The sequence below is a fragment of the Bos indicus genome, chromosome 3 (genome assembly GCF_029378745.1).
Source record: "Bos indicus isolate NIAB-ARS_2022 breed Sahiwal x Tharparkar chromosome 3, NIAB-ARS_B.indTharparkar_mat_pri_1.0, whole genome shotgun sequence".
Taxonomy (NCBI): domain Eukaryota; kingdom Metazoa; phylum Chordata; class Mammalia; order Artiodactyla; family Bovidae; genus Bos; species Bos indicus.
In genome coordinates, this window is record NC_091762.1 from 110,375,126 (window position 1) to 110,447,214 (window position 72,089).

The 72,089-nt window shown below is 42.8% G+C and overlaps 2 protein-coding genes across 3 annotated transcripts in view; one reads left to right on the top strand and one right to left on the bottom strand.

The window, feature by feature from the left end:
* Positions 1-18,590: 18,590 nt before the first annotated feature.
* Positions 18,591-55,243, top strand: PSMB2 (proteasome 20S subunit beta 2). 2 transcript variants are annotated; one of them, XM_019957862.2, is made up of 6 exons: positions 18,591-18,809; positions 23,244-23,366; positions 27,187-27,257; positions 51,481-51,643; positions 52,950-52,999; positions 55,009-55,243. In XM_019957862.2, the coding sequence occupies exons 1-6, from the start codon at positions 18,719-18,721 to the stop codon at positions 55,114-55,116; spliced, it is 606 nt and encodes a 201-aa protein (XP_019813421.1). In that variant the 5' UTR covers positions 18,591-18,718; the 3' UTR covers positions 55,117-55,243. The 2 variants fall into 2 exon arrangements, with proteins under 2 accessions (XP_019813421.1, XP_070642956.1); XM_070786855.1 differs by lacking the exon at positions 18,591-18,809 and adding an exon at positions 23,131-23,150.
* Positions 55,244-60,146: 4,903 nt separating this feature from the next.
* Positions 60,147-72,089, bottom strand: part of TFAP2E (transcription factor AP-2 epsilon) — a 15,922-nt gene continuing 3,979 nt past the window's right edge. The window contains exons 4-7 of the mRNA XM_070781977.1: positions 65,385-65,607; positions 63,748-63,866; positions 63,067-63,208; positions 60,147-61,304 (exon numbers count right to left, since the gene is read on the bottom strand). Coding sequence (XP_070638078.1) covers positions 61,022-61,304; positions 63,067-63,208; positions 63,748-63,866; positions 65,385-65,607 — 767 coding nt within the window. The 3' untranslated portion in view covers positions 60,147-61,021. The remainder of the gene's footprint in view (positions 61,305-63,066; positions 63,209-63,747; positions 63,867-65,384; positions 65,608-72,089) is intronic.

Here is a 72,089-nt window from a genome sequence, read left to right on the forward strand (position 1 = left end):
AATTCATAGAAACAGAAAGTAGAATGGTGGCCACAGGGCTAGTGGGCAAGGGGAATGGGGAATTGTTTAATGAGTATGGAGTTTCAATTTTGCAAGATGAAAAAGAGTTTTAGAGATGCATGGTGGTAATGGTTATATGACACTGTGAATGTACTTAATACTGCTGAATTGCACACTTAAAAATGACTAAGGCAGCAAATTTTATGTTTATTTTACCACAACTTAAAAATATAAATAATTTAAAAATTGGTTAATATGATCAGTTTTATGTGTTCAGTTTAGTTCAGTCACTCAGTTGTGCCTGACTCTTTGCGACCCCATGGGCTGCAGCACGCCAGGCCTCCCTGTCCATCACCAACTCCCAGAGTTTACTCAAACTCATGTCCATTGAATTGGTGATGCCATCCAACCATCTCATCCTCTGTCGTCCCCTTCTCTTCCTGCCTTCAATCTTTCCCAGCATCAGGGTCTTTTCAAATGAGTCAGCTCTTTGCATCAGGTGGCCAAAGAATTGGAGTTTCAGCTTCAACATCAGTCTTTCCAATGAATATTCAGGACTGATTTCTTTTAGGATGGCCTGGTTGGATCTCCTTGCAGTCCAGGGGACTCTCAAGAGTCTTCTCCAACACCACAGTTCAAAAGCATCAATTCTTTGGTGCTCAGCTTTCTTTATAGTCCAACTCTCACATTTGTACGTGACCACTGGAAAAACCATAGCCTTGACTAGACAGACCTTTGTTGGCAAAGTAATGTCTCTGCTTTTTACTATGTTGTCTAGGTTTGTTATAACTTTCCTTCCAAGGAGTAAGCATCTTTTAATTTCATGGTTGCAATCACCATCTGCAGTGATTTTGGAGCCCAAGAAAATAAAGTCTGTTACTGTTTCCACTGTTTCTCCATCTATTTGCCTTCAAGTGATGGGACTGGATGCCATGATCTTCGTTTTCTGAATGTGGAGTTTTAAGCCAACTTTTCACTCTCCTCTTTCACTTTCATCAAGAGGCTCTTTAGTTCTTCTTCACTTTCTGCCATAAGGGTGGTGTCATCTGCATATCTGAGGTTATTGATATTTCTCCCAGCAATCTTGATTCCAGCTGTGCTTCTTCCAGCCCAGCGTTTCTCATGATGTACTCTGCATAGAAGTTAAATAAGCAGGGTGACAATATACAGCCTTGATGTACTCCTTTCCCTATTTGGAACCAGTCTGTTGTTCCATGTCCAGTTCTACCCATTGCTTCCTGACCTGCATACAGATTTCTCAGGAGGCAGGTCAGGTGGTCTGATATTCCCATCTCTTTAAGAATTTTCCAGAGTTTGTTGTCGTCCACACAGTCAAAGGCTTTGGCATAGTCAATAAAGCAGAAGTGTACTTTACCACAATGAAAATTTTTTTAATTAAAAGAATGCAGCCTTTGATTCAGATTTCTAAAAGATTGGAATGTAGGGATTAAATGTAAACTCCAAGAGGACAGGGAGTTTTATCTGTTGCTCACTGCTATATCCTTGGAATCTAGTACAATAATCACTCAATAAACAAATACGCTGAGCACTCAATAAATGCTACCTATTTTTATTCTTTATATTTGTCTTCAGGACACATCCCTTCATGCTGGAGCAACAGCACTGCTTCTCATCGTGTATGTACAACATGTGCATACACATGCACACAAGCATGCCTAAGTCTAGGGCATATTTCTCCAAGTACTTGCTGAACAAATTAGGAATGACTCAGCAACAAGCATTATTACGCCATTTTTCAGGTGAAGAAATTGATTTCAACCTTGCTCTTCAGACTCCAGGTCTGGTGTTCTTCCTTCAGCAGGCAACAGTTGAAGAGTTGTAGAGGCACAGAGCTGAGAAATCACCTATAATTAATAGGAATGACAAATAGATGTGTTTGGCTGGAAAAGAGGAGGACTCATGCAGGGGAGGAGTGGGCAACAACTCTGGTGATTTGAATGCTTGTCAGATGGTGGGGGAGAGCCTTGAATGTCAAGTGAGGGGGCCTGGAAGTTATTCAAAAGCAATGTAGAGCCATTAAAAGTCTTCATAAGAAAGACCTTTTAGGATGCTTCATTTGGCAGCACTATACAGATTGTGCTGGAGTGGGAGGCTAGGGCATAAACACTTCTTATGAGGCTGACACATTGAAATTATAATGTTCTAAACTGGCACAACAGAGACAGTGGCAGGAATAATGAAAAAAAAAATCGATGGAATTTATAAACCTCTAATGGAGAAGGCAATGGCAACCCACTCCAGTATTCTTGCCTGGAAAATCCCATGGATGGAGGAGCCTGGCAGGCTGCAGTCCATGGGGTCGAGAAGAGTCAGACGTGACTGAGAGACTTCACTTTCACTTTCCACTTTCATGCATTGGAGAAGGAAATGGCAACCCACTCCAGTGTTCTTGCCTGGAAAATCCCATGGATGGAGGAGCCTGGCAGGCTGCAGTCCATGGGGTCGAGAAGAGTCAGACGTGACTGAGAGACTTCACTTTCACTTTCCACTTTCATGCATTGGAGAAGGAAATGGCAACCCACTCCAGTGTTCTTGCCTGGAGAATCCCAGGGACGGTGGAGCCTGGTGGGCTGCTGTCCATGGAGTTGCACAGAGTCGGACACGACTGAAGTGATTTAGCAGTCAGACAAATGAAAAATGGAGGTGGTGGTTTAGTCGCCAGGTTGTATCCAACTTTTACAACCCCATGGACTGTAGCCTTCCAGGCTCCTCTGTCCATGGGATTCTACAGGCAAGAATACTGGAGTGGGCTGCCTTGAAATGGAGAGAAGATACAAATTACCAGGACCAGGAAACAGAGAAAGGTTATCACTATAAATCCTAGAAAAATTAAAAGAATAATAAGAGGGTACCACAAACAATCTCTAATCAATTTGACAACTTGGATAAAAATGTGATTTCTTTGAAATACTCAAGAAGAAACAGATAACTTGAATAGCCTCATGTCTGTTAAAGAAACCACATCTTGTTTTAAGGTAAAGGGGGATGTGCCTATTACTTCCCACTGTTTGTTGCATCAAGTCTCAGCATTCAGTGCTACCATCTCACTCATCTGGGTCATTCAAAGACTAGCTTAAGCTAGTTTGAAGTAGGCTTCCATTTTTTCTGTGGTTGGAAGAATCATGAATAATCCAGGTCTTAAACACTACTTCCAAGATGACAGAGCCGGTGGCATCTGTCCATGGTCCTAACTGCGTGCCCCTCCCTATTCACTGCTTCAGCATGAAATCAGGGCCACTGAGTTCATTCTCAACCCCAGGCACCCTGTACCCTGTTGATTCTGTCCATGGTTTTGACCACAATCTTCATCTGCCACCACAGCCCTTGGAGTCAATATCAGAGCTTAGTCACATTTTCCAAATTTGGGAACTCAAGAAGATGCTCGCTCCCCTTCTGCATGTAGCTTCAGAGACCTTTGGTGGTCCTGCAGTATGAAACTCAAGCAAAACTGAGGCCAAGCTCTGTAACAGAAGGCATAAACAACTCGAGACAGAAGGCCAGCCATCAGTAGACAAGTCCAGGCCCCTAAAGAGAAGTTCGGCAAAATCAAGCAGAAAATCAAGGCCACTACCAACTGGGCAGAGCTCCAGCCTTGGAAGAACAGGAGAGAAAACTAAAGAAGGAATTCTGCCATGTGGACCATGTACAGTTTGAAGCAGTGGAAGAAGTCACAGCCTGGCAGGTGTAAGAATGCCAAGGGCATCCTTAGATACCATGTGACAAGCTTATGATAGAACCTCTAAGTCCAGATGGACCTTGTTGTGGGAAGGAGATGAATCTGAGCCTGTCTGGTTCCCTTGATGGAACTCTACAGTTTACTTACCCAAAGGGAACCCAGTACTATGGGCTGAGTTTTCTTGGAGGCAGAACTTCTCCAGGTCAGGGAAAACACCGAGGCACTTGCTGTCACTTATACATGACCCGAAAGAGATGAAAAGAGAGACAGGAGTTGGATCAGCCAGAGAGGGCTTCCCAGAGTGGGTGCCTCTTGGGGAGAGTGGAGAGTCAATTTTCAAATAACATTTTTTAGTTCCTATTATGTGTCAGGGTCTGCAAAATGCTTTTTCGCACACTTCCTTTTTTAACTCAAACAATCCAGTGAGAAGGCTATTTTTATCCCATACTGTATTTTTCAGGGTGCTCCAGAGAACAGAATCAATAGGATATATATAGACATATATATGAGGAGATTTATTATAGTAATTAGCTCACATGGTTATGGAGGCTGAGAAGTCTCACAGTAAGCTGTTAGCAACCTGAAACACCAGGAATGCTGGTAGTATAATTCAGCCTGAGACCAAAAGCCTGACCACCAGGAGCTCTGATATTTAAGGGCAGGATAAAATGAATGTCCCAGCTCAAGAAGAGAGCAAGAGAACTTACCCTTCCTTTGTCTTTTTGTTCAATTTGGGCCCATCAACAGATTGGATGCCCATCTATGCTGGTAAAGGAAGATCTTCTTTACTCAGTCTACTGATTCAAATGCTAATCTCTCCTGTAAACACCCTCACAGACTCACTCAGAAATGTTTACCAGCTATCTGGGCATCTCTTAGCTCAGTCAAGTTGACACACAAAATTAACCATCTCACACACACACACACACACACATGGAAACCAGAGCCCAGAAGGGTAAATGATTTGCTCAAGGTCATATGGTCAAATATGTGGCAGAGCCCTTGCTTTTTCTATTGCATGATGTAAGCTACAACTTGAACCCTGCACCTACTCATTCACACTGGATCCTCCAAGCAGGAAGCGCATTTTGGAAAGGCCATCTGCCTTTGTATTGGCTGGCTGCACCTACCATAGCTGAATGAGGTAAGTACCAGCCATGCTTCCTCTTTTGGTCAAAAGAAGCTAGAGGTGCTCTGAGCACACATTAGGCCTGGCAGCTGGAGGAGGTTTGGAGACTTCAGGTAGCAGGGAGGGGGAGGAAACTTCTGTAGAGGGAGGAAGCTGGTGGGGATGGAGGTGGGAGAGGGCTGGTTCCCTGCTGCTCCCAGAATGATTCTCACCTGCCAATCGATGGCAGGAGACTCACGCAAGTGCTAATCAGCTCCATTGACACACACAGGTTGGGGCTACAATCCATTTTCACATGAAATGGCAGATCGATTCCTCATTCTCTACAATCCCTGACCAGTTTCATCAGGCCATCTATCCTTGAGGGGCTGAGATGCTGAGTTAATTCTCCGCATCTCTAGCCACCTGCAAGCTTTGGCCTTCTGTATTCTCCCCAGAAACAATCTCACTCTCCAAACCATTGCCAGGTAGAGCACTACAGTGGAACTCTGGGCTGGGCCTCTAACAGACCTTGGTTCCAGTCTCAGATCACAGTCTAATAGTACGACTCTGGACAAGTCACCTCACCTCTTCCAACTTCAATATTTCTCATCTGTGTAACGGGAATAAATTTCAGATCTGCAGGGTCACTGTGAGGATCCCATTTGTATCTACTGAATGTAAAGTTGGGAAACACTGTAAAGTGTAGCTAATATAAAGCACAGGCTAGGAGAATAGGCTATTTCCCTAAACCTGGCCCTCCCACTTCACCTCAAGCCCTGTTCTTGAGATCTGACAATTTTGGGAGGGAAGATCTGTTGACATAGGTCTGCTACTGCTAAGTCGCTTCAGTCGTGTCCGACTCTGTGTGACCCCATAGACGGCGGCCCACCAGGCTCCCCCGTCCCTGGGATTCTCCAGGCAAGAACACTGGAGTGGGTTGCCATTTCCTTCTCCAGTGCATGAAAGGGAAAAGTGAAAGTGAAGTCACTCAGTTGTGTCCAACTCTTAGCAACTCCATGGACTGCAGCCTACCAGGCTCCTCCGTCCATGGGATTTTCCAGGCAAGAGTACTGGAGTGGGGTGCCATTGCCTTCTCCGAAGAATGGAGCAGACATGAAGAAAACGTAGAGGCAGGAAATTAGGAGGCTCTAAGAGACAGAAATGAGGGGAGTTGCTGCCTGATGATTTCTTAGTTCCCAGTATATTATTGAGTGTACCTGTTGGAAGTGGGTTCAATGAGTTTTGCCTGTGTTCTTCCAATGTAAACAACCCTTTATTAAGCTGGATTGAGCACATTTCTGTTCTTTGCTGCCAAATAGCCTTCTGCCTAAAACAGACCTCAAGTGAGCAACTGCTGCTTTAAGTTTCTTTTTTAGCCATCAACCCACTCCAGTGCTCTTGCCTGGAAAGTCCCATGGACGGAGGAGCCTGGTGGGCTGCAGTCCATGGGGTCACTAAGAGTCAGACACGACTGAGCGACTTCCCTTTCACTTTTCACTTTCACGCATTGGAGAAGGAAATGGCAACCCACTCCGGTGTTCTTGCCTGGGGAATCCCAGGGATGGGGGAGCCTGGTGGGCTGCCGTCTGTGGGGTCGCACAGAGTCAGACACGACTGAAGTGATTTAGCAGCAGCAGCAGCAGTGAAAACATTGACACATTAAGTGGGACAGTTACAAACACTGAAATGGAAGTTGGCCACGGAAAAGGTCTACTGAAGTGTTTCTGAATTAGCATCTCTACATAGCACATACCCTGCAGGTGAAGTATCACTCACTCACTCATTCAAAAGTGTTTGGTAAATATCAAGTAATACAATTACAGATATCTTTAATATGTACTGAGGATACAGTGGGAGCGATACAAACTCTCTGGGCATATGAAGCTTGCATTCTGTTCAGTTTTTCTCATATAGAAAATGCAAACAGTAGCAGTATTAAATAACCAAAACACATTTAATTTAAACAATAATCAAACAATTTAAATATACATATAGGATTTAATGTGTCTTAAAAGCTGTTATATATTCTCTTCATATATAAATTAATTCATTTAATTCTTATACCATTTTTATAGGCAGATGTTATTATTACATATGTTTTAGAGATTAGAAAATTGAGGCACAGAGAAGTCAAGTACTCTACCTAAGGTTACAGAGTTAAGTGTTGAATCTGAGATTTGAACCCAATCTGCTTGGTGCAAATCACCCATGGACTTAACCACTACATCATACTATCAGTACAAATGAATAACATCCTAAATTAGACATGAACCTTCATCAGTTCCCCTGGTCTCATCCGGGCTCAGATGAAGGCCAGGAAGTGGAGCAGATCTAACAGGTCATGAAGAAAGGAGAGCCTCATCAGCTACCGCTGGAGCCAGAGCAGTGCACAAAACTTGGGCCCAGGGTATTGGGAAAGAGCCCTGGCGGCTACTCATCCTACCCTGGGCTCCACATAGCCACTGGAACTCCCCAGACCTGCCAGCCTGCTGACCTCTCCAGGGAGATTCCTGGTAGAGACACTAAGTCACTCACACGGATAGCTGCTTGCCTCAAAGAGCAGACCACCCAGCCCAGGGCCCGCATCTTCTGACTCTGCTCTCACTTCTTTCTCTTCCAGAACATTTATAGCCAGCTGCTCTGATTCAGAAGTTTTCTCACATCCAAGCCTTCCTTAGCAGCCCCTGTCCTGACTGCGTTATTCCCCACCAGATGATGCTAACAGCCTCGTCATTGGTCTTCTGGGGTCGAGTCTCTCCCTCCAATTCTTGCTCTTCACAATGGTTACAACAACTTTTCTCCAATATCACTGACTAAGTTGTGCTCTTGCTTTAAAAGCAGTGGCTCCCTTTAGGATGTTCCCATTTGGGGAAACTAAGTGAAGGATGTCTTGGAACTTTCAGCACTATTTTGCAAGTTTTCTGTAAATCTAAAATTTATTCCAAGGCAAAAAGTTTATTTTAAAGCACAATGGCTCACCATGCCCCTTACCCTGACGTTCGAGATCCCCTGGCACACCCCTGCCCCCAGCTGCCTTCCCATCATTTCTCGAAGACGCCATCTTTTGGGAACCCCAGTATCATTCCATTGTTTGGAATGTTCTTCTTTACATCCTCGACTTTCTTCCCTGTTAGCCCGATGAGTTCTCAGTCAGTTGTTTTTATTTATGACACCCTTATGCAGCATTGTGTGCTACTATTTATGCAGTAATAGTTATAGAACTATTACTGCATCTTAAAATATTCTTAAAATCTTAAAAATATTAATTAATGTAATCTTTACAACAACCCCATAAGGAAGGTAAACATTTTACACATAGGGGAACTAAGGCAAAGAGAAGTCAAGTAACCTACCTCAAATCACACAGAATTGGTATTCAAACCCAAGCACTCTGAGTCTAGACTCCAAGCTCTTAACTAGTACACTGTGCTGCCTTTTCAGCTTTCAAAATTCACCTTGAGCATCATCCCTTCTGGAGCCTTCCTTGATGCCTTTCCGATAAAGTTACTCTTTTCCCCACCCTCAGGTCCTAAAGCTCTTTGTATATTAATTAATTCACTAAAAATTAACCAATCAATCCATCCATTCACTCATTCATTCATTATGCATTGATACATATTTGTTGAGCACTCACTATACGGCCAGTCATTCTTCTAGGCACTGAGAATCCATCCACCTAAAAGCAGTCTGTGCAGTCCTATATAGGAATTATTTGTTGATGTCTCTCTTTCTCCCTGGGGACTCCCCCTTGAAACTGCTAATCTTTGTACCTCCTTTAGAATCTTGCACTGTACCTGGCACGCAGTCTGTCCTCAGTGAATGCGTTTTGCAGGAATAAATGAATAGTCAATCAAGAATGGTGCTGACAGTAACGATAGTGTCAACCATTCAGATGAGTCTGATGTGCGACTGTGACAGTGTGGGCCAGGGGCTGGGTACCTTGTCGCAGTCAAGCCCCAGGCCAGGAGGCTCCTGGGGAGATGACAAGTACCTTCTGTATGTAGACCAAGCCGTTGTTGTCACTATGATTATTTCTGCCATTAGTGCTGGTGTTATGCTACAGCGTGGCAGATGCCAGCAGCAAGCTGGCCCGCCACACTTCCTCATGGCACAAGCATCGGGGAAGCAAATGCTTTCAGAGGAGGAGCAGAGAGGACTAGGCTGGGGATGGGCTTTCAGCCCGGACTCTTAGCAATCCAAACATCACTTCTGGGTGGCTGGAGTCAGGGCATGTTTGTCTATTGTCTTGTCTCTGCAGTCCAAAGCCCTAGATATATCAAGGAGCGGGGGTATAGAAGAGGGGTCCTTTGGAGCAGGAACCATCAGATTAAAGGGCCCCAAGCAAGAGAGCTCATCAACTTTCATTGGCTCAGAGGCTTACCGTGTGATGGGAAAATTAGGGGTGGGCTCCAGGTGGAATATGGGTTTGCAGTGAAAATGGGAAGGGGACAGATAAGGCAGAGCTTAACATAGCCCTGAATTCCTTTATTTTTCCAAGCCCTGGGAGGAGGTACACCAGGCTTCCTGGTTCTATTTAATCTCCTTGGGGACCAAAAGTCAAACGGCACAAATGATATTTCTGATGTTTGTGCAGAAATCTCATAAGTCCTCTTTGACTTTTCCTAAAGGATCCCAGAATCACTGTATTTAACGATTACAGGCTTCCTGGGACACTGGAATTCTCTAAAAGTCATTAGGTCCATCCCCCTGCCTCTGGGCAAGAGGATGAAATAGTTATAGGTGGTAAATAGCAGTTACATGCCAATGACACGCTTGGGGCTGTCAGTTTCAGACAGTTCAAGGTAGCAACAGGTCTCTAATTATGGACCACTTCAATTCTACTGGGGCTGCATCAGCTCCCGTGGGACCTGCAAGAAGAGTTGTATTTTGACCATCAGCAGACATGACCACTTTGGTCCCTGGGGGTAATGCAAGGAAGAGAAAGGTGTCATTTGTCGGACAGCTTCCAGGATGCTGGAACCTACTGCTAAAAACACCAGCCAGCTCTGGTGTTTGTGTTTTAGGCCAATCCCACAACCCAGGGATGGGGGGTAGGGAGATTTTCCAAGGACAAGTCTTTCTTTCCAGATGGAGAAACTAAGGCTTGGAGCACAAGATGTAGTCATAGACTCTGTCCAGTCTCTAGGTTCCTGATTATTAACTTAACCTCTTCCCTAGGACTGGTTCGATATCAAAACCTTCTAACTGAAAGCCAAACTTCTTTTTCCCAGATCAGTAGTGGGGAAGCAGAAAAGAGAATTTGAAAGTTGCAAAGGTTTTTTTATCCATCCTGGCTCTTTTCCTCTAAGACTGCTTCTATCACCTCAGGGTACCTCAGCCAGGAGAGATACTGCTTTTCGGGGTTTCCATTCTGAATCCGTGCAGTTCATCCATTTGTACTTTAATCTTTCTGTGGCTATCCCAAACATAACATCATCCATCCCTGGCCTTCTCCCCTGTCCTGCTTCTCCAGCTGAGACTTGGATGGGTTGCCTTCCCGCTTCTATGCTTTGGTTGGTACCCTGCATTCTGTCTGGCCTCACTTTCCTCTGACCCAACTTCTCCTGTAATGAACTTCCTTCTGATACATCCTTGGTACATCCACTCCCACAGTGGTGGACAGCTCTCATGGACATTTCTTACTATGCACTGACTGGTCCTTTGCATAACTGACAGATAACTCTGGAGGTTGAATAACTGCCTTTGAAGATGGTGAGTGCATATTAGTAATATCACTTATTAAATGCATACTGTATGTCAGGCACTAGGCTAAGCACTTTGTTTTATCTCATTTCATCCTCACAACTCTCTGAGGTAAGTGCTATTATTTCCCATTTTGTAGATAATGAAATGAAGGCTCAAAAATGTTGAGCGTCTTGGTCATGGTCTTCCAGCTTGTCAGTGGTAGAGCCAGGATTGAAACTTTCACTCGTTTTATGTCCAGATACAAGATTTTAACCACGATTTCCATCGTGTCTCCAAGTTGGAGGCACTGAGTTTTCTGAAACATGACAGACATCACTGGTAAGCACAGAGATCATTTTATGGACATCCAAGAAACATGTGTTTGGAAGAAAGCTTCCTGACCTGACATAGAAGGTGCTAAAAAGAAGTATGATGAGGGAATTACCTGGCAGAACAGCAGTTAGGACTCCCTGCTTTCACCGCCAACAGCGCTGGTTTGATCCCTGCTCAGGAAACTAAGATCTTGCAAGCTGTATGGTGTGGTCAAAAAAAAAAAAAAAAGAATAGAGGAAAGATAAACATCCAGGCTGAAGTGAAAGTAGGTACTATGAAGGCCAAAGATGTGATATAGAAAGGTGCTTTGTACAAAAGGATGAGGATTTAAAAATGCTGCTTATGACTTCAAGTGTCTAACCATCAATTAAATATGGAAGACAAAAAAATGAACTGTTTAAATGATGTATTTGCCCAACTGGGATGAACAGCCTCAGAAGTACCACCAAGGCTGAGAAGAATGGGACTGGAAAGTGGAAGAGAGTGTTTTACACAATGTGGGCCTAATAAGACCAAAACCTGGGGACTATCAGGCCTGTTCCAGATGGGCAGGTGGCATCTTTCAGATGTAATCAAGGAGGCAAGGGCAGCATTGAGAGATGAAACCAAGGACATCTAATAAGTAGCAGTGGTTGAATGTTACGACCAGCCTATGAGGCAAAGACAGGGCCAACGGGGAAGCCATAGTCAGTGAAGGTCTAGCAGAGTGTGCCAGGCAAATGGGTTCTGACTGGCAGAAGCAAATGAAACTGGAGACATGGAAGCTTGAGGAGGGGGACAGTCATTCAATTAACCATGGTTCTGGCAGATGGTCCCTTGCTATTGAGACATCTTCCTATCACACTGTGTATTATTTTAAAAGTGCTGACTTGCCTCATGCAATGAAAAGACATACTTTGTTCAAAATAAATCCATCTACTGGAAGGAGTGTGGTGCAAACCAGAGGACAAGAGATACACATTGGTAACAGGTGTGAATTTTACTCTACAATAGTCACGCATAAGAAGTGGTACATTTTTCTACATTTGATAAATATCACGTAAGCCCTCACTCACTCTGGTCAAAAAGAAATTCAACTTCAGAAATGTTTTGGCGGACTCTCCCTCTTCCTATGGCACCCCACTCCAGTACTCTTGCCTGGAAAATCCCATGGATGGAGGAGCCTGGTAGGCTGCAGTCCATGGGGTCGCTAAGAATCAGAGATAACTGAGCGACTTCACTTTCACTTTTCACTTTCATGCACTGGAGAAGGAAATGGCAACCCACTCCAGTGTTCTTGCCTGGAGAATCCCAGGGACGGGGGAGCCTGGTGGGCTGCCGTCTCAGGGGTTGCACAGAGTCGGACACGACTGAAACGACTTAGCAGCAGCAGCAGCAGCAGCCCTCTTCCTAAGATCACACAAAAATTCTGAGTAAAGTACACAGGCTTCCCTTAGGTTCCCCAGATACAGAATCTGAGATAGGGATTCTTGTTCAAGTGATTTATTCCGGAAGTGATTTCTGGAGAGAGGGTATGAGAGAAGCAAGATGGGACAGAATAAAAAGCTGGAGAGAATGCAGTCTCAACTGGTTCTACAAGAAAGCTCTGGAGCACAAAATGGACCTCAGAACTAGTTACCCATTGAGGCAAAAGAACTAGTCTTTTGTATCCCTGTGTCAATGAGTTATTGCTCAAGGTGGGGTGCAGCCTCTCAGGTGAGGGGATAATAGTTCTCTAGAAAAGAGGTAGCTGTTCTGGGCTGACTGTTTGTGTCCTCTACCCAAATTCATATATTGAATCCCTAACCACCAGTATGATTATACTTGGAGACAGGGCCTTTGGGAGATAATTAGGATTAGATTAGGCCACGAGTGTTTGCCTTCATGATGGGATGAGAGGCCTTATAAGAGAAAAGGAAGATATAACTCTCTCCCTCCCTCCGTCTTTCTTTCTCTCTCTCCACATACTGAGGAAAGGCCAAGTAAGGAGATAGTGACAAGTCAGCCATCTGTAACCCTGGGAAAGAGCTCTCACCAGGAACTGAACTTTGTTGGCACCTTGATCTTTAGTCTATAGAACCGAGAAAATAAATTTCTGTTTAAGCCACTCAGGCTGTAATCTTTTGTATGGTAGCCCAAGCAGACTAATATAGCAATTGTGAGTTGTTATCCAACTATGTTAACCAACATAGCTGGGGGGGTGGGGGGGCAGGTGGTGTTCACACAGATAGAGCATCTACAGTCCACCCTTTGCCCCAGTCAGCGCTACTTTCTTCTCATATTAAATTCACTCTGTCTCGGCATAGCTTCTTCAGGACCCTGGTTGGTCACAATTCTGACCAACCAATTCTAAACTTACAAGAGTAGGGTTTAGTGGAATGAACTATAGCCTCTCTTGCTACACTTTGTCTATGAGCTGTAATTGACATTCACCATCTTTCTCTCCCACCTCTCATTTTATTTTTTAATTTTTTGGGTCAAACCATGCAGCCTATGGGCTGGACCAGAGATCTCTTAGTTCCTGGACCAGAGATTGAACCTGCACCCCCTGCAATGGAAGCTCTGAGTCTTAACCACTGGACTGCCAGGGAAATCCCCCCCACCACTCATTTTATTATTTATTTTTTATTCTATTTATTTATTTTTGGCTGTGCTGTTACCGTGTGCTGGCTTCTCATTGCATTGGCTTCTTTTGCTGTGGAGTACAGGTTCTAGGCTTCCCTGGTGGCTAAGATGGTAAAGTGTCTGTCCACAATGCAGGAGGCCCAGGTTGGATCCCTGGGTTGGGAAGATCCCCTGGAGAAGGAAATGGCAGCCCACTCCAATACTCTTGCCTGGAAAATCCCATGGATGGAGGAGCCTGGTAGGCTACGGTCCCTGGGGTCCCAAAGAGTTGGACTCGACTGAGCGACTTCACTTTCACTTTTTCACAGGTTCTAGGGCGTGTGGACTTCAGTAGTTGGTGACATGTGGGCTCAGTAGGTGTGGGGCATGGGCTTAGTTGTCCCGTGGCATGTGGAATCTTCCTGGACCAGGGATCGAACCCATGTCCCCTGCATTGGCAGGCAGATTCTCAACCACTGGACCAGCAGGGAAGTCCCTGCCACTCATTTTAGATCTCTCTCCCCTTTGGCTTACCTGGTAAATTGACCCACTTCCTAATTTCTTTTGCCCTTCAGCTTCATTGAGATATATTTGACATATAATACTGTGCATTAATAAGTCCAAGGTGCACAATGTGATAATCGGATACACATTCATACCCTCATTTCTAAGGTGTCCAGTCTTGACACTCGGTCACCAGATCCTTACCAGGCCATGGTTGCTATACTTATAGTTCAGCTGGGTATAAGAGTACCAAGAGACGCCCCAGTAGATCACCTGGGTGCCAGATATATTCCTCTATGTCCTCATCATGTAGCACAGCCCTCTCTCCTCATAACGATTAGCATCAATTATCCCTGCCAAACTCTTTGTGCAGCTTACTTGTGCTCTCTGGACTTGCTCAGACTCGATGTCTCACTTCCACTTTATGATGTATTACTGCTGGGCCCACTTCACCTTATAATCTGGTAGGTTAGACAGAACTCAGCTCATAATAAGAAATTCAAACTACATGGTCATTTAACATCCTATGGTCAGACACTTCTATCCAGATGGTATACCCTTCCTTTAGAGTCAGAAGTCTGAGCTATAACTCTCCCATTGTGGATTAACAGAAGTTTCATATGGCATATTTCTTTACCAAAGACACCTGTAGTAATACACAGTCAGCTGGGGCAAGGGGCCCAAGTAGCCAGGCTGCTTATATTGTAGCCCGACACTGCTGAAGCACTTTCTTATTCTGAACCTGCTCAGAGCTAGAGACCCTCAATGTGTCAATAGACAAGACCACCAGGCCTCTAAACTCAGCCTCTAAAACAAAAAATACAAAGCTTAATTTATTGCTTACTTACGTACATGCTGATTAGGCTTAGTTTCTCCAAGAAAAGCAGACTGTTCATCTTAGAGTTTTAGGAGAGCATGGTATTCAGAGACTAGATTTTCAGAGGCATGAGGGGTTGATATAATCTTAATAAGTATGGTTTCTTGGGTGAAACCCAAGAAGCACTTGGTTCATTGGTTGGCATTCAGAAGTATTAAGTCAAGTCTTAATTGGCTGACTTAGAAATAAGGAGCTGTCACTGAGTGATTGGCTTGCAAAAAAAGCATGTTCGTTATGTCATTGACCGATGTATCGATATTGATTGAGTAAAAGTGTTTAAACCTGTTCTGGTGATTTGTTACCAAGGGTATAGAACTCTCATTTATTGATTAGGCAGGTTTAAAACAGATTCTTGCTTGGTACCATGACCTCAAAAAACAGCCAATCTTTTCACAATAATGTGGAAACTCTTTTTAAAGTATTTACTTTTGGCTGCATCAGGTCTTAGTTGCAGTACGTGGGATATTTGTTGTGGGCGCGAGGGTTCAGTAGATGTCATGTGCCATCTTAGTTGCTCTGTGGCATGTGGAATCTTAGTTCCCAACCAGGGATGAAATCTATGTGGCCTGCATTGGAAGGCAGATTCTTAACTCCTGGACCGCCAGGGAAGTCCTAGTAATATGGAAACTTTTTAAAATTCTGTTTTCCCTTTTGATTTTTCATTCAGCCAAAACTCATAAAAAGAGTTTTGAAGCCACTCGAGAAATGTGACCCAAGATTTCTCAGGGCTGACCAAGAAAACAAGTTCAAACAACTTCTTGAGTCTACTACCTAAGACAGCCAGGCTGTTTCTTCTAGCTTAGATGTAAACTTTTCCATTTCCCTGCAATGTTGATTGATATAAAATATGAAGTTGGGGGCCAGATTGTGTACCTATGATGTAATATGTGAATCCCTCCATAATTTTGTTTTTCTGTTCTGTAAGAGGTTCTTGCCTAAGGACTTTAGACCCAGCAGCTTGTTAGCATGAAGTGAAAGTGAAAGTCACTCAGTCCTGTCCAACTCTTTGCGACCCCGTGGACTACACAGTCCGTGGAATTCTCCAGGCCAGAATACTGAAGTGGGTAGCCTTTCCCTTCTCCAGGGGATCTTTCCAACCCAGGAATCGAACTGGGGTCTCCTGCATTGCAGGCGAATTCTTTACCAGCTCAGCCACAAGGGAAGTCCAAGAACACTAGAGTAGGTAGCCTATCCCTTCTCCAGCAGATCTTTCGAACCCAGGAACCAAACCAGGGTCTCCTGCATTACAGGCAGATTCTTTACCAACTGAGCTTTCAGGGAAGCCCATTAGCATGAATACCTGCTAAAGAATTGCCTTTAGCATCTGAAGTAGGAGAAAGGGAGTAACAGAAGCCAGATAGGGCAGGAATAAAGTTAAGCAAGAATGTGTCTTGGTTGGAGTCTAGCTTTAGTCTGATCCACAGGGAAACTCTGGAGGACAAACTATATTCCACTTTAAGTTAAGGGAATTGATCTTTTATCCCTGTGTCAGTAAGTCAATGATTGGGGAGTGGAAATTGGTTCATAGCCTCCCAGGCAAAAATGCTTCTCTTGTGGTTGATGGAAGTTCTCCAAAGAAAGGCAAAGTTGTGAGTTGTTATTAATAGAAGCTAGGGTATGCAGCTACTACAAGTAGGTAAAGGGATATGAGCAGGGCATCAACATTATCTATTAATATCCCTGAATATTTAGGGGTGGGCCACTGATTTCCAGCCTTGGTCCCAATCTTACTATCTAAGCTCACAGAGTCTTTTGAGTATGGGCTAAACTGATGCTTCCATGTCAAGCTTGGGAGTCTTGGCAAAGCTGGTAGCCTCCCACATTCCCTAGGTACACTGCAGTCATTCTTCTTTATGATCCTGCCAAACTTCCCAGAGTTCATGAAGGAGCAGGATATGACATCTTACACTCACGGAGCCAAACAAGCCTGCATCTTCTTCCCATCTCAAGAAAAACAAAAAGCAAATCTCTCTTCTGAATGTCCCTTTGATAAGTAAAGAAGTTGAGGCTCAATGAATTTTGCACCAAAGTTGGAAGAGGTAGAACTGGGACCAGAGTTAGGTGCTGATTCACAGGCCTCCCACCACTTTGGGGGTCTGCAAACTACGTTTCATGAGCCAAATCCACTTATCCCTTTCACCTGTTTTTTTGTAAATAAAGTTTTATTGGGACATTGCCATGTTCACTGATTTATATATTTGCTATGGCTGCTTTTGCACTACAATGGCATCACTGAGTAGTTATGGCAGATACTTGATGGCCTATAAAGCCAAAAATACTATATGGTTCTTTACAGAAAAATTGACTACATCATGCCATTTCTGGAACCTCCTCAGGCGCTTTTTCTAATTCTAACATTCAGTTATTCTAAGACTTTAATTGAAGGAGGTATTCTCCCTAATTCTTAGTGAAATAGAACAAGTTATATCTTGAAAATCCACTTTCTTCTATTATAATGAGAAGTTAGAGAATCTAGTTTGACTTAGCTAGAGGGGATTTCCTGGGGAGGAGGATGAACAGCCAGCTTACAAGATGCTTGGGGGTCCTTTCTTTTTAAGGTCCTTTTTAAAAATTGGGTTTTCCAATTCAGAATTCTGAATTCTGCAGCCTTTATGAATGAATGGATGAACAGATAAATATTGGTATATGCAAAGGAAAAAAGTTCTGGAAGGATACAGACATCTGGTAAGTATTTACCTCTGGTGGGAGGAGGAGAGACAGTTAACTTCACTTCTGTGTTATTTGTGTATGTATAGTATAACTATGTAATTTTTGCAGTTGTAAAACACAAACAAAATGACAGAAAGGGAGAGAGGCTTAAGAGACTGCTTCCCCAGTGGTGTTTAAGAAAGGATCTTTCTAGGATGATGGATGCATCTGTGTTCATAGTGAGATGGTAGACTTAATGACCTCACTTGCCTCTGGCATAATCCCATGATAGATTGGCTGCCCCAAGCTCCTCAGGCTCTGTGTTCCTGCATGGGCAGAGAGCTGGAAGAAACACTCAGAAGGGAGTAGGGACTTCACATTTTTGCAGAAGTCAGAGAATTGCATAGTTGTGTTTAGAGATACAATTGCAACCAGTTTTCCATTTCTGAATAAGCTAGTATGATTAGTATGAAGACTCAATTATGAAACCATTCAAATATCAGAAACTAATCATGGAATATATTAACTTTCCCCAGAATGGCTGAAACATGTAAAGGGATGGCTGTACTTTTTCCTATTAACTTACGAGTAATACCTGAGCACTGTGAAACATTTAAATAATATAGATGTGTATAAAATAAAAAGTGAAAGTGCTCCCTTTAAATCACTGTTATCAGAGGGAGCAACTACATATAATTTGAGGTTGGAAGAACATAAACATCTTTTATTATTTGTCTTCATGTTTAGATCTTTAATTCAGTCATATTTTACAATTATGAAGCCTGTAAAAAGGGCTTCTTTCAAATTTCAAGTTTATTTTTCTCTAATCTAGCTTGCAGGAAAGGGGTTTCAGGAGCTATTTTACCGAGAACCGAAGGGAAATTGCCAGCTAAAGACGCACACCTTTTAGCAGACGCATGTGCTCGGCACTTTGTATACAGCGCGTGATATCCTCCTCAAGCAAGTTTCAAACTCCCAATTATAAAGAAAGAAACTAGGAGTTACGTAAGATTACGTAAGGCAAGTACCCCGTACTGCCTGGATCTCAAGAGACCGGAACAGGCCAGAAGCCGAGAGCAGCGTTTAATCCACCAAACACCACCCTCACTTGCCAAACTCTCGCGACAGTTGTGCGTCATCCGGGAGCGCCGGTGGCCGGGACTGTCGCGGGGCCTGCGACGCGCGGAGCTCTGCTCGGAGGTGCTGTCTCACCCGTGAGGCGGAGAAGCAGGCCAGCCCCGCGCTCGATTGAACCTGCATTCCCCGGCCTCCTGCCACCATGGAGTACCTCATCGGCATCCAGGGTCCCGACTATGTCCTTGTCGCCTCCGACCGGGTGGCTGCTAGCAATATTGTCCAGATGAAGGATGGTGAGAGGAAGCAGGGGAGGCCAGGCCGGGCCTGGGTATAGGGACAGCCGGGAGGAGTTCGTGGGAGGTTGGGTGAGTACCGGGGAGGTCTTGGGCATGGAACCCCGACTGCCCTGGTCAGTTCTTGCGTAGTTTTAGAATTAGGAGACGGGCTTAGGGCTTTGACTTTGTCTCCTCCCAGGGTTCCTGGGTCAGTACTGTGCTCCAGCTTTAGATAAATGCTTGCTAGGCGAGAGTCGCTTAAGGGAACTCAGTTTAAGGGTTTAAGCGCCAGCCCGGCTCCAGGATTCCTAGACCCTCTAGTCTCTGATAAATTTCTTGTTGTCGGTGCTGAAGAGGTTAGATTGTGACAGCATAAGGTGGGATCCTGGGGAGAGTGAGAGATTGTGGGACTAGAAACCTGCCATTTCCCTTCCACTGTCTGTATTTTCCCTAGTCTTAGCTCTGATCCTTCTTTTTCAGGGCACTGGCTACCTAGTTTTCCTTGTATTTGAGTAGCTAGTGGAGTTAGGAAACTGGAGACCCGTCACTCATTTGCTTTATGACTTTGTACAAGTTATTGCGCAGTGCCCAAATTTCCTCATCTGCTAAATCAGGGTTAGTAACACCAACCTCAAAAGCTTGTTGAGAGGATTGAATTGAAAAAGTTTTGTGCAGATGTTTAACACTATGACAGATACTTGGTAGTAAACATACTGAGTGCTTGTATACATGTTATTTTAAGCAGTTTACATTAATTCATTTAACCTTTTGAAATGGATGCTGTCACACTGACAGTTCTGAGGCATAGAAGTTAAGAAACTTGCTTAAGGCCTCAGGTGACAGAACCCAGGTTCAGACCTGTGCGGTTTGACTGCATATTTTTGAAAGATTTTGGTTGCTTGTCTGTGGAATCTTAAGAGTGCGTTTTCACGATTCATAGATATCCTACTTTTGAAAAAGTATTATCTGTTGGCCCAGATGATTTAATGTTCATTTGACAAATAGGTTTGGGGCACCTATATGTCTGTTACAGTGCTAGGTGCTGAAGGGATGCAAAGAAAAATAAGATGTGGCCCTTATCTTAGCAGTTACAGTTTAAAAAAAAAAAAAAGAAGTTACAGTTTAATAAGGGATTCAGATATATGTACAAATAATTATAACACAAGCTAGAAAATGATGCTGCGTATGAAAAGTACATCCAAACTTCTCAGGTAGTGCAGAGAAAGCAGAGATTGCTTTTATCTACTCCAGAGGAAGAAGGGATCTACAACTAGATCTCTAGTTGTAGAGACTAGGGATGGCTTTGAGGGCAGGTAACAGTTCATTCTTGGCTTAAGGAAAGGAAAATTGTCAAACTGTTAAACATTTATGGTATGGATCATGTTCCTTAAGTCAAATTACTTTATGAAATTCCATGATTAGTTTGTAGAAGTTTTACTGGTAAACCATGTTTTCCAAAGGAGTCAATTTGTTTTTTAAGGGTAAATCTATCCATTATTTTGAATACTAAGGCCTTTGACATGCAAGTGAGTTTAGCATGAAGTAGTTTAGCAGTAACAAATTCAGTACATTTATAGGTGTTCTGTTTCTTCACAATAATATATACGAAGCCACTTCAAAAAATAGAATGTGTTTTAAGCCCACTTACATACACAGTGCTTCTAGGTGTTACAGGGTATGCAGTGTATTTGGTATAATCCATTCAGGGGTCTAAGACATTAAGAAAACCAGGAAATAAATATTACAAGATGATTTTGTATGATAAAAAGAAGTATCACCAGTGAGTATTAGGTTAGCTTTTAAATTAATGGTTTCAAAAGTAAATCCTTATGGTATTCAGAGAAATCACTGTGGTATAGGAAGGAAGATAAATTTGAGTTAGTTCTTTAAAAATGGTTGAAAATAATTGTATTTAGCTCTAATTTTCCCTATGGTGTTTTCAGATATAAAAATGTTTATGATAGAAGCTTTGGAATTGTGTAAGGAGTTTTTTCTTCCTTTTCATTTCGTGAAGAAAATGTGTAGGGTAGGCTGAAAATGAATTAACCTTTTGCGATTCATTATTCTTCTGGTATAAAATGAAAGTATCGCTTCCAATCAGTTTTTTGGTTTGTTGCTGTAAGATATTTTGATACTATAGAGAAGGTGTTTCCCAGAGATTGCTTGCTTGTTAAAGTGGCACAATGTTTCAGTTTGGTTATATGCCACATTTTATTTCTCTTATCTTCTGGCCTGTATAGAATTGCTTTTAAATTTCTCACAGTACCTCAGCTCACACAGATTGCTCTTTTTTCCCCCTGAATTCCTGTAGCATGTATAATCTGAACTACATTGTCTCACACTGAGTATGATAATGTTGTACGTGTACAGTTTTCCCCACCTATGAGTTAGGCAGGGGTAGGTGACAGTATCTTCATTTTACACACTCAGAATCTGGCTTAGAAAGGGCAGATAATTTGCTCAAGTTCAGACTTGAGCTCAACTAGGCTTGCTCACGGAGAAGGCAATGGCACCCCACTCCCGCACTCTTTTTTTTTTTAATTTAATTTAATTTAATTTTTTAATACTTCAGCACTCTTGCCTGGAAAATCCCATGGACGGAGGAGCCTGGTGGGCCACAGTCCATGGGCTTGCTAAGAGTCGGACACGACTGAGCGACTTCACTTTCACTTTTCACTTTCATGCATTGGAGAAGGAAATGGCAACCCACTCCAGTGTTCTTGCCTGGAGAATCCCAGGGACGGGGGAGGCTGGTGGGCTGCCGTCTGTGGGGTCGCACAGAGTCGGACACGACTGAAGCGACTTAGCAGCAGCAGCAGCAGCAGACTTGCTCAACCCAGACTACGAAAATCTCCTGGGTTCCAGTCTAGAGTATTGTATGCTTAGGTTGTTTATTTTGTTGTCCACCTGTGTCCTGTATGTGGATCTTGTGTGTTCTTTTTTAAGGATCAGAAATTGCCTTGAGCTACATAGCCTGTTTGCTGCATGATTTAGGGAGTCGTTAGCATATTCTTTTTTTCTTTTTAATACCCCCTTCACCAATCACTATACAATGCATGTTTAAAAAACACTTATTTTGGCCTTGAATTAAGTTCATTTCAAAATTGAACAGTTGAAGAGTTTACTGTTTCAAAATTTAGCATTTCTTCTAAGTATAATATAAATTCTTTGTAAAAGGCCCCCCGCCCGATATGAAGCTTTTTTCCTCATTATGACAATAAACATAGTAAGTAGTGTTTTCTTACAAAGATGATGCCTATGAAGTATAAACATTATAGGAAATATTCATAAGCATAATGAAAGAAATAAAAATTGCCCATACTTCTGCAACTGCAGGAACTCAGATGCTAGCGGCATCTAATACTCTTTTGGTTCTTTTTCTTTGCATAGATGATTTATCTATATGTGAATTTTTTCTTTCATAAACAGTCTTTAAATCTCCTGTAGCCTTTAACAAATAAAAGTGTTTCAGTCTAGGAGTTTCAAGGCAGCTTGATAGTATCTACAGGCGCATTTTATGTGCATTTCCCCCCTAAAGTCTAGGAAACCTTATTACTGGTATCTCCAGTTCTCAAATACTTGTGAAGTATTTGACTATAGCATTTGTTTTTTAAATCCTGTTAAAGAGATTTTGATGTTTCAAAAGCTTTCAAACAGGAAGCATGTCTCCCAGCGAAGATTATTCAGCACTATTTGAAAAATGAAAAGTGAAAGTGAGAGTAAGATAGGGAGATTTAGCTTTTTTCTGAAGCTATGGACTGAATATGGAGTTTTCTTCCTTGGGCACTAATTTCTATCTGAATATTTATTTATCTGTTTAATCTGAATGTGTCTGGTTCAGCTAGATAAGATTAGAATATTGGGATTTTTGAGGTATTTTTTAAATAGCTTAGTGCAATATTTGTTAGGATTTTTGCTTTGGCACTCATTGTAACTTTCTCTTTGCTTTGTAAATGGAGTTGGTTTACTTTTTTAGGTGATTTATATTCTTAGTTGACTTTTTGTTCTTCCTTGAGATGGTTTCTTAACTGCAGCATTGATTCTTTTCATATATGCTTTTGTTTATATAATAATTTGCATTCATATTTGTAGAGACATTTCAGGATTTTGGAATCTTGAGCCTAAAGATAATGGCCACTGGCTTGATTCCTTCAGTTTCTTTGGTTGTTGTTCATTGCATTTCAAGTGCCTTAATGTTTTTATGTGTATTTTCAGTTATCAACTTTTACATATATTCTCCACCTGAAATTGAAGTTAATAAAATATGCAAATGAATTTAACCTGGAGAGTGAAAGAAAGTAATTGATAGAGTTGCCCATCAAAGTCTTCATAAAACAGTTCTTCATAAAATTCAATATGGTAATTGATAAGCCTGTTTGTAGTTGTTGTGTAATAAGAATAATTTTCTGCTAAGATAAAATTTCTAACACTGTGTGTTTTTCCTTTGAGCAGATCATGACAAGATGTTCAAGATGAGTGAAAAAATCTTACTCCTGTGTGTTGGAGAGGCTGGAGACACTGTACAGTTTGCAGAATATATTCAGAAAAACGTGCAGCTCTATAAGATGCGAAATGGTGGGTAATACTTAGAATGTGGCTCTGGTGGTTTTGTCTTTAAAGTGTACTGAAAGAGAATATTCTATACTGGCAGTTCTATACATGTGCTCTTATTTTTATTTGAGTCTTACTATTTTTAAAGCTTTAGTTAGATCCTCCTTCTGGTCCTAAGGATTTTCTACAAAAATCCCAGAGCAGAAAAGAGAACTATTATAACACAGATACATGGGGAATAAAAATAACCCCACCTTGAAAAATGAGCATGATGATATGAGATTTTTAAGTGTTAGAGAATGTGACTTGAGCTGCAGTATGTACAAAATCTCAGAACTAAAAGACCTAAGTTAAACTTGGTTATACTGTTTTTTTATGTGACAAATCACTTATCCTCTCTGGACCTTTACTTTCCTTATCACTAAAATGGCATTATTGGGAATTCCCTGGCAGTCCCATGGTTGGGATTCTGTACTTCATTGTAGAGGGGATTGGTTCAATCCCTTGTTGGGGAACTAAGATCCCACAAGCTGTGCAGCGTAGTCAAAAAATAAATAAATGGTATTGTTATAATAATATTAATGAATAGTATGTATGAAAATGCTTTGTAAACTTTAGACTCTGTGTAATTATAGGAGACTTACTATGTCATAAAAAGGTTCTGCCTTGCCTCTCTGGTAGGTTCTTGTCTAGGGAGATAATTAGAATTTTTGTGAGATATTTTGTGAACTCTCTGGAGCTAATAAACTCTTATCCACTGGGAAAGCCTTCCTGTGAAATAATAGCCACTAGCCCTTTGATCCAAGGAAGTTTATAGTGATGCTTCAGCAGAAAAGAACCTTCCTTCCAGTTACTTATTTCACAGTATAATAATACTATTATACTGCTGCTTGCTGCTGCTGCTGTCGCTGTCGCTTCAGTCGTGTCCGACTCTGTGCGACCCCATGGACTGCAGCCTACCAGGCTTCTCCGTCCATGGGATTCTCCAGGCAAGAACACTGGAGTGGGTTGCCATTTCCTTCTCCCCATTTTACTTATAGAAAGGTGAAATATTATATAATATGTCAAAAATGAAAATGAACCTCAAGATGTGCAATAAATGGTTTCTTTACAAACTTAGGGACATTGATTCTTATTGCTGCTATTTTACTCAATCATGAAGCCCATTTTTGGAGAAAACTATATATGTATATGTTAGAGCTAGGAGATGCAATGTTTAATAAGTAATATTTAAAATAATTAAATATTGAAAGAATTTTTAAAGACTTTCAGTACAACTTTTCTTAGAAGTGGGGAGAGAAGGTAGATTAACAAAATACATTTTTATAAAACTACAGATTTTCTTCCTTATACTTTCATTTTTCACCTTAATTTTATAGAACTAGTATAAATTAAGGAGCTTAATTTTAATATAATTGTATGTGTAAAGTGACTGGTTATGATCCATTTGTATAGTTTTTTAGGTGGCAAGCTTAGCATCATGCATTGAGTTCTATAAATATTTTTGAGGGCCTCATCCACGTTAAGCCTTCTGCCTAATATCACAGAGAATTCAAAGATGAATAAGGCTCAGTTCCTGCCATTAAGAAACCTAAAGTACATGGTATTTAGGTTTAAGCAAGTTTAGAATACTGGTTTTTAAACTTTTTATTTCCTAATGGGATATGACCAACTACCAACACTGTGCTGGTTTCAGGTACAGCAGGGAAGGGCCTCAGCAGCACATGTACATGTGTCTTTTCTCCCCCAAGCTCCCCTCCTCTCAGGCTGCCACGTAACACTGAGCAGAGTGCCGTGTATGAAATACTTTAATCATTATTTTTAATGACTACTCGTTGTCTGCATGGCCCCCATGAAGGATCCCAGTGTTTCTGAAGTACAGTTGGTAGAGCAATACTTCCCTGTCCTGGCCCAGAAGAGGGCAGAGTAATAAACAAGAGTTTCTGTTACATAATTCTCAGGATCTAAAGTCAGTGCATAAAACACAAATTGTATATGGTTAAAATTGCCCTTAAAACTCCTTAAGTTACCTATCGAATATATTTTGTGTATGTGCTGCTGCTAAGTCACTTCAGTCGTGTCCCACTCTGTGTGACCCCATACACAGCAGCCCACCAGGCTCCCCCGTCCCTGGGATTCTCCAGGCAAGAACACTGGAGTGGGTTGCTGTTTCCTTCTCCAGTGCATGAAAGTAAAAAGTGAAAGTGAAGTCGCTCAGTCATGTCCGACTCTTAGCGACCTCATGGACTGCAGCCTACCAGGCTCCTCCATCCATGGGATTTTCCAGGCAAGAGTACTGGAGTGGGGTGTCATTGCCTTCTCCAGTTTGTCTATGTAACCCTACACAATATAGCTTGTGCATTTAAAATTCAGTCAGTTCAGTTCAGTAGCTGAGTCGTATCCGACTCGTTGCGACCCCATGGACTGCAGCACGCCAGGCCTCTCTGTCCATCACCAACTCCTGGAGTTTACTCAAACTCATGTCCATTGAGTCGGTGATGCCATCCAACCATCTCATCCTCTGTCGTCCCCTTCTCCTCCTGCCCTCAATCCTTCCTAGCATCAGGGTCTTCTCAAATGAGTCATCTCTTTGCATCAGGTGGCCAAAGAATTGGAGTTTCAGCTTCAACATCAGTCCTTCCAGTGAACACCCAGGACTGATCTCCTTTAGGATGGACTGGTTGGATCTCCTTTAGTCCAAGGGACTCAATAACTGAGCCAAAATAAGGGAAAGAAAAAAAATCTATATGCAGATGGTCAGGCATCAGACTTTTCTGCCTTTTAAGATAATTGTGAAATCCTTAGCACTGTTTAGTGAGTTAGATAGAGAATCGACAAGTATTCCTGCTTGTTCAGAGTTGTTTTCATTATAGTTTAACGTGAACTAATAGACTTGTAAGGATGAAATTCAGTAATATATGTGAAAGCACCTAGTGTAAGCTCTGAAACATAATAGCTGTTCAGTAAATATTTGTTAGAATTTTAATCTACATCTTACCTGATGTGACACTGGTATTGTGAATGTTGTAGGAAATAATCACATGCAGTCTTTCCAAGCTGGCATTTTCTTGTGGGTCTGCTGAGTTGTGGGTCATTCTTGTGATTTTTGACACTAGCCCCATTTTATGGTGGAGTGTTAATGTCCAGAGTGTGTTACTAAGGCACATCTGATGCCATGCCTCTGGGCTGTACTTTGCTTGACATTACAACTTTATTTAGAGGTTTTATGCTGGAGAGCCTCTATTTTTAAAATGTTACAGATAGCTGTAGAAGCAATTTTTTCCCTGTGGCTTGTGCTTTTGAAAATCACATTACACTTCTTAATAAAATTACTTCACTTAAAAAAAAGAAAACCTTATAAAGTATGACTGAGGCTATTCTAATTTCCAGCCTCTCTTTCCCAGTATCTTTTTAAAATAAACTAAAAACATTATCATCTCAAGACCTCTTTCTTTTTTATATATATATAAAACATCTGTATATATTTGTACCTCTTTCCTTCTATAGAGGAAACCACAGTCTGTTGCTGAATGAATAGCTTAATCAGGAGGATGAATTCAGTCTCACTGTAGAATAGTTACCTTGGTTCTGTTTTATGCCCAGTAATCACTGCCAGTACTAACTAGCTATTTCCCAGCTGTTGACAAAGGCTACCCACTCCAGTAGTCTTTCCCTTCTCCAGGGGATCTTCCCAACCCAGGGATCAAACCCAGGTCTCCCGCATTGCAGTATTCTGGCCTGGAGAATTCCAAGGACTATATAGTCCACGGGGTCGCAAATTGGACTCAACTGAGCAACTTTCACTTTTCAACTGTTGACAACAAGTATGTATCTCTTGTACCAGGTTATGAACTGTCTCCCACGGCAGCAGCTAATTTCACTCGCCGAAACCTGGCTGACTATCTTCGGAGTCGGGTAAGCAATACAGCAAGCAGCCTTAGGAACAGAGAAATCTATGCTTCTTGTCTATTCCTGTTATACCAAATGGCCGTTCTGAGCCCTTCCTATTGCTACTTGTTATTCTTCAGTCTTGTGGGATTTGTTTTTTCTTTCCGCATAGTTGCTAATTAAAGCCCAGAGGGTGAACGTAACAGTTGCAGAGAATTTGGAGGGGGTACACCAACAGGAAGGTCTGGCAATGGCCTTTTAATTTTCAGTGTTTTCACAGCAAACCATGTTTCTTAATTCCTGTGGTTGGATTATGTGGTGGTGGAGATGAACCCTTAAAACACTATTACATACACATTTTATTTTGAGAGTAGCCGCGTCTTTCTGTGACTCCTTGCCAGTGCACACAGAATATTCCTCTTCACCTAGTCTAGCCTTGTTGTCACCTTAGAACTGTCTTTGTTCCATTGACAGCACGTTAAAAGGTGCAACACCTTAAAGATTCAATGAAAAAAGAAAGGGGGAAAAGAGGATTGAATGTATTAAAGATTGTGTAGGATGTGGCAAGAAAGTTTATGATTGCTAAAGGTGTGTATTATTCTCTTCCCACAGGGACTAAGTAAATAGAGCTCTGCCATGTGACTTTACCCCATGCCTGTTTACTCATCTATGAAATCCTGATAACTTCCTAACCCCACAGGAGTGCTAGGATAATGAGTGCTTGTAAATCAGAATATTTAACATCCATATGACTTTTGCCCAAAGCGTTTTGCTTAATAATTTAATCTACTCACTAGTCTGCTGAGATATATAGTAGTTAATTCTCTATCACTGATAGGAATGAAAAGCATAAAGCGTCAAGGAGATTAGCTCCAGGTCACACAGCAGGTCAGGCAAAAGCTACACTAATGGTACCATAATTACTTGCCTCTTCTGCCTTGACAGCTACTTGGTTTTTCAGTAGTGTTTCTAAAACTTTTTTTTTTTTTTTATCTGTACTTATTTAAGCTGATTTATGACAAATCAAAACAAGTACAGGTTTTGATTTGTTACTTATTACAGATTTTAAAGCAGTTTATTTTCTAGTGTCTAATACTGAATTGAGAACTTCTCAGTAAATAGAATCTCTCTTTGCTAGCTTCAACCAAGGAGTTTGTGCAATGTGAAAAATTGTGAAGTTTGAAGAGAAGCTAAAACCAGGATGAATTGGGTAGAGGGGATAAATTTGTATACATTGTTTTAATCTGGGTGAAAGATCAGTGCCTTTCTTATTTACTCTTCCCCAAGAGAGGTAAATGGATCAGAGACAACCTTTCCTGCTTCTTAGAAGTTCCAGTGGTATTCAATAGCGAGTATACTGTGGCTTGCTGTGTAAAATATCCCTCTGACTTGCCAGGCAGAATTGGAATAAGAATTCCAGCTTTGGGCACAATAAACACTTTGTCTTAAATGCTACAGACATTAAGTGAGTTAAGCTCCTTTTAGAATGGAGATAAGAGTGGCAGTGTGCTGTATGCAAATGTAGTGAATCCGGTTAATCTCCTAGCAGAAATGTTTGATGTCTTAACAAATAAATATCCCTTGTAGACAGTGACATGGGGCTCATTACCTCTGCCTTGTGCTTACAGATCCAATCCCTGCTCCACCACCTTCCAATCAAATGAGATTGTTCTAAAATACTAATTCATATTTCAGGCATTTTTTTTATGAGGAGAAAGGTGATGTGGTTTTTCAGTCTTCCCAATAAGTACAAAATCACTAGATTTGGCATTTTTATATAGTCACACCATTTGGCACATGATACTTATTTGAGTCAGCCAGTTACCATGCATAATTTCATGTCTGTAGCTCAAATTATTTGATCTCCAGTTTGCTATGTGCTGTGCCGTTTGCCAATCTTATATAAATTGGTTCTTTAAGATACTGTTTAGCTTATTGGTTAAACACAGTATCTGGAATTACACTCCCTGGGTTTAAGTCTTTGCCCACTGACTTGCTAGCTGTGTCTTTGAACAAATTCTAAGCTTAATTTCCCTCCTTATAAAATAATGGTACCTACTTCATGGAGTTACTATGAAGATTAAATGAGGTAATCATACAAAGCTGTTAACACAGTGTATGACACATATACCTAATTAATACATTCATTTGGTAAATAAATTAATAAACTTTTATTTTTATGGTGCTGTTACTGTTTGGTTAAAGAAGCAATTTGATAGTTAGTTTCCTATGGGAGATTGTTTCTTGTGCTATTTTATATTTTAGTTAACAATCTGCTAGTAAAGAGTGCTATTAATAAGGAAAATAGAATTAAACCAACATTGATCATATATTATGTGCTCAGCTTTTTTCTAGATTGACATAGTCCGGCATGGTAGCTACTGGTCATATATGGCTATTTAAATTTAAAATAATTAAAATTATGTATCAGTAGATGAATGGATTAAAAAGATGTGGGGTGTGTGTACACACACACACACACACACACACACACACACACACACAGTGGAATATTACTCAGCCCTAAAAATGAATGGAATCCTGCAGTTTGCAACAATATGGATGGACCTAGAGCATACTATGCTTAATGAAAAAAGTCAGACAAAGACAAATACTCTGTTACCATTTGTATGTGAAATCTAAAAAACAGAATAAATGTATATAGCAAAACAGAAGCAGATTTACAGATACAGAGAACAAACTACTGCTTACCAGTGAGGATAGGAAAGAGAGGAGTGGCAAGATAGGGGCATGGGATTAAGAAGTACAGACTACTATGTATAAAATAAATAAGCAACAAGGATATATTGTAAAACAGGGAAATGTAGCTATTTTATAACTTTAAATGGAGTATAATGTATTAAAATATTGAATCCCTATACTAGACACCTGAAACTGATACAATATTGTAAATCAACTGTGCTTTAATATAAAAACTTGCTTCAATATAATTTAAAATTCAGTTCCTATGTGAGAGTCTCTTGAACTTTGAAAGAGAAATAAACTTTTGTTTCTTTAAAGACTGGTTCCTCAGTCACATTAGTCACATTTTAAGTGCTCAATGGCCACTTGTGGCTAATGGCTATCATATTGAAAATCATAGATATAAAGTTTGAAAAGTAGTGTAATTGAATGATTCCTGATACAGGAGGTATAGCACCAGCTCTCCCATGAGCTAGATGAAAAACCCTGAGAGAAAGAACATATGGTTAATTTTTATAGTTTCTTTCAGCTCCCAGATAGCATGCTTTAAGATCTAATGTCAAAGACTACAGAACTATAGTAATCAAAACAAGGTGATATTGGCACAAAAACAGACTTATAGATCAATGGAATGGAATAGAGAGCCCAGAAATAAACCCACATCCTTGTGGTCAGTTAATTTACAACAAAAGAAGTGAGACTATCCAATGAAGAAAAGACCGTCTTTAGCAAGTGATATTGGAAAAGCTGGACAGTTAAATGTCAATCAGTGAAATTAGAACACTTTCTCACACCACGTACAAAAATAAACTCAAAAATGGTTAAAGACCCAAATATGCAACATGACACCATAAAACTCCTATAAGAGAACATAAACAAAACATTCTTTGACATAAATTATGGCAATATTTTCTTAGATCAGTCTCCCAAGGCAAAAGGAATAAAAGCAAAAATAAAGAAATGGAACCTAATCAAAATAAAAGCTTTTGCACAGTGAAGGAAACCATCAGCAAAATAAAAGGCAACCTACGGAATGGGAGAAAATATTTGCACTGATAAGGGGTTAATATCCAAAATATATTAACAGCTCATAAAACTCAATATAAAAAAAAAATTTTAAGTGGGAAGAAGATTTAAATACACATTTCTTCAGAGAAGATATATAGGTGACCAAGACCAACGGACACATGAAAAGATACTCAACATCGTTAATTATTAGAAAGTGAAAGTCACTCAGTCATGTCTGACTCTTTGTGACCTCATGGATTATATAGTCTGTGGAATTCTCCAGGCAAGAATACTAGAGTGGGTTAGCCATTCCCTTCTCCAAGGGATCTTCCCTACCCAGGGATCGAACCCAGATCTCCCACATTGCAGGCAGATTGTTTATCAGTTGAGCCATGAGGGAAGCCCAAGAATACTTGAGTGGGTAGCCTATCCCTTCTCCAGCGGGTCTTCCTGACCCAGGAATCAAATGGGGATCTCCTGCATTGCAGGTGGATTCTTTTAATTGTTAGAGAAATGAGAAAGGCAAATCAAAACTGCATTGAGGTATCACTCACACCAGTCAGAATGGCTATCATCAAAAAGTCTAAAAATAATAGGGATTTCCTTGACGGTCCAGTGTTAGGACTCTGTGCTCCCAGTGCAGGGGGCACAGGTTTGATCCCCACTTAGGGAACTAAGATCCCACATGCTGCACAGAACCATCAAAAAATAAAAATAAAAAGTCTACAAATAATAAATGATGGAGAACGTTGGAGAAAAAGGAAATCTTGTATATATTGGTGGGAATGCAAATTGGTGCAGCCACTATGGAAAACAGTATCCCTAAAAAATTAAAAGTTGCCTAAAAAATTAAAAAGTTGATCCAGCAACCCCACTCCTGAGTATACAGCCAGAAAAGACAAAAGCTCTAATTCGAAAAGATACACGTACCCAGTGTTCATTGTAGCACTATTTACAACAGCCAAGACGTGGAAACAGCCCGAGTACCCATCAACAGACGGTTTAAAAAGATGTGGTATGTATACACAGTGGAGTATTACTCCACCATAAAAGAGAATGAAATAATGCCATTTGCAGCAACAAGGATGGACATAGAGAATATCCTGTTAAGTGAAATAAGTCAGGTAGAGAAGGACAACTGTTTTATTGTATCATTTACGTGTAAAATCTAAAAAATAATACAAATGAATCTATATACAAAACAGAAACAGACTCACAGATGTGGTTAACAAACATACGGTCGCCAAAGGAGAAAGGGAGGAATAGGGGTTAAATCAGAAGTATGGGATGAACAGAAACAAACTGCATGGAATAGATAAGAAACAAGGGTTTTGGAAGAAAAGCTACAAAAAGCCTAGACAGAGTTTTAAAAAGCAGAGACATCACTTTATGGACAAAGGTCTATATAGTCAAAGCTATGATTTTTCCAGTAGTTATGTGTGGATGTGAGAATTGGACCATAAAGAAGGTAGAGTGCCAAAGATTGATGCTTTTGATCTGTGGTGCTGGAGTACAAGGAGATCAAACCAGTCAATCCTAAAGAAAATCAATCCTGAATATTCACTGGAAGGACTAATACTGAAGCTGAAGCTCCAGTACTTTGGCCACCTGACGTGAAGCTCTGGCTCATTGGAAAAGATCCTGATGCTGGGAAAAACTGGGGGCAGGAGGAGAGGGAGGTGATAGAGGATGAGATGGTTGAATGGCATCACCAACTCAATGGACATGAATCTGAGCAAACTCTGGGAGATAGTGAAGGATAGGGAAGCCTAGCATTCTGTAGTCCATGGGGTCGTAAAGAGTTGGACACAACTTAGTGACTGAACAACAACAGGAAACTATATTCAATATCTTAAAATAACCTATAATGGAAAATAGTCTGAGAAAGTAAATATATATAACTGAAGTCACTTTGCTGTACACCTGAAAAAAACAAGATTGTAAATTAAAACTATACTTCAGTTTAAAAAAAATCTGACATCAAGACCATAACTAGGACTTCCTTGGTGGTCCAGTGGTTAAGAATCCGCCTGCCAGTGCAGGGGACATGGATATGATTCCTGGTCCGAGACCTCACATGTCGGGCAACTAAGCCCATATACCACAATTACTAAGCCCACACTCTGTAGCCTACGAGCTGCAACCGTTGAGCCCATGTGCCACAACTCATGAAGCCTGTGTGCCCTAGAGGCCGTGTTCCACAAGAGAAGCCACCGCAGTGAGGACCCCCTGCACCACAATTAGAGACCAGCCCCCACTCACTACAACTCGAGAAAGCCTGAATGCAGCAACCAAGACCCAGTGCAGCCAAAAATAAATTCCTTTTTTAAAATGACCATAACTAGACTTGAATTTATTTTTTTTTAAGTGAAAGGGTAAGAATATATAGGAAAGAATTTCAGCTATCAATCATTTCTAGAAGTGACTTGTCTCAGCACTCTGGCCTGAATTTGAGTGTGTTTATTCTGGTTAATGGTAGGCAGGTATTGTATGCTCCTGTCCTAGAGAAACCCTGTTGCCTTGAGCCTTCTATTCAAAGGACAATATTGTCCTCTTGCCTTTGGTGGCTGACACAAAGACATCATCTGTTGATTGGTATTGGTGAGGTCATGTGATCTTGTGAACAGATGGCCCAGGTGAAACCTTGGCTTTGCAGGTTTTGTCCCCTAAACGCAACCAACCATTTGTTACTTGTGATTAAAATATCACTAACAAGGGTAATTTCACAAGCTTTTTGGCAAATGTGGTTAGCAGGATGTGACATGACACAGCACTACTTTCTTCCTGCACGTGCCTTCTCCCTTGAGGCCTCGTCTCCCTGCTCGCCCCGTCTCACCCGTGCCCAGGCTTGCCTTCTAGCTCACCTGCTCCAGATGGGCGGCACAGTGGGAGGACACTGGCAAAGGCAGATGTGTTTATTTTCCGGAGACAAAATGTTGTGTTGCTGCAGATGGCAGTGCCTCGGAGCAAATGGCAGCCTTTGACACTGCTGCCACGCAGCCTGGGCATCTTGACAGACAGAGCTGGCTCACTCTTGGTGACGGGGAAATTGAAAAAAAAAAAATACCAAGACGTTCCTCATGGAACTCATGGAGTTTCAGTGCAGTCAATGGTTTTTAAGACCTGGAGAGGTGTTTTCTTCCCTGCCAGACCTCAGTTAGCTAGTCAGCTAGCTGGATTTTCACTATGGGCCAAGAGTTATATCTGTTAATTACTTTTGTCTACTAGCCTTAATAGAACATAGAGTAAAAACTTAAATGGCTACATATAGATGGACATTCAATGGTAATGCAAAACGTGCATTTCAAGTCACATCTCACTGGAATCTCTCAGGGTTGGAAGTGACTCATGTCTGCCCCATTGGAGATACCACCATTCTACTTTTAGTGGTCATTTTGATTATCCAGAGGCCCAGGGACAGATGTGCCCTGAAGTTCAGATGCCTTACTTAATATGACAGCACTTTGTGCTTATAGTGTTTTTCTGCCAAGAATAATAAGAGTTCTGACAGCTGCCCTTTTAAGCAGTCTATTTATACAGTCATTAGGGCTTGACTCAGTCCATTAAGGAGACAAAGACTTGGATGTTGAATCATTGCGCCTACTAGTTTCCTAGGAAAAAAATGACTTAACATCCTTCTCTGAAAGTTACTAGCTTTATCAGAAAACCTTTTTTCTTTTTTTTTTTTTAATATGTGCTGTTTTTCCCAGTCCTAGCGCTGATAGAGTTAGGAGTTTGCAGGTGTAAAGTCCTCCCCCCTCGCCTTCCCCATCTCTCTCCAGGGGGTTGTATGTGAGAAGGTGTTGCTTTCTCGCTCAGAGAGCATATATGTGCTACCCTGTTGTATGCCTGCTGTGAGCATAGAGAACCCCTATTCTCCGCTGAGTGGAATGAGCCTATTGGGTGGCCGGGATTGTGTAACCTCATAATGCCAACTTTTCACTTAAAGCATCTTTCCTGTCCACAATGGGGTGAAGCAGTATAAGTAATTGGCCTTAAATTTGTGTTGTTTTGAAACTTGTATCTTGAAAATTATGTGGTTTCCTGTTAGGATTTGGTTTAAGCCATAAGCAGTAGAATACTGTTTTAGTAAGCAGCAAAGTGTTTACCACTAGAAATGCAGATTTACCCCACCTTTTAAGATTGCTTTAAACCAGTGCCTTGGCCTGTGTGGGCATGTCCTCACACATATTCACAGATACAAATACGCATGTACCCTGGCATCTTAGTGCTTCTCTTTACCTGTCATGGACCAGGATCATGCAGAGATATGAATTCAGGGGCTGATCCCCACAGGGGAATAGGAAGCCTTTGGAGGGAGAAATAGTTGACTGTTCTATTCTTGACTTTGGTTGTAGTTAAGTGTATGTTCACTTTATTCATTAAACCACATGTGTATATTTTATGCATTTTTATGTGAGTGTATTATTTCACCAAAAAAGTTTAATAGCATAAAAAGGAAGAGTAAAGGGGTAGGAAAGCAGAACACATTTTTTTAAAAGCTAAAAATGGAAAAAAGTTTCAGACTTACCATTACTTTTGAATGTAGACAGTAAAGCAGATAGCATGAAGTAGATTGGAAAGAAAAAGGGAAGGGAGAGGAAGTAATCTGAATCTTTATTAACAGAAATACTTGGCCAGAATTTCACATTTCCTTTTCCTATGCCTCCTAATTTGTACAGTATAATATAGCTAAGAAGTTCCATAGGTGCTGCTAGCCATCCATACAACAAATCTATAGCCTGCACTGTCCCTGGGAGCTGAAGAAATGTGCAAAGCTTAGTGTGCCTTCAGATGGGGTGGTGGAGAATAAACAGCTATACTGCAGAGTGACAAGTACTACAATAGCCTTACAGGTAGTTGCTCTGTCAACTGAGCCTAACTTGAGTGTTGAAGGACCAGCTGTCATTAGGCTAAGATGAAGCAGAAAGGAACACTGAAAGTGCAGACCTAGAGGAGTGTGAGAGAGGGTTAGGTTGATGGTGGTGGTGGTTTAGTTGCTAAGTCATGTCTGACTCTTGTGACCCTATGGGCTGTAGCCTGCCAGGCTCCCCCAGCCATGGGATTCTCCAGACAAGAAAATTGGAGTGGGTTGCCATTTCCTTTGGCACAGTCATTTTCTAACGATGTTTGGGGCAGGCACAAATAGTTTTCTGAGTCTCCTACTCATTTTTTACCTGTTTTAACTAGTGGGGTACTTGCTGGGGTCCTTGCCCGGCTGATCCAGGGTATTCGAAGCGGGGACGGCGTCGGCGAGGGTCAGGATACAATAGCTTCAATTAGATATTAATTAAAGATATAAAGAGTAATAGAATAAGGATAGCTCAGTAGGAAAATTCAGTGGAGAAAAGAGGCTGAGTAGCTTGGTTTACGCGGGAGACCAATAAAACTTCAAGACAAGAAGTTTGCACCACTTACGTAAGGCCGCAGGCGTCCTTCCGTTCTCCCGAAGGACAGGAGACACTGAGGCCTCCCCGGTCGGATCTTAGAAGCCCAGGCATAATTAGTAAGCATGGCGGGTTCCGCGCTCCAGATGGAGACTCAACCAGAGTGAGAGAGAGAGCAACATGGGGAGACCAGTATTTCGAGAAACTGATCCCAATTCTTTATTTTCCATGGTCTACTTTTATACACTGAGATGTTATGCAAAAGTCACGCGGGGTCAGCAGTCCTGACTTTTATGAAAGTCAGGTGCTGCATACAAATGTATACAGAGATCTTAGGGGTGTTACATCATCTTCTGGCCAGGGGGGCCTGCTGACAATTTATGACCCTCTCCTTGTGACAGCGGTCAGTCAACCAGGACACTTATTTCTCCAGGGGTGATTATTCTTAAAACAGACACCACCCAAATAAAGTTACATTCCTATAGGGTGAGGGTGTAGTGGGTTTTAGTTAAGGAAAGAATTTACTTAGCCTAAGGTCTAACGTGATTAATATCAAAGGTTAATACTTATTTCTTCTATATATTCATTAATGTGTGTAAGGGCAGGGGATGTGGAGACTTAGCAACAAACATTGGCTCAACAAATGAAAAACCCTTCACCAACACAATTTCAAATCAGCCCACTATACTTATACTTATAGTTTTCTAACTTCTCTAAAGAACCTGTTTTTAGAGGGTTTAAAGCATCTCGTGCCTCTCACGGTTGGGAGGCTGTGAGCAATCACATGTGGCCGGACGAGCCTGTCAGGCAGGCTAGAGAACCTTCAGAGGAGTTTGTAGGTTAAAACACTCTTGTCATGCCCAAGAGTTTTTATTGACTGGAGCTCTAGGTTAACTCCTTCTCCGAAAGAGGTGGTGGGGGACAGCCCCCTGTAAAGTCAGAGGTGTAGGTGAGAGCACAAAGTAGTAAAGTAGGCAGGCTCTGGTTATGGGGGTAGACGCTCGAGGATTTCCAGGGGGACTCCTGAGGCTCGATCCTGCCTTTGCGTATGTCGAGCCTCCTTCCTCATGACCTTTGCCATGGGCGGAGTACCTCACTCTGGCCCCCAACAGGTACTGGATACGAATTAGGGCTCTTCTGATGGAAAAACAAATAGAAATACATAACTTCATATAGTTTTTACTCTAAACACGATATATACAAAATCTGTAATCTAAAGTAGTTTGTTAAATATGGCTCAGGGTTTTAGGGGAATAGTAAAAGATTGAAACTAGAGAGTTAGTCCATGTCATGAAGACTGATAAAAAAAACTCTTGTGCTAAAAGCAATGGGCCTCTCTGGAAGCTTGTTGGCTAAGAGGGAGATAGCATGATCAGATGAGGTTTGATTAGACCATTGGCCACTCTTTGGTAGATCATTTGGGGAAAGTAGACGGCAGCAGTGGCTCAGTGGTAGAGGATCCACCTGCAGTGCAGGAGACACAGGAGACGTGGGTTTGATCCCTGGGTTGGGAAGACCTGGAGGATGAAATAGCAACCCACTCAGGGTTGTAATACTCAGGCAAGTATTCTTGCCTGAAAAATCCCACGGACAGAGGAGCCTGGCAAGCTAGAGTTAGACATGACTGAGCACAGCACACAGCACAGAAGGAAGCAGGAAGACCCGTGAGGAGCTTTCATGTCCATTGTGTTGGGCCTGGGCTGCTGTTGGGGAGTGCTGTGTTCTAGTACAGGGGCTTCTAAATAGTCTTTTCCCCAGGATTTTCTAGTTGCTATGGGCATCTGAAAACATACAATTATATGTAGCCCTAAGTAGTTTTTTCCCCAGCGATTTACTTATTAATTCAAGGAGATGAATCAGGACACATGCTCAACATTCAAAGATAACCCATGGGTGGGAGTTCCCTGGGGGCCTAGTGGTTAGGATCCTGGGCTTTCACTACCACAAGCCAGGTTCAGTCCCTGGTTGGGAACTGATACACCACAGCTGAGCAGTGTAGCAAACAAAACAACAACCCCAAACAAAGATATTCATGGGCATGTTCACCATATGCAGCTTAACATATATCTGCCTAGGGGTGTACAGAGCGTGACTTTGGTCCTGGAATTTTTTGAGAACCGATGAAGGTATACGGAGTCTTATATTGGGTTGGCCAAAAAGTTCATTTGGGTTTTTCTGTAAGCTATTATGGAAAAACCGGAACAAACTTTTTGTCCAACCCAGAATTTTCCCTGGAAACTGCCAGCTCATGAAAAAAAAAAATCAAGTGACCTTGTTGCAGACATGGTGTTGTTAGTTTTACCATTGCACAATCAGCAATTTTATTTTGATGTTATTTGGGAGAAAGCAGTATTTTTGATTAGCAAGTAAAATTAATGTAGAAAACAAATACTGTGTTAACTAGTTGGTATAATAAGGCAGCTGTGCCATGTTGCATTCAACTCATTAAATTTCTGAACTTCTAATTACGATGAGATTACAACTCAAACTTGGGGTTAGTGATGGTTTTAGAGAGGTAAAATGTATAGGAATTTCATAATTATTGAGTATAATTTTGCTAAAAATTGATGTATACACAGTATTTAATTTTTTGCTTATAAAATTCAGATTCAGTTGAGACTTATTAGGCACCTATTATTTACTGGGACTTCTTCTAGAAACTTTAACATAGATGAGTACTTTTCATTCCTTGCAGCTGTCAGGCAAGCAGGACTGCCCCCATATTCAGATGGGGCACTTGAAACTTCAAGGCCAAGTGGACTGTCTTTTGTAACACAACTGTAAGCGCTAAAGCCACATTTGATCTCAAGTCCTTATTTTTCACAAAAACACGTGCCTAACTTTTGGCATATGTCGTTTTAAAAATATCATTTTCCAGGGAAACTCTGTATTTCCCCGTATATGTTTGTTACTCTCAAGAGCTTCTTTGTGCTCTCATGATGACCTGGGAAGAATATCTCTGCCATGGTGTGTCCTGTGGTAATTGTTTCCTCTGGTGTCTTCCACATGTGAACATAGGAATGTGTGTTTGTGTAAATAAAACCTTCCAATTGGCTGACTCATTCAGTCTTCCCTCATAGCTCAGTCAGTAAAGAATCTGCCTGCAGTGCAGGAGACCTGGGTTCGATTCCTGGGTCTGGAAGACCCCCTGGAGAAGGAAATGGCAACCCACTCCAGTGTTCTTGCCTGGAGAATCCCATGGACAAACCACGGGGTTGCGAAGAGTCAGACGCGACTGAGCTGCTGACTCTTTCATTCAGTCTCATGATTTCAGCTGTACCTTGTTTTTTCTTTCCAGTTGCTTCTGAACAGCTCAGTTTAAGTCTCATTGGGTCTAAATTGAGTTTTTCACATTTGCTCTACCACCTTTCCCTTTTTTGAGCATCCTCTTAACTCCTCTTTCTCTCTCACCTTCTATTTCATTATTCATTAATTCCTATCTATTCTGCCTTCTAAGTATATTTTATATTCCACGTCTCCCTTCATCCCTACTGCTTCTACAGTGTTCTAAGACATGAAAAAGGCTTATATTGGCATGGGAGTGGGTATGGTTTTCACTGGTTCCTCCATAGTTTATATACGGAAGCTATTTTTTATTTTTTTGGCTCAGCTGGATGGCTTGCAGGATCTCAGTTCCCCAGACAGGGATTGGACCCAGGCCGTGGCAATGAAAGCCTGGAATCCTAACCACTAGGCCACCAGGGAACTCCTCTTAAGTTCATATTTCATAGTCTAGGAAGCCAATGACAGTATCATTCAATTCCTGTTATCTCAGTTCCTCTCTGCTTTCTACTGAAGTCACCTCCTTCACTAAGCATACATGTCCCATATTCCCCAGTACCCAAATATTCCCCGTTCCTTTGTGTCTTTACCTTCACAAATGCTGTTTCCTCCATCTGAAATCCTTGCTACTCCAGTCTGTCTTGTCAGCTCCTTCCAGATCCAGGTTTCCATCTTCATCACCTGGCATAATGCTTCTCACATAAGTGCCCAATAATACTTATTGAATTTATAATATATTCACATTCCACATGCAAAAGTGAAGTTGGTTGGGGCATTCCCCCCTTTCATAATTATTCTGTGCAGCCTCAGAGAATTCTCTCAGGATTTGGTTGAAGCCTTTTATAAACTCTGTATGGTTTTACTTAAAGTGTAGTCACCCCTGTTATAAGAAAGAAGAGACTGATGGTTTTCCTTAAAAGAGATTCTTGTCGGAGGATTAAAGTCAAGGTGCAAGTGATTCTGTATTGCTTAGGCGTTAGGGATAAGGAGTTCTTCCTCAGCTCCAGTACTATCCCCATCCATAATCTTTTAGAGCTGGGAAAGCTACTTGGTCACAAGAACAGTTGGAAGCTGCTAAAATCTTTTAGATTTTCTAGAAGTGTTTGAAGTAGTGAACATTGCAATTCCAGTATAAGTACAAAGTCTTTCTTTAATTAAAGTGACAAAATTAACGTTGAAATTTTAAAGTTATATCACCTAATCTAGCCAAAGCAGATAGCTGATAAAATCTGTTGGTTATTGGAAACAAGCTCCTGATTCAGAGTTCAGAGCACCAGTGTAAGAAAATAACAATGGATCCATTTTATTTATTAACAAAGTTGAAATATTGAGCATTGGCAAAGCAGTTAAGGTGTTAGCATCTATTTATATTTATTTAGTATATCTTGCATAGTTGTAGACCCTTTAGAGAAGTCATAATGGTCTGACATTAAACCTGTCCTTTTAAAACTTAAAATATTATTGGTCATATAAGAGGTAATACATGAAATAAAGAACAATAGATGCTGGTATGCAAAACAGTACATTCTGAACTTTTTGAGTGCGAAACTGACATTTACATATTGAATCATATTTTCACACTAATTTCCATTTTGTGGAGGCAGCATCATTTCCTAGAAAAGCACACAAGACTTGAGATTAGAAAGCCTGGATTTTGGTCCTGACTCTAATTAGCTGTATAATTTAGAGTAAGTCACTGTCCCCTCTTTGAACCCGAGTCCCCACATTTATGAGAGGGACATTGGATAAACTAGATGAGCTCTTAGATCCCTTCTAACTCTGAAAACTGCACTTTTGTGAAATATTCTTGGTGCCAAAGATGGAATTTTAGGCAGCTTTGACAATCGACTGGACTAAATGAGATAGCAGGCACTGTTCCCTTCAAAGCCCAGTCTCTGTTTAGAAGCTGCTTTATTAAAACACTGTCATCATTAGCCAAGTCCTTTGTCCCGTTGGTGGTTCTGCCTCTCCTACCAAATTATGGGCCACGAGGAATGCACGTATACTTCACATGCTGCTTAATGTTCCGAGGTGCGCCACACGTTGCAAAGGAAACTGCATCGTTCTCCAAGGCACCTCACTTGGAGGACGTCGTCCTGTTCAATTAGAGGTGGGAAAGGCTGGCCTGGCTCCAAAGGAAGACTGTCAGTTCCTCTCCTTTTCTGTGTCCACGCTCGGCAGGATGCTTCCTCACGCCCACCTCTCTCCCCCTTGCTGTGACTTTGGCTTCCGCCAGATGTCACACCGCTGCTTGTCACCGCCCAGACTCTCGTCGCTGATTTTGTTGTTTCAGTGTATTTATCACAACTGTTCTCTTTAGCTGTAAAATTTATGGAATTTCACACTCTTCTTAATCACTACAGTGTTTCTTTTTCATGAGAGAGGGAATATACAAGGAGTTGTATGCACAAGAGTTAGAAGGAAGTGCTCCACGAATTAGAAGGAAAGTTTGCATGTGTGTGCCACGTATCAGATCAGATCAGATCAGTCGCTCAGTCGTGTCTGACTCTTTGCGACCCCATGAATCGCAGCACGCCAGGCCTCCCTGTCCATCACCAATTCCCGGAGTTCACTCAGACTCACGTCCATCGAGTCAGTGATGCCATCCAGCCATCTCATCCTCTGTCGTCCCCTTTTCCTCTTGCCCCCAATCCCTCCCAGCATCAGAGTCTTTTCCAATGAGTCAGCTCTTCGCATGAGGTGGCCAAAGTACTGGAGTTTCAGCTTTAGCATCATTCCTTCCAAAGAAATCCCAGAGCTGATCTCCTTCAGAATGGACTGGTTGGATCTCCTTGCAGTCCAAGGGACTCCCAAGAGTCTTCTCCAACACCACAGTTCAAAAGCATCAATTCTTCGGCACTCAGCTTTCTTCACAGTCCAACTCTCACATCCATACATGACCACAGGAAAAACCATAGTCTTGACTAGACGGACCTTTGTTGGCAAAGTAATGTCTTTGCTTTTGAATATGCTATCTAGGTTGGTCATAACTTTCCCACTTTCAAACGTACAAGGGAATTGAGCTCAGAGGTACAAAGTGGAACTGAACTCAGTTCTACAGGGCTCACAGGTACTTAGGAAGTCCATTTCAGTCCCATGGAGAGGGACATAAGAGATGTGCTTATTGGCTAATTCCCCTGGCTTTAATTGTATTCCTTTTAGCAACAGAAAAAGGTGGATAATTTTATTAGCATTCTGTAGTACTTGTTTTTTTGAGCCGCGCTGTGTCGCTTGTGGGATCTTAGTACCCTGACCAAGGATTGAACCCAAGTCCTCATCAGTGAAAGCTTGGAGTCTTAACCACTAGACCACCAGGGAATTCGCTGGTACATTTTCTTGATCTTATTATTATCTAGTTAGATCTGTTAATAATGCGATCAAATCCTAAAAGCTGTGGTGATGATGGTGATATAGATCATCTGTGTTATTACTATGTAACAGGCATTTCATTGAGCACATTTGTTGTTGTTTCAGTCACTCAAGAGTGTTTGACCATTTGTGACCCCATGGACTGCACCACGCCAGGCTTCCCTGTCCTTCACTGTCTCCCGGAGCTTGCTCACACTCATGTCTATTGAGTCGGTGATGCCATCCAACCATCTCATCCTCTGTTATCTCCTTCTCCTTCTGCCTTCAGTCTTTCCCAGCATCAGGGTCTTTTCTAATGAGTCAGCACTTCGCATCAGATGTCTAAAGTATTGGAGCATCAGCTTCAGCATTAGTCCTTCCAGTAAAGTATTCAGGCTTGATTTCCTTTAGGATTGACTGGTTTGATCTCTTGCAGTTTAAGGGACTCTCAAGAGTCTTCTCCAGCACCACAGTTCAAAAATCATCAATTCTTCTGTGTTCAGCCTTTTTTATTGTCGAGCTCTCAAATTTGTACATGACTACTGGAAAAACCATAGCTTTTACAAGACGGGCCTTTATAGGCAGAGTTACGTCTGCTTTTTTTAATACACTGCCTAGGTTTGTCATTGCTTTTATTCCAAGGAGCAGGTGTCTTAATTTCATGGCTAGTCACCTTCTGCAGTGATTTTGGAGCCCAAGAAAATAAAGTCTGTCACCATTTCCACTGTTTCCCCATCTATTTGCCATGAAGTGATGGGACCAGATGCCATGATCTTAGTTTTTTGAATGTTGAGTTTTAAGCCAACTTTTCCACTCTCCTCTTTCATCTTCATCAAGAGACTCTTTAATTTCTCTAATTAAAGCACATTACATTTGTTTACTTAAACCTTGCCATAACCTTATAATGATAGATACTGTTATTATCCCTATTGTATAGATGAGGAAATCTCAAAATGACTTAAAGATCTCCATTTTAAAAATAAGCTTATATCATGTATTTTTTTAAGGTGGGAAAAGATATCAATTTATCTGTTTTGTTTTTTTCTTTCCCTGCTTATAAAAAGAGGCAAAATTTTGGTTGTACTTTATTTTAGAAACTAAAGTTCATTTTGAGTTCCCAGGGTGGTTCATTTAAATTTGTGTGTGTCAGATACAAATTCATTTTTTAATTTTTAAAAAACATTTATCTGTTTACTTAGCTGCATCGGGTCTTAGTTACAGCACACGGGATCTTCACTGTGTCGTGCTTGGATCATTCATTGCAGCACATGAGCTCAGTGGTTCTGGTGCGTGAGCTTAGTTGCTCCACAATATGTGGGATCTTAGTGCCCTGACCAGGGATCAAACCTGCATCCCCTCCATTGCAAGGCAGATTCTTAACTGCTGGACCACCAGAGAAGTCCTTGAATACAACTTTAAACCTAAACATGTTGGCATTTGCCCTGCAAACCATTGATGGTGATCCTCGTGGTCATTGGACAGTGTCCAAATAATTAGAATACTGGAGACAACCAAAGATTTAGATTATATCATGCACAGGATAAAGATTACCTTGTTAAAGACAGAGGATTCCTGGCAGTTTTATCATTATTGATTAGTGTTCCCATTTCTTCAGGATAATTGGCAAATTCTCACATGTAATACTCATCATGGGAAAGACAGGAACTGATGAAAAGGTAGACAGAAAGTGAGGCTTACCACTCAGAATGGACATATCTGTAAGGGTAGAAATGAAGTATGAAGGTAGAAGTATGAAGGTAGAAGTATGAAGGTACTTAATAAGTGGTAATTTTCTCTGTCTCCAAATCTGGATGTAGGGGTTGTTGTTTTTGTTTTTTCAGACTGCCAGAAAAATGTCTCTATGCCTGTATCAATTTCAAGATAGGTTAGGGTGTGTGTACTGTGAAGCAGATATGCTCCAAGTGTCGATGCTTGTGAATGTTTGTGACAATGAATACTATCACCTTAGGGCTCCTGCCAAGAGTCCCAGAGGGAGAGAGGAGGAAGCCATCATACATTTCTACCATGTGTCAGGCAGTGTGCTGGGCACTTTTATAAATAGCCTACCATATCCCTTTAGGAAGATGTACATGGGGTATTTATTTCTTTTCCTTTAAATTTTTATTTTCCTTTAAAAATTAAAAAAAATTACTAAGGTATAGTTCATTTATAGTGTTTCAGGTGTATAGCCGAGTGAATCAGTTATATGTGTATATATATATTCTTTTCAGACTCTTTTCCACTATAGGTTACTATAAGATACTGGATATAGTTTCCTGTGCTGTACAGTAGTCTTTGTTGTGTATCTATTTTACATATAATGGTCTATATCTGTTAATCCCAAATTCCAAATATATCCTCCCCCCTTCCTTTTTGGTAACCAAAACTTTCTTTTACATGTCTGTGAATCTGTTTCAGTTTTGTAAGTAAGCTCATTTGCATTTTTTTTAGCGTCCCCATATATGTGATACTTGTCATTTTCTGTCTGACTGACTTCACTTAGTATGATAATCTCTGGGTCTATCCATGTTGCTGCAAATGGCATTCTTTCTTTCTTTTTTTATGACTGATTAGTTATTAATTATGTGTGTGTATATACCTGTGCCACATCTTCTTTATCCATTCATTTGTTGATGGACATTCAGTTTGCTTCTATATTTGGCTATTGTAAACAGGCCTGCTATGATCTTTGGGGTGCATGTGTCTTTTCAAGTTAGAGCTTTATTCGACTATATGCCCAGCAGTGGGGTTGCTGGATCATGTGGTAGCTCTGTTTTTAGTTTTTTATGGACCCTTCATACTGTTCTCCATAGTCACTGCACCAATTTACATTCCCACCAGTAGTGTGGGAGGGTTCCTTTTCCTTTTATTTTGATCCTGCAGCACAGCATGTGGGCTCTTAGTTCCTTGGCCAGGGATTAAACCCATGCCCCCTGCATTGGAAGAACAGAGAGAGTCTTAACCACTGGACTGCCAAGGAAGTCCCTATTTATAGGTTTTTAAATGATGGCCATTCAAACTGGTATGAGGTGGTACCTTATTGTAGTTTTGATTTGCATTTCTCTATAATTAGTGATGTTGAGCATTTTTTCGTGTGCTTTTTAGCCACCTGTACGTCTTTGGAGAAATGTCTAGATCTGCCCATTTTTTGTTGAGTTGTATGAGCTATTTGTATATTTTGGAAATTAATCCCCTGTTGGTTGCACCTTCTTTTTAAAAAAATTCTGTGCATTTATTTATTTTTGGCTGTGCTGGGTCTTTGTGGCTGTGTGCGGGCTTTCTCTTGTTGTGGCGCGTGGGCTTCTCATTGCGGTGGCTTCTCCCATGGAGCACGGCCTCTGGGGTGTGTGGGCTTCAGTATTTGTGGCTCCCAGGCTCCAGAGCACAGACTCAGTAGTTGTGGCACATGGGCTTAGCTGCTCCGCAGCATGTGGGATCTCCCTGGACCAGGGACCAAACTCATGTCTTCTGCATTGGCAAATGGATTCTTTACCACTGAGCCAGCATGTAGCCCCCTGGTTACATCTTCTGCAAATATTTTCTCCCATTCCACAGACTCTCTTCATTTTGTTTATGGTTTCCTTTGCTGTCCAGAAGCTTTTACGTTTAATTAGGTCCCATTTGTTTATTTTAGTTTTTGTTTCCTTTACTCTAGAAGATGGATCCAAAAAGTTATGTCAGAATACAAGTTATGTCAGAATGTCCTGGGTCTTACATTTAGCTCTGTAATCTATTTTGAGTTTATTTTTGTATATGGTGTTGGAGAATGTTCTGATTTCATTCTTTTACATGTAGCTGTCCAGTTTTCCCAGCACTACTTATTGAAACGACTGTCTTTTCTCCATTGTATATTCTTGCCTCCTTTGTCATAGGTTAGTTGACCATATGCGCATTGGTTTATTTCTGGGCTTTCTCTTCTGTTCCGTTAATTTGTGTGTCTGTTCTTGTGTCAGTACCATACTGTTGTGATTACTGTAGCTTTGTAATATAGTCCTAAGTCAGTGTGACTCCTCCAGCTGCACTCTTCTTTGTCAAGATTGTTTTGGCTATTTAGGGTATATTTGACTATGTGAGGAATTTATCTTGTATCTCATTTGCCAGGAGTGGATGGTCTTCTCTTGAGTGCTTGCCTTGTTTTTCCATGGACACTGTGAACTTCATAAGTGATTATGTTTCCCTAGTGATTATTTTAGCATTTATTGAGCCTTTACTAGGTTTCGGGCACTGTGCTTATTTTGCATGCATTATTTCTTTGAATGTTCACTGCAGTCTTTTTGTAGTAGGTATCCCATGTTTTCAGTGAAGACACTTTCAGAGACATTAGGTTACTTACTTTTCTAAAGCCACATGTCTAATAATAAAGCTGGATTTCAAACTCAGGCCTAACTCTGTAGTGTAACCCAGCTGTTTCTTCCTGACATGAGATATTTATTTAAGCTATTGTTCTCCCCTTCATTTAATTTTAAATGCCTATAGTATAATTTTTTCTTTACTTAGCAACCTGTGTCTAAAGGAAAGTAGAAAGAGAAGGACCCAGGAACCTAGGAAAAAAATAGCAGTATATGTGTAATTATAGCACTACTGGCAGACAGCTTAAACTTGAGCCAGTTCTCAGAAGTAGGACCTATCACTTTCTGACATTTGTTTAGAGATTTTCTTAATCTTTCTTCTTGTGATTCTAGGCATTAGTCACATATGTATGGAAAAATATATAAGGCTTTTTGGTAAGATTGTTATTCACTCAGCAAATATTTATTGAATATATATTATATGCTTATACATCATTGAACAAGCCAGATAGAGTCCTGCCTTCGTGGAGTTTGTAATTGGTATAAATATTTGAATGGGTGGGTTGTGTCTTACACCTACTGTGTATTTCCGTAAACACACCACAGTCACACATGGATATGCTGTAGGAATTTCACAAAATTGAATGGCTTGGAATTTGTCTTATTCCAGGAAAACACTGTTGCATCAAGAATATGAGAAAATGTAAGAATCAAGAAACCCATCAGTATGGCTTTGTCTCTTTGAATGCCATGATTCTTAGAGGAGTAAGGGAGTAGCAGTATATAAGACCTTATTTGAAATTAAAAATAAAAAGCAAAAACTCGTGTGAGCCAGAAATCTTTGATGAAGCATTGTCAGAAGAATTTCAGAAACTGCAAGTTGTTACACAGATGTAATGATTTAATTAGTCTAGATAACACCATTTATTTATGCTTAAGCATCTCACACATGCAAAAGTTGGTAATTCAGAGTCACACAATAATTTGTGAGTTATCTTCTATACCACGTGTTATAGCTTCTGAATACCAACTTTGATGAGCATGTGTGTCAGATGCTTGAGCATAAATAAATGATATTATATAGACCAACTAAGCAATACAGTTTGTTTCTGGAATTCTCTTGACATCTTCACATAAAAATTTTGTGGTGGCTTTTACAGATCACAGTAATTGTTTTAAACACAGTTTAATCTCAGTGTGGGCAAGATCCTCATTGGAGTGAGCATATATGGTTTCTGCTGGTTGGGTCTTTCTAGGTATCTGGGTGGATTCTTAATATACAACTGGATAAAATAGCCGTAAAAGGAGTGTCATCTAGTATGTGGAGAGGGTTTGTTATCCTTTTAGCAGAAAGATGAGCTTATTTTGTGATAGGTAAGTAACTATATTATTAAATCTCTTGGGGAAGGAAACCAGTTCGGATCTCCTTGCTATATTTCTCTCTTTTTTTGCTTTTCGTCTTAATTTATTTATTTGGCTGCATTGGGTCTTAGTCGTGGCACGTGGTATCTTTGCTGTGGTGAGTGGGCTCAGTAGTTGCCCTGTGGCATGTGGGATATAGTTCTCTGACCAGGGATTGAACCTTCGTCCCCTGCACTGGAAGGTGGATTCTTAACCACTGGACTACCAGGAAAGTCCCTCTTTTTTGCTTTTCTAATTTTAGCTGTAAAAACACCATGGTATTCTTTGTCTCCCTGATGTTGCGTTAGTGTTGCCATAGTTTTTTAAAAATACTGTTATACTTATTTTTTATTTTTAGGTAATTCAAACAGTTTTGTTGTTGTTGTTTAAAGTGGTAAGTTATCAAAAAGGAGACTGGGATATAGCTAATATACTAAGAATTTAGGTCACATTTTTTTCTTCCAGAGTTCGGGATGTCTCACCTCTATTATTTTTTTCTCACCGTATTTCCTAGAAAATAGAAAGGGGAAGGATTAATTAACCTAGTTTTACACATAAGGAAGTATGTTCTTAGAGGTTAAGTGTCTTGCTTAAGGTCAGACTTATTAAGAATGTAGTCAAAGAATGTGGCAAAGAATTCCAGAGACTCCTGGCAGAGGTTAGCATGCTACTTACTGGGAAATGTAGTAGGCAGTTAATTATTTTCTCAAAAGACTTAACTATTCCTGGTTATTTCTTACTCTTCTGAGACTATTCACCATTTTATCCCCAAGGCAGAAACTTGTTTGCAGGTTAGAGCTACTCTATAATCTTTGGGAAATACTACTTAGCACAGCTGGCTTGGAATTCCAAGTAAGTATATAATGTTTTCATGTGTATCTTCTAACATGAGTTAGAATGTTTCTTCAAGCTGCCAAGTGCCCATGCTGATCAGTGTTCAAAGAATACAAAACATCATTTTTAAGACCATTAGTTGTAATTACTTTATGCCCCATAATGTCCCTTTGATTGAATTTGTAAGTTTAGGAATGGGCACCTAACAGTGGCAAGGCCTGCTCACTGTCCACTGAGGCAAGGGCAAGAGGGAAAACGTACTGTGCAGAGAAAAAGGAAGTCATTTTTCATGGAAGTCACACCACTGGTGCCTGGGGACACAGACAGTCTGAATCTAACATGGTAAATGGCCCACCTGGTGTAGAAAAATAATCATCCATTTAGAGATGAAGAACAAGGCAGGGTTCTCTGTAGAAACTTGCTCGTTACACTTGCAGGTAATACAAAAAAAGGATACCTATAAAATAGGTTATTATAATTACTTTTGTCTCGTTGGTAAAAATTACCTCTTAGTTATCTTAGCACAGCCTTGTTATATTAGAAAAATAATTAGCATTTCACCTAAATCTACAGTTCTTCTAGAGTTACCACATTTCTTTGAACTTGTGAACTTGCATTATTACTGTCTGCATTAAAAGTGTAATGACTTGGGGATTCCCTGGTTGTCCAGTGGTTAGGACTTGGCCCTTTCACTGCTTAGGGTGTAGGGCTCAGTCCCTGATCAGGGAGCTAAGATCCTGCAAGCTGTGTGGCGCGGCAAAAAGAAGTTCAGTGATTTGATTCAAATATTTGAGACCTTCTACGCTTCCCTACCCCAAGACTTCTTTCTCTTTTTTATTCTTTTTTTATAGTTGATACACAGTATTGTATTAATTCCAGATATACAGCAGAATGATTCAGTTTTATATATATACTTTTTTCAGATTATTTTCCATCATAAGTTATTATAAGATTTGGAATATGGTTCCCTATGCTATATAGTAAATCCTGTTACTTATCTATTTTATGTATAGTAGTTTGTCGCTGTTAATCCCATGGGCTATGTCTTTGAGTTAGTTGCTGTTTTGTGTGTAGATTCACTTGTATTATTTCTGGATTTCACATATAAGTGATATCACATAATGTTGCTTTTCTCTGACTTACTTCGCTACGTGTAATAGTGTCTAGGTCCATCCATGTTGCTGCAAATGGCAATAAGTCATTCTTTCTATGGCTGAGTGATATTCCCTTGTATATATGTACCACAGCTTCTTAAGCCAGTCGTCTGTTGATGGGCACTTGGGTTGTTTGTATGTCTTGGCTGTTGTAAATAGTGCTGCTATGAACATTGGGGTGCATGTATTTAGAGTTTTTGTTTTTTCTTGGACATATACCCAGGAGTAGAATAGAAGGATCGTATGGTAGCTCTGTTTTTAGTTTTTAAAGGAATTCCCATAATGTTTTCTATAGTGGCTGCACCAGTTTACATTCCAGCAACGTCGGCCTTTCCTTCACACCCTGTCCAGGATTTATTAAATGTAGCCCAAGACGTAGTTTCTTAATAGTGAGACATACAGTTCACTATTTGAGACTGTGGTCCAGATGCCCATACTGAGCCTTTTTATTTTGGATGATGTGGTTGGTGCTATAGCTTTCTTTAGCCTGTGGCCTGACACTCTCAGAATAGTGTGTTTTGGTTTCAGCTGTTAGGAACAACACAAGAACACCCATGCTTTGCCTTTGAAATGCTTTTATAACAGATTTTGGTCCATGAGCTTTAAGACGCAACTTTTTCAAATACCTCAAAGTGGTCCAAATGGTCTTCTGTTCAGAGAAAACAAGCTGACCTCCCTTTACCTCTGACCACACTCTGGGTCCTTTAGATTTCTCTGAATCTTTTCTTTCATCATCATTTACTCAGCTGCTGCTGTTATTTATCAGCAGTTGGAATGTTCCTGTTTCCATGAGAGATGTTGGTGTTACTGCCTTGACCGTCACTTCAGTGTCTTTCCTTTGCAGACCCCGTATCATGTCAACCTCCTCCTGGCCGGCTACGATGAGCACGAGGGTCCAGCACTCTACTACATGGACTACCTGGCAGCCTTGGCAAAAGCCCCTTTCGCAGCCCACGGCTATGGTGCCTTCCTGACTCTCAGTATCCTGGACCGATATTACACGCCAAGTAAGTTTCAGCTCTCTAAGCTGGGAACAGTAGCAAAGCCCTGTCCTCAGCTGCTTCCTGGCTTTATGTACAACCCCTTGGAGTTGGGTGGCCAAGGAAGGTGCCCTCAGGAAGCTTTTTTCTGTAGATCGTTAAGTAAGTAAGTGAAGTTGCTCAGTCGTGTCCGACTCTTTGCAACCCCGTGGACTGTAGCCTACCAGGCTTCTCTGTCCATGGGATTCTCCAGGCAAGAATACTGGAGTGGGTTACCATTTCCTTCTCCAGGGGATCTTCCTGACCCAGGGATCAAACCCAGGTCTCCCACATTGGAGGCAGACGCTTGAACCTCTGAGCCACCAGGGAAGATAATAGCTGCCCTCTCCTATATGAGAAAGCTGGCTGTCTACTTGTCCATGAACCGTTCACTTGGCAAACCTCTAGACACAGGGGTGCTTCTGCATTAAGTTCTACTTTCTGACCCCAACCCCAACCTCACTTCAGCCATTGTGAGCAATAGGCACTTGGGATAACACAGATAACCAGTTTTCGCCTTACATTCCACTCTTCCCTATTAGTGTAGGAAGAATCTAGCTAGTTCTTTCTTTTCATGGTGCTGCCCTCTCACTCAACTCAGCCATGCCGGGGCTCCAGGCCACATCCTGAAAAGATTAACCTGGCCTCCTAGTGACCATTGCTTGATTTGGCATCTATCAGTAATACAGTGATTTGCCCACTGAAATAACCACCAGCCACCCCTGAAGCCAAACTGCATCATATGTCATCCCAGTTTGCCATGCCTGTGGACAGTTCCTTTGGCTCCTGTTTTACGAGAGACTCAGCCCCATCCTATGAATTCTGTTTCTATTGTTAAACTGGGGCCCAGCTGGCAAAGTGAGGCTGACACACTGGCCCTGTCCTCCCTTTCCCTGATTTGCAGCTGGCCAGGGCAGATGGAGCTGATTTAAGCCCTGGTCTAAAGGAAGGCTGGGGGTTGTTGGGAGTTGGGGGATGGGCTATAAAGAACTGGCAGGCCTCTGGACTTCTCTGGAGGCAAGCACTGGCCATGGGAGGCAGATTCCGTCACGCTTACCCTTCTCTGTAGCAAATCAATTTGCAATGGCTTGTGGCTGCCTGAGTGCTGGGCCTGGGACACTCAACTGCATATAGAGAAAGTTTGTGGTACATCAGAAGCCTTAGCTTTTTTTTTTTTTGCCGTATCTGTTTGTGTGTCATGTTGACCTGAGAAAGTTAGAAGCTCAGCTCAGTTGTGGCAGAGTTTTACTTAGTGTCAGCGCCTTGAGTGCCTGACTTCCGTGTTCTCTTTCAGCTATCTCGCGTGAGAAGGCAGTGGAGCTTCTTAGGAAATGTCTGGAGGAGGTGAGTAGCTTTCATGGGATCCTGAAAGGAATGTTTTGTCTCTCTGTTGGCCAATATTGTTTCCCTTCCCCAGTTGCATTTTTTTCTGATCCTTGCCAGAAAGTATAATATCCACTAACCATATGTGAAGTTCCTATCAGGGTTACAGTTTGATGCATAACAAGCTGGTTTTTTTTTTTTTTTTTTTTTCTCTCCTGGGTCACCATCTCATCAATGTCAATTCTACAATCTAATTACTTTTATTTTTGCTTCTTCCAGACTAGTGATTCTCAAATTTTAGCATGTGTAAGAATTATCTGGGGAACTTGATTTTTTTAAAAAGGCACATTCATGCTTTCCACCTCATCTTCATTCTGAATTAGTTGTCCTGGTGTAGCTCTTGAGACTGTCTTGGCCCGCAGTCCCAGGTGATTTTGCTGCAGGTGGTAACTGGGGGCCGTACTTTAAGAACTCTTGTGCTGGATTTTATACCTGCTCCATTTTTGTGCTACCTGGGGTTGCCATAAAGTCTGCTTTCTTAACAGTACGTGAGTCTGGGAGGGAAAGCCACCCCTGGGAATTCAGGAGGCCATAGAAGGTAACGAGCAGGCTTTGGGCAGATGGAGAGAGTAGCCTTTAGTTTATGAGGCCAGGAACATGGGCCCTTCCCCTTCTAATACTTCTGCGAGGAGTCTGAGGCTCTGGTGTGAAAGGAGGATGAGGAGGAAAAGAAAGCAGCTCCTTTAGGCTTTGTAATTCTTTTGTTGTTCCTATAGCCTAAGGATGAACTTGAATTTGTACTCTAGTGAGAAGAGAGTAGGAGGTTGAGAGCAGCTGGTAGCATCAGTAATGTCAGTTTGCCTCTTACACAAGCCTGTCATTTTCAGTCCACAGGGCCCCTTCTTCTTCTTGTTTGTAAATCTCCTTTCCAAAGCAGAAACTGAGAATAAACTCATGTGCTTTTCTTAAAAATTCAACCAGGAGGCCATGTTAGTCACGCAGCTCTAAGTGTTGCAAGGGTCTGCCAGGAAGAAGCCATTGGAATGTGGAATGCTTTGAGACTTTATTCCCCATGGATCCTCCACATTTCCTTATTATTATCACCTTTTCTTGATCTTGGTACTTTTTTCTGGACATAGGAGTCATCAGCCAGGGAGGACTATGGAAATGGACGTGGTGGTTGCTGCCTAGCCCTCATCTGTAAGGGAGATGGGAAACATCAAGGGAAGGAGGGCTTGGGCCAGGGGAGGGGCACATTTTCAGGATATGTCCCTAAGGGAGCAGGTACAGCTTTGTGCCTTCTATCCAGAGATTAAGTGAACTGTCCAGGAGGAGTCACCCACAGAGGCGAAGGTTTCCTTCAGCTGCGCTCTTCAGCGATCTCTAGCCAGGTTGATGGGGCTGTCTGGTTTTGTGTGCACAGATCACAGGTCCTTTAGAACAGCCTCTCAAGCAGACAGTCACACTAGAGTCCAAAGAGGTTCCTTCAGTGACAGTTCAGCTTAGATTGAAGAAGATAGAAGTAGAGGTTGTTCCAAGAGCAGTTCTGAGACCATCCTTGCCACCAGCCTCCAGCTCTACACACAGACACACTCACATACACCTGGTCCTTATAATGTGGGTGGGTAGCTGGAGCACACTGTTGGACCTAGGAGTACATGGCTTTGGTCCAGAGCTTTTCCTAGGGCAGTAGCTCCTTAGTTGGCTTCTTGCCTTGAGATGTTTTGAAAGAGAAGTCTGTGTTTACCAGGCCTGATTGGTGGCAGATTGTGAGGAATAGAACATTAGATTGTCTCGTTCTTCAGCAGCTGACTGATCAGAGTCAAGCTCCTGCTCACTACATTCCAGTCAGCCGCCAGCTGCGGTTTGGGCTTTTCTCAGTATCTTAGTACCAGCTTTCCTCAGTAGGGTACCAAGCGCCCCCAACGCAAAAATCACTATCTGCTTATATATCCAGTGCCTCGACCAGAGCCTGGACCACAGTTCTCAATAAAAATTTGTTGACTGATTTCCTTCATGTTTCTCTGCAGCTCCAGAAACGCTTCATCCTGAATCTGCCAACCTTCAGTGTTCGAATCATTGACAGAAATGGCATCCATGACCTGGACAACATTTCCTTCCCTAAACAGGGCTCCTAACGTCATGCCCTCCCTCCCACTTGCCAGGGAACTTTTTTTGATGAGCTCCTCTATTTTTTTCTACTCTTTTGATGTGTGCTTTCCACACATGGTTAATTCAGAATAAAGCTGACTGTGGATCGATTGAGCCCTCTGGGTTGAGTCTGAGTTTACCTAACATCGCCTCAGGAAGGGGGTGGAGGGAGCATTACCTGCATTGGACTTCCTGCAAGGATTGTCTTTCCTCCTGCCCCTTTCCTTCATTGATGCTCTGATTGTCCTTCAGCAGCTGACAGTTTGCTTGCTAAAGTCTCATCCCTCTAAAGCAATGGTTCTTTATTGCCCCTAAGCTTAAACATATTTTAATTAATTAATTTGAATAGATAATACATACATGTAGAAAAAATGCAAACAGGATGAAAATACAGTGAAAATGTTTCTTCCATCCCTATAATTTATTCACCTTCTTCCCTTCCCAGAGGAAGCTTCAGCTACTAATTTCTTATCTAACCTTTAGAGATATATTTTTCTTTTATAAAATATATGCATGCACATGTCCCTTTTAAAAAATATTTTAAAATGTTCTGCATATTGCTTTTTTCCTTGAACACTATTGGAGATGGTTTTTATATCAGTACATAGCTACGTTACTCTTACTGACAGTTGCATAATATTGCATGAAATTGGTGTACTCTTAAGTGGTTAACCAGGTATTTATTTTACTTTCTAACCTAGTTTTTTGGTAATGAGTAATGTAGATATTTTTCGATTGGTGCCACTAAAACAGTAGTTCTTAACCAGATGTATGTATCAGAATCACCTGGAGGGTTTTCTTTTTTAATCTACTTGATTAGCCTGCACTCACTCCCAGATTCTAACAAGTTTGGGGCCTAGACTAGGAATATTTTTTAAAGCTTCTAATCCTTAGTCACAATAGAGAACCGCCAATTTGAAGCTTCTTTGGAGCAGTGATCCTCAAACTACAGCATGCATCTCAACTTCCTTACAGACACAGCTTGCTGGGTCCTACTCCAGTAGTTTGAGGGGGTGGCCTGAGATTTTACATTTCTGATATTTCTGATCGATGTGATGCTGCTGGTCTGGGAACCATAATTTGAGCACCATTTGGTCCTAGACTAAGATAAGCCCAACTTTATCCCATTCTGTGCTGCTCTTAATACCACATACAGTAGGTTTTTTGTTTATCTGAGGTGAAATAAATCATCTAAGTTACTCCCTATAGATAGCACATTTGTGTTTACAGTATTGAATTACTATCAGATTTGAATGCCATATACTTTTTAGTACACCGGTGGTAAATGCTTTGTACCACCATAAGAAGCAAGCTAATCACTGAATAAGTGGGAGAAAGAGATGATTCACATGACCATGCCTAGTTCCTCATTAGTTCAACACCACCATCGCTATGCATAGGTGTGAGCTTTTGGCTAGCTTCCTGACTCTCTAAGACGTCTATTTGAAAGCTCCACGGGTGATTCTGATGCTTGCCCCAGTTGAGTGCCACTACTAAAGTGTAAGCAGTCCTGCTTCATGGTTTTCCTATCTGTAAAATAGAATTGTATGACGATTCCATGTGCTAATGTAAAGCATTTGGAACAGGGCCTGGCATGTGGTAAGTGCTCTATAAACATATGCATGCGTGCTAAGTCACTTGAGTTGTGTCCGACTCTTTGCAACTCTATGGACTTCTCCAGGCCAGAATACTGGAGTGGGGTGCCTTTTCCTTCTCCAGGGGATCTTCCCGACCCAAGGATCGAATCTGCGTCTCTTACGTCTCCTGCATTGGTAGGCGGGTCCTTTACCACTAGTGCCACCTGGGAAGTCCCAGTAAGTCTAGGATCACTAGTAAACTTGTTATCCTGCATCCAGGCCTCACTAAGAATGAAATCGTTCTCTGCCTTTGAATATGTGTCCGCAAGGCAATCTCATAGGGAAGGCCATCAGGCCACCCTGACCTCCAGTCTGTTTTCTCTGATCCAGATCTCTTTCTTAAGCTCGATATACACTTAATCCTAGGTATCTCACCCTCTAGTCACAGGACATCAAACTCAGCACGTCTAAAGCCGAGCCTTACCACCAGCTCCTGGCTCCCAAGTGCCCAAGCCAGAAAACTATGCATCATTTATCTTTGATAAACTTATTTTGGAATAAATTTAGTTTTATAGAAAAGTTCCAAGGTAATGCATAGTATCCTTATACTCCTCGCCTGGTTTTCCCTAGTGCAACACGTTAGCCACAATACATTTGTAAAACTAACAAACGTTGGTTGGCACATGAGTGTTAACTAAGCTCCAGCCTTTATTCAGATTTCACCAGTTTTTCCACTAACGTTTTTTTCTATTCTAGGATATGATCCAGCATACCTCATTGCATCTAGCTGGGCATCATTTTTGTTGCCTCTTTATTTCCTGCCTTCACAGAGTTACCAAGTTCTCGCATTTGACTTCCTAAATCTTTTAATGAAACTCTCCATCTCCAGTATCTCAGTTCCCTGACCAAGGATTGAACCTGGGCTACAGCAGGGAAAGCCCGAAATCCTAACCGCTAGGCCTAACTCCCTTTCTCAGACTACTTTAACAGCTTCCTAGCTTCTCTCTACTTTAAATCTCCTCCCTCTCCAGTTTTTTCTCTGTACTCTAAACACTGGATCATCCATTCCTCTCATCACTTAACACTTTCTGATGGTTTCCATTGCTTATAGAACAAAACAACTTTATTCTATTTATATTCCCTTATAGCTCAGCTGGTAAAGAATCTGCCTGCAATGCAGGAGACCCCGGGTCAGGAAGATCTGCTGGAGAAGGGGTAGGCTACCCGCTCCAGTATTCTTGGGCTTCCCTTGTGGTTCAGCTGGTATAGAATCCGCCTGCAATGTGGGAGACTTGGGTTCGATCCCTGGGTGAGGAAGGTCCCCTGGAGAAGGGAACGGCTACCCACTCCAATATTCTGGCCTGGAGAATTCCATGGACTGTATAGTCCACGGGGTCGCAAACCCAACTTGGGTTTGACATGCTAAGCATTTCATAATCCTCTCCCACCTAGCGCCTCAATTTCCTTTCCTTCTACACCTCATAAAGCCCATGACCCATTGAATTGATACAGCCTCAGCATGTTTTTTACTTCATACCAACTGTATAAAGGGTAAACATTGCTTCCGGAAATCTTTCTTACAGATACGTATATATGTATGATTGGGTTGTGGTGCAGTGCACCCTGATATTTTCTAATCTGTTATCTCTACTAGATTTTTTTTTTTTAATGCCAGCTTTGTCCTTAATCGATTTTCTGAAGTTGAAAAACACTGGGAGTGCACCAGTGCTTTACCACTTCTGGCCAAACACCACTCAGAATGGCCTCCCAGTTGGTTCTCATCTGCTTTCAGGTGATTAATACACTGGAAACAGTTTATTCCTTCCCATGCTTGGGGTGAGAGGGGATAGGTTGCAGAAGAGAGCAGCTGTTTTGCCTCAGGGTAGGGAAGCTTAGCTCTGACTAGTGAAGAGGTTGAGGAAGCTGACAAGGAACCCCTAAGAAATGGAAGGGGGTGCTGAAATAGTCTAAGTGCCATATGTCTTACTTCATTTAATTCCCTCAACTTCCTGTAGTCTAAAATAATTTTAGTAGTAGAACGTCTCTTGCCAGGTCCAGGTCTTTCATTAAAGCAGAACATACTTCCAGCCTTTCCTCCCATCCTTTCATATGTGTAGGTTGAGGCAGGGAAACTTCTTGGGAGAAGCAGTCACATCTTTGGACCTTTCCCCTGGGAGATGATTCCCAAATCTTTCATTTCTGTGAAACCCCTGACCATCTGTCTCTGACAGCACACCTATAAGGAACGGGGGGATGAGAATTCCAGGGAAAGAGAGGCAAGTGCAGTGGCCCTGAGACGTAAAAGTGGTGATCTGAGGACCTGAAAGGGAGCCAGTGTGGCTGGAGCAAAGGAAGAGGAGAGAGTAGTTTAACATGTGGCTGAAGAAGCAGGCAGTGTCTCGATTGCTGGCAGGGCTTTAGTGTGGTGCACCAATGGAAACAGACCAGTTGGAAGACTACTGTAATAGTCCCAAGGACCAGGGTGGTAGCAGAGGAGATTCTTCTATCTGGATGGACTTTGTGATGGATAGGGTATAGGGAAAAATCAAATACAACTTCCTAGTTTCTGCTTGAGGAACTGGGTATAGAGGGTGGCACCATTTACTGAGGTCAGGAAGGTGGCCAGGTCAAGATCTGAGTACTTGAGTCAAGTACTCCATTGTGGACATGAGTAGGGAGTGTTTCAGAAGAGAGCAAGTAGTCACCCATATCAAATGCTGCCAAGTCCAGAAGAGGGGACTTTGGACTTGTGGCCACTGATGACCTTGCTGAGTGGATTTCCATAGGCTGGTAGTGGTAAAAGCCAGAGTAAAGTGGGTTCAGGAGTGAATTAGGGGTGGGGAAGTGGAAGGAGGGGTGTCATAATCTTTTTAAGAACTCTTTAAAAGGAAAGGATTTATGTTTGGTAAGGTATGAGATCCTAGAATGTGTCCTTTAGGGAATGATCTAGTAGGGACAGAGAGACTGAAGGTGCAGGCAAGAAAAATGGAAATCCTCAAGAAGAAAAAGAAGCTAGACTTGAACGGGCCAGATAGACAGTCATCAGCATTCACACTGACACATGTTTAGACCCACCACCAACGATCATAGGAACACATCACATAGACCTAACAGCCAGACTGACACCTTCACCCACAGGCTCAGTAAGTCACAACATACCGCTGCCCGCCCCACCCCCCACACACACACAGGATTCACTTCTATCTCACACACACACAGAACTAATAGCCACATTGACAAGCCAGACAGACCCACCGTCTGCATCCCCTCACCCAGTGGTGCCCGCAGCCCCCCTCCAATATTTCCCCCTTATACACTCCACCCCCTTCCCCCAGTTCCCAGGCCCTGTCTCTCCCCTGTGACCTTGCCATCTGGGGAGGCAAATCCAGGCCTGGACTGAAGAAGGACAGGGAGGGCTTCATATCCAGTGAAAGGTTTTATTAAGAGAATGAGAAAGCAGTCTGAGAGTTGGGGAGGTACACTGACTGCAGGGTCAAGAGAAACAACCGTAAATACAAAATCTCAGCCACAACCTCAGAGTCCCTGACATCCTTCTTCCCTCCCGGCCACCCATAGCCCTTTGAGAGCAAAAACAGCCTCTCCATCCTAGCGTAGCTGCACATCTTGGTGTGTGAGCAGAAGACAATGAAACAAGAGTCCTCGGCTCACTGGTATGAATAAGCTGCACTGGACGTTTTTAAACTGTAATGATAAATAAATAGGACAGACAGCAACAGGACTGAAGTGCAGCCTGGATTCAAGTTATCCAATTTGTGCTTTATCTTCCCTGTTCCTTGAGGGGCCCTCCTGCCCACTTCTTTAGAAGAGTGGCGGCAATGCAAAGAATCCACTGGGGCCTTCTGCCAGCACCCCTTTTCTGGGGGTAGGAGACTGAGGTGAAGCACACCAGCTCCTCAGCAGCACCTCTGGTTTGTTCATTTCTCTCCTGGTCTCAGTAAAAACAGCAAGGCCTTGGCCCCTGGGGGCACCCATCACTGCCCAGGCACCCTCATGGGCAGCACTGGCCCCAAGAACCAGGCTTTTCTGTGCCAACCTCCTCTTCAAGCCCTTCTCAGCAGTCAAGGGGCAGAAGATTGCACACAGGAGGCAAGCACCTGGGTGCTTAACTTATCAACAGCACAAGAGGCCACTTCCCCTTCTCCAGCCCAGACCCCTAACTCATGGGCTTCTGGAGGAATGTTCTTTTTCTGGTCTGACTCCAGCCCCACCTTTGAATGCTTTCAGGCCCACCCCCAGGAGGAAAGACCTCATTTCAGATCTTGGGAGCCCCTTAGGGATGGGGCGGGGCAAGCGGTTACTTCCGATGTTTGGCATCCTTCTCTGACGCCTTGGTGTCACCGTGCCCACTGCCCGCACTGCTTAGAAACATCTTGTCCAGCCCCTTGAGTGACTCCAGTAAGTAGTTCTGGAAGGCATTGAGGGCAGCACAGATGGCGGGCCCGCCAAAACCATGGGTGATGAGGCTGAAGTGTGTCAGACAGCTCTGCACTCCCGGCTCCAGGATGAGCGCTGGGCGAGTGTTGCCCAGCGGTGAACGGTCCTGTGCCATCAAGTCTGCAAACTCCTTACAGATCTGCCTGGTGGGGGAAGGAGGGTCAGAGGTTAGAGACAGAGGTCTGAGTTCAGCTGGATATCATATATATGATTGCTGACCCAACAGTCTACAAATGATGATCATACCCATGTTACAGAAAATTAAATGAAGGTTCAGAGATGGTAACTGACTTGCCCAATATCACAGCTAATAAACAGCACATGCCAATACCCTACAATTTCTTTTCCTGTGGCTATTCTGCCCACATTCCAAGTCCAGCTCAACTCCTGCCTTGTCCAGGAAACTTTCCTTGATTCTCTCTCCTATCCACACCTGCACCCAAAACAGCCAATGCTTCAAGAGCTTTGTTTATGAAATTATTGGGGGAACAATCCAGAATCTGCCTTAAATAACTGAAATAATAGCAGTGAATATGAATTGAGGCCTGGATTCTGTGCCAAGCACACTGTCTATATCAGCTCACTTAATCTCACAACAAATCTGTATTGTTATCCCTGTCACATGGAAGAGGAAACTCGTTAAGTTTCTGACGATTAGATGACCTGTCCAAGTGACTAGGCTGGAAGTTGAATCCAACTCCATTCTGCAGCCATCATTCATTTCTCTATGCATCCTGTGTCCACCTCAGGCAGGAGAACCACTTGTGTCTTCCCTTTGCATCACCAAGGAACCCAGTCAGCATCTTAGACGTGACTGGGACCCAGGAAGGGCTTGGTGAGTTAGCTGATTAATGAGTGAGGTGGGTCCTGCCCTAGACACATTTCTCCAGCTCCAATATGAACAGTCTCAAAGGCCCCATGAGTCATGGCAGTCCCATGAGTCTGTGAGTCCATTTCTGCCTAGCGCATTTGAGGGAACTGTGAAGAAGGGAGGATGGAGTTGTGATATGAAGAACTGCCTTAGGTGGAAGGCCTGAATGTCATTCTAAGCGGAAGAGCAAGCCCAAGAATGGGAGGGCAGGAGAGAGCAAGAGGGTCAGGCGGAGTGGGTGGAGTTTGTGCAGACCACATTATGGGGGTCCTCAAAGGAGTCTGGATTTTACAGAATGGTGGTTTTCAAACTGCCCTGTCTGTCTCTTCTCGCGAGGGAACCCTTCCTTAAAACTAAATCTTCATCAAACATCAGTTCATTACACAGGCCCTGCAGCATCCCAATAGCACCTAGTTTGAAAATCAATGCAGTAACAGTGGGAGCCCTTGAAGGCTCTTGGGTAGAGAGTAGTGCATGTGCGGGGCAGGAAGGCTGGGGGAACAGAGGGGCGCTGGGGTAAATGTCCAGGAGTGAGACTAGGAGACCAGCGTTGCAGTGGCATGTGGGTGGGGTGAGGGAGGCATCCGTGAGACTTGTAGAGGGGTCAGGTGTGAAGTAAGGACAAAGTAGGGTCAACATAGGGGCCTGGCTGGGTGCCCTGATGGAGGTCACAGGAGCAGAGGGGCTGATTGACAAGGCTCAGGCATGGGGCGCAGGGCTAGAGACCCTCAGACCCTCGATGGGACGAGCTGGTGGTGCCATGGGGGCATGGTACCCACACCTGGGCTTCTGTGTAAGCCTGTCCTGACACTGTGTGTGTGACATACAGAACTCAGATATGCTCACATGTCTACGTGTGCCCTGTCACATGCAGCATGGAGCTTAGGTGTGTGCAGTAGATCACGCACCGTGTGTCCATCACAGGTACACGTGGTGCCCACTGTGCCCGCGCTCGGAGCCTGTGTTTGTGCCCTGTACCCATATGTGCCCGTGTAGGGTACCCATGGCAGCCTGTGCATGGCACCCTCACTCACTTGGCAGCCAGCAGCATGCTCTTGCGGCCATGCAGCTCCCCGGGGTCAGCGTGTTGTCGGCACAGGTACTCGGCAGCTGCCTTGGCTGGGAACTCGGTCTCACAGACGTAGCCAAAGTCTCGGGCCAGGTGTACGGCCTCTCCTAGGCGGAGGGGAGGCAGAGATGAGACATCACTACAGCCAGGTGTACCTCTGAGCCCGGAGCACAGCCTGGACCCTCCAACGTCTGGCCAGGGCTAGCCTCCATTCTGCTTCTATATATGTTTCTCTCTTCTTCCGATTCCCCTCTCAGCTCCAGTTGCAACCCCACTGCCCTCCCTTCTCGGAAGGCCTCTGAGCTCAGGGGTGGGAGCTGAGCTTGAGAACTCAAGATGATTGAGCTCAGAGTCACCAGCCTCCAGGGAGGGGACTCTAACCCCCTCATCTCTACCACATTCACACACTGGCCACTCTTCCTCACACACACACACACACACACACACACACACACACACACACTCTGCTGTACCAGCACATGCACCTGTGTGCTGCATATACACGTAAAGACTGCATGCATATTTCACACACACCCCTTACATATGGGGCACAGAGAACACACATATGACTAAACACGCCCTCCTGCATCCGAGACGGTCACACACAGTCACATTGGGTGGTGGCTCGTGGCCCCTCGGGCCTCACCCTCCACTAGTGAAGTCAGCAGGGTCACGTTGGCGGCCTTGCGACGGCCAGCTGGCAGGTTGAGCCCAATCTTCTCCAGCCGCTCGCGCAGGCACCGGCCTCCATTCTTGGATTTGGCCCTGGGCGTGCACACAGAGAGAGACACACACTATAAAGAGAGAATCATGGATGCTCAGTGAGCCAACAGGGCCTTGCTGCCTCCACCAACCCTGCGAGGCTTGGGCCTGGCCCTGGGGACACGCTGGGGTCTCCACCTGCCCGATCGCAATCTCTTCCTAATCTCACTGGGTTTGCAGCCATGATGGGAAAGGGGGCCCTACACCCAGCTCCAGGAACCGCTTCATTTCTCCCTAATCCTCCCAATAGCAGAGACAGCCCAGGGTGGGGCAGGATGGACCAGCATCTCAGGGTTCTTTCTCCCACCTGTGTACATCAGCTCAGCTACCCAGGGACAAGCAGGCCCAGAGACAAATGGGAAACACAGAGAGATACATGGGAGACATTGTCATACACACAGCTGCCCAGGGCACATAGACACACACACAGATGAAACGCACTGAGGACCAAGAACAGACGTGAACACCAATAGAGACAGACACACAGTCTCAGATGTCCAGGACACAGAAACACATGTCCACACCAAGCCAGGAGCCCAGGGACATTTGTGCAGACACCCATGGACTCATACAAGCCACTCTGGGATGCTCAGACACCAGGAATAAGGGGATATTCCCACACCTGCACAAATGCAGCTCCTACCCAAGGGTGCGTGCTCAGTCACTCAGTCGTGTCCGACTTTGCGACCCCCATGCACTGTAGCCCACCAGGCTCCTCTGTCCATGGAATTTTCCAGGCAAGAATACTGGAGTGGGCTGCCATTTCCTACTCCAGGGAGTCTTCCTGACCCAGGGACTGAACCCTCCTGCTTTGCAGGGGGACTCTTTACCACTGTACCACCTGGGAAGCCCCACCCAAGGGTAAGCATATACTCACACCACCCACAGAGTAGAACATACTCTGACCAACACATCCCACTGAAAGTAACAGGAAACTCACACTCATGGAAACATATACTCTTGTCCACTCCCTACACCACATACACATACAAGCACACATGCAAGCATGCACACAAACACTATCGTCAAATACATCAAAAGTCATAGTCCTGAAGCAGAAATACCTACCCAGGCACAAGGACATACGCAGAGACAGGCCCAATTATGAAGACAAACTATGGACCCCATGCTCCCTGCTCAGAACACACACACCAGAGAGGCCTGTACCTGACACAGGGAATGGGCCTTAAGTCCTGGGGGTCCTTTTTCTGGGTGGGGTGGGGGCTGTCCCTTCCCCTAACCCAGCCTTTCCATCATGCCCAATGTGGCTGAGTCCTGCATCCCTTCTTGGTACCCAGGCTCTTCTCTACTCCCGACCCTCCAGCCTGCAGACCCATGGGAGCTGCCAAGGACATAGGCCTGTCCAGAGAGCATGCATAATCCTCCTGGGAGACTGAGGTAGAGATGACCCTGTGTGTCCTGGGGTGGGGCCGTCCCCTCTCCAAACCCCTGAGGAAGTCTGAAAGGACCACAGGTTTTAGCCTTGACCCTGGGCAGGGAGCTGTGGGCTGGCCTTCCTACCTGCGAAGGACACCACCCAGGAGAGAGGCATTGAGGCACTCGGGAGGTGAGAGTCGCCGCTGGACCTCCCCCACCGTCACCTTGTACTTGGACGTCGAGCTGAGCAGAGAGAGCCGGCCGGGCACGGAGCAGAAGACCTCACTGGGGTTCGTGATGCCGCCAACCAAGCTGTCTTTGGCCAGTGAGAGGGCCGAAAGGCTGCTGGCTTTGGAGGGGATGGGGACTGTGGAGCAGAAGCGAGAGCAAGGGAGAGAAACACTGAGCACTGGCCAGCTGGGATGCGAGCGCGCTGCTGAGGTGCCAGCTGCGAGTCAGCACCGCGCTCACACGCTGTGCACACACAGCTGCTTCTGCACGTCCCAGCACCTTCCAGAAGGAGGTTCTACTAACCCTGCTTTAAAAGAGAAGAGACTGAAGCATGATGAGGTTAACGTGACTCACTCATGTTCACTCAGCCAATGGGTGGTGGAAATGAAACTCAAAACTTCTCTGGCTCTGGAACCCCGATTCCCTTCATTGAGTCAGGCTGGTTCCCTGTTAAAAATCAAACAGCCTCAGCAGTCTTGGGAGTTTGGGCATGCATGATCACAGAGGGTGTTGGAAATAGGGAAACGGAATGTGAGCTGGCGACTGGATTCCTGGGTCACTGCCAGATCACAAGGAGTCCCCGATTCCCTGCTCCCACTCACCTGTGATCCCCATGTCTCCCCCACCATCTCAGGTCAGTGAAAGGCCTGGGGGCTTTGGACTCCCGCATTCCAGAGACAGGGAGGTTATGACCCCATTAGGCCCCCAACCCTGGCCCTCTTCCAGCTAAGTCACTCTGGGATGTCAAGGAGTCCAGGAATAAAGAGACATCCCCTATTGTTCCCTCCTCCAATACTCTCTAATTTTGTACTAATATCTATGAAGGGCAGGGAAGGGAATCTGAGAAGTTTATTTTTTAACTCGCATTTGGACACTCTTGGCTCTAAAAGAAAGTCCTTCCCGCAGTCTAACCTCCACTCTCCTGCTAAGCCTCAGGGGGAAGGGAGAACGACTGAGGTACTTGTTTCCCCTTGGGCTTTTCTTCTTGCAAGGAAGTGAGAGCCTTAGTAGAAAAGGCAGGCTTTCTGTGTTTGGGGAGGGGGATCAAGTGGAGATCCTGAGGCCAAGAGTCAATGAGCACTCACTATACTATATACTGTGCTTCTACCAATAACCTCACTGAATCCTCAGAACAGAGGCTACGTTTATTATCCCCATTTTACAGATGAGAGACTGAAGCCCAGAGAGGTGAAATAATGGGCCTGAAATCATGTAGGCGATAGACTTAGTACCAGTAGTAAGCCCTGGACGGCGGTCTCAAAGGCGGCACTTGGCCCTCCAGTCATCTGGCAAAATGTTTGCTGAGCACCAGTGTGCGGGGAACTGTGCTAAGCCTCCGGAAGGCAGAGGCAAGCAAGCCTGGCCCAGTCCCTGGCCTGGCAGAGCCCCTCCAGCTTTCCCTTCTCTGAATGTGCACTGAAACCATCCCTGCCTTCGCCCAGCCAGAAACCTCAGTGAGGCCCTCCACACTGCCCTCTCCTACACCATCCCACCCATCACCGTGGCCTAGGGCTTTCTTTTCCCCACGTGCCTGGATGCAGCCACAGGTATGGAGGGACACTCTCACTTCCCACCTGAATTTCTGCACAGCCCCTGCTCCAGAGGGATCTTTCTGAAACATCCATCACTCCCCAGCCTAGAACTCATCAGTGCCTGAGAATCAAATTCTAGCAATAGCTGAGCAGAATGATGCTGCCTACCCTCCAGTGAGTGCCAACCGTATACCAAGGGCTTCACATTAACAGGTCTATGGAGTAGATGGTATGTTCTATCCCCATTTCAAGATAAAGAAACTTAAAGTTCACAGTATTAATAGTTAAGCTGGCTCAGCAATAAGGAACAGAGATGGGCCTGGCCTCTGATGATGACCATAACTGTCATAGTGCCCTTCTTGGGACTTCGTTGGTGCTCCAGTGGTTAAGACACTGCCTGCCAACGCAGGGGACACGGGTCCATCCCTGGTCAGGAAACTAAGATCCCACATGTTGCACAGAGTGGCCAAATGTTTTTTAAAGTGGGACCTAGCTTGTGGTCCAGCCCTCCCTACCTATCTGCCTGGTCCTCCATCTGCCCTTTAGGCTCTCGACCACACTGTCCAAGAGCAATACACTCTGAGCCACATATATAAATTTATATTTTCCAGAAGCCCCATTTTTAAAAAGTGAGAAACACATTAAGACTAGTTTTAATACATTTTACTTACCCCAATAAATAAAAATATTATCACTGAGTCATACAATCAATATTTTGAAAATTATGAATGAGCTATTTTACATTATTTTCTTGTACTTGGTCTTCAAAACTCAACACATATTTTATACTTACAACACATCTTAATTTGGACTAGCCACATTTCAAGTGCTCTATAGCCACACATGGCCGGTAGATCCTACAGTGGACAGCACCGTTGGAGACTTCAAAGCGGGGAGCGCAGCAGTTAATAGTGAGATATGGGAGAGTGTTACCATGTAGGACACACCAACATTGCCAGAACTCTTAGCTTGTTCAGGTTTTTGGTTTGTTTTGTTTTTGCTGGTAAGACCAGAATTTGAGGTTTCTAGGTGATATCTCTGGATTATTTTTTTCACTGCACTGTGCAGCTTATGGGAATTTAGTGCCCTGACCAGGGATTGAACCCACACCCCATGCAATGGAAGCATGGAATCCTAGCCTCTGGATCATCAGGGAATTCCCTGGATTTTTAAACACTGGCGACTGATTCAAAAGTTTAGGGACATCCTTGGCGGTCCAGTGGCTAAGAACTAGATCCCATGTGTAATCTCGTATGCTGCAACAGAGATCTAAGATTTCGTATCCCGCAACTAAGACTCACCACAGTCAAATAAAAACTTAGTTTACAAAAATGCATAGAAATGCACATTTTAAAAGGGTGAACTGTACTATATGTAAATTATACCTCAAGCTTGACTTAAAAAATAAAATTATGAATTAATAAATTAACAAGAAGGCCAAAGAGACTGTCCGGTTGCCCATGACTCCTAGGCAGAGGGAATGGTCAGAAGAATAGAAAATTCTTCTCTCCCCCAGCAGCCTCCTCCCTCCAGCTTTTATTAAAGTCTGGAGACCCCTGAGGCCAGGCTCTGTACCAGGAGGGAGACCAAAGCTGGGTGAAGCCGTTTGTGCATGTGCAAACAGGGACATATGTGAGCACACGTGTCATACAAATGTCTCTACATAAAAACTACATGCCCTGCTATACAGCAACGAGGGTGAACCTGTGCGTGCATACACTTAACAACAGTGAGCCCAGCTCTATACACACACGCTCTGCCCTTCTCCAGTGTTGCAGGAATGCAGCAGTGTACATAAGGATATCTGCAGGTGCTTTTGCTACTGTTGATATATTTAAACATAGAGCATATGCCAGATTGATGCAGACATAGGTAGTCTACAGCTAGCGTAGTGCAGGACAGGTGGACAAGTGTTTGTGTATATGAATTAGAGACTTTGCTGCTTCCCCCCACTTCCCCCACTTGTCTGTGTCTTTCCCCTCAGAGCTTCTTCCTTCAAAAATGATGGGTGTGAAGCCAGGGTTAGGCAGGGAAGCAAGTGGCCTGGAGAAAGAGCAGTCATAAAGGTGGGAATTAACTAGCACAGATTACAAGGCAGGGACACTGGCGTCTGTCTCCCATACCACAGTGAGTGCTGAAGCTGGTCTACTCATGGTGTCCCCCTGGTCATGCGTGCAGAAGCCATTCACATGTACACACGCCTGCAGACAAGACTCACACACACACAGCAAGTCTACACACTCTGTCCACAGGTGGGAGATACATTCTGACCACTGATTCTGGGGAGTGTGCCACAGATGCTCAGAAAGCTGGTTAAAACTGCAATTCTTTCTAGAATAAAATACAGGAGAAAAGCTTTCCTGACCTTGGATTGGGTAAAGAGTTCCTCATACAACACCAAAACATGATCCATAAAAGAAAATCATGAAATTGGATTTCATCAAAATAAAAGACTTCTGCACATGAAAAGATACTATTAAGAAAATGAGAGGCTTCCCTGGTGGTCCTGAGGTTGGGAATCTGCCTTGCAATGCAGGGGATGTGGGTTTAATCCCTGGTTGGGGAATTAGGATCCCCCATGCGGCAGAGCAACTGGGCCCACACACCACAACAAGTGAACCTACGTGCCACAGATAGAGCCCATGAGCCATAACAGAAGACCCCTCATGACCTAATGAAGACACCATGTGATGCAACTGAGATCCCCACACAGCCAAATAAATAAATAAAAGCAAGAGTCTCTTTTAAAAAATGAATGAAATACTCTTGAATAAGATATCTGCAAATCCTATATCTTATCAAGGATGTGGATCCAGAATATATGAATTCTTATAATTCAATAGTAAGATAAATAACCCAATTAGAGAATATTCAAAACACGTGAATAGATGTTTCACTAAAAATGAGATATGAGTGGCTAGTAAGCATATGAGAAAGAGCTCAACATCACTAGTGATTAAGGAAATGCAAATTAAAAATATACTGAGATACTCACCAGGAAGGCTATAATCAAACAGACAGACATATCAAGCGCAGATGACGATGTGAAGAAACTGGAATCCTCACATCTATTTGGTAGGAATGTAAAATAGTACAGCTGCTTTAGAAAACAGCTTGGGAGTTTCTTGAAAAAATTAAAGACAAACTCATAAAAATCCCGCAATTCCACTCCTAGGAACTCAAAAGCAGTGAAAACATGTCCACACAAAGATGCATTGTGAATGATCACAGCAGCATTATTCATGCTAGCCAAAAAGTGGAAACAAACCCAGAGTCCATCAACTGAGGAATGAATAAACAAAATCCGTTACATCCATACAATGGAGTACTACTAAGCAATAAAAAAGGGACGACCTACTAATAAAATCTACAACACAGAGGAACCTCAAAAATATTATAAGTACAAGAAGCTAGATGCAAAAATTGGCATATTTATATATGTGTTTCATTTATATAGTATGTCCAGTATATGCGAACATATAGACAGAAAGCAGATCAGTGGTTGCCTAAAGCTTGGAGTGGGAATTAGTTACAAACGAGAATAGAGGAATTTGCGGGGGGTGTTGGAAATGTCTTAAAACAGACTGTGGTAATGGTTACACAACTCTATAAGTGTACCAAAAATCTTCGAATTGTACTCTTCCAATGGGTGAATTTCAGATATGTAAATTTTACTTCAATCAATCAGTTTAAAAAAAATGAAGTCCCAGGGCCATATTTCCGGGGATTCTCATTCAGTAGATGTGAGATGGTGCCCAGGAAATCTTCATTTTCTTAAACAAGCACCCACTGTGGATTTGATGCATGTGGTTCCTTAGACTACACTTAGGGTACCACCAATCCAAGGCCTGTGGGGAGAGGGACAAGCAGGAGGAAAGCAGACAGGAGGGGTCCTGACCCTCCTCCCAGCCCACTTGAGTTCCCTCACCTTCCCCAATGGGACGTGCTGGTTAAGTTTCCATCTCACCAACTGCTAGAGGGTTTCTTTTTTAAATATTTTAATTTCTTGGCTGAATCATGTGGCTGGTTTGATCTTAGCTCCCCAACCAGGGATCAAACTCATGCCTTCTGCATTGGGAGCTCAAAGTCTTAACCACTGGACCACCAGGAAGTTCCTGGAGGGTTTCTTTTATTTCAAATTTTAATTTCTTTTAATTGAGATATAGTTGATGTACAATATTACATAATATGCACGGGTACAACATAACAATTCACAATTTTTAAAGATATATTCTATTTATAGTCATAATAAAATAATGGCTATGTCCTCTGTGTTGTGTTGTCCTTGTAGCTTATTTTGTACTGAGTAAGTTTGTACCTCCTAATCCCCAACCCTACCATTCTCTCCTCCCTTTCTTTTAACTATAACTCCTACCCTTCATCGCCCTGTGGGTGCTATGCTGCCCTCAGGCAGAGTCCACAGTTCATTTGCACTGGTTTTTTAGTCTCATGCTGTGGCCGACGGTAGCCTGGGAGGCCAGTGAGGTAGGGTTGTAGAAGTGAGAGTCAGATTCCATCTTTGTGTAAAATTCTGGTATCCTGTGTATTGTGGATATACTTTGCATTCAAAAATTTAGAAAATATTGCGCTAAGATACATTATTTATCTTGATTACAGAGCTCCCAATTTTGCTTCAAGTGAGTTCCTCACTTATTTCACCCCAATCCTGGCCCTCCTTTGAAGCCCAGAAACTCCCCATTCCCCTTTTCCTTCCCCAGAGCCAGGGAAACCAGAGGAAAGGGTGACTGTTCACATCAGCCCCCGCCCTGAGAGTGGACAACAGAGCCCAGCAAGGGATTTCCCTGCCTGTAATTAGGCAACTACTCACTCTCCTTGGAGGGAAGGAGGAACACCTCAGTTCTCATCCCCAAACCACTCCCCTCCAGCTGTAACTGTGTGGTCAGAAACCCACAGAGATGTTTAACCTTTTTAAACCTGTTGGCCCTTTCACACCCAGGACCTCAGCCGCCCCTGACACAGCTGCCCCTCCCGCCAGGGCCAGGAGGAGCTGGAGGAATGAAGTCCTTGCTGCAGCTAGCCAAGAACGAATTTCTATAATTTCAGAGTTTTCCATAATTCTGTAACT

Excerpts from the sequence above, each read along its gene's own strand:
- PSMB2 (XM_019957862.2), top strand. The coding sequence starts at position 18,719 with ATGGAGTACCTCATCGGCATCCAGGGTCCCGACTATGTCCTTGTCGCC. Across the intron at positions 18,810-23,243 it reads TATTGTCCAGATGAAGGATG|ATCATGACAAGATGTTCAAG; the intron begins GTGAGAGGAAGC and ends TCCTTTGAGCAG. Across the intron at positions 27,258-51,480 it reads CTGACTATCTTCGGAGTCGG|ACCCCGTATCATGTCAACCT; the intron begins GTAAGCAATACA and ends TTTCCTTTGCAG.